The sequence below is a fragment of the Alosa pseudoharengus genome, unplaced genomic scaffold (assembly GCF_046254945.1).
Source record: "Alosa pseudoharengus isolate Yale_2024_CS ecotype anadromous, Long Island Sound unplaced genomic scaffold, YU_APseudo_1.1 YU_APseudo_1.1_scf_3, whole genome shotgun sequence".
Lineage (NCBI taxonomy): Eukaryota > Metazoa > Chordata > Actinopteri > Clupeiformes > Clupeidae > Alosa > Alosa pseudoharengus.
This window is the reverse complement of record NW_027468718.1, coordinates 26,911,456-26,983,544: the sequence shown is the minus strand read 5'-3', so window position 1 is coordinate 26,983,544 and position 72,089 is coordinate 26,911,456. Positions and strand designations below refer to the sequence as shown.

General features: G+C 41.3%; 1 protein-coding gene across 6 annotated transcripts; it reads left to right on the top strand.

Moving 5' to 3' along the window:
• Positions 1-28,635: 28,635 nt before the first annotated feature.
• On the top strand, positions 28,636-63,703 carry ikzf2 (IKAROS family zinc finger 2). Of its 6 annotated transcripts, none has more exons than XM_076263764.1 (8): positions 28,636-28,933; positions 43,879-43,927; positions 48,489-48,593; positions 52,070-52,261; positions 53,624-53,791; positions 58,438-58,572; positions 58,750-58,881; positions 59,778-63,703. In XM_076263764.1, exons 2-8 carry the CDS (start codon positions 43,888-43,890, stop codon positions 60,530-60,532), a joined length of 1,527 nt encoding a protein of 508 aa, XP_076119879.1. In that variant the 5' UTR covers positions 28,636-28,933; positions 43,879-43,887; the 3' UTR covers positions 60,533-63,703. The 6 variants fall into 6 exon arrangements, with proteins under 6 accessions (XP_076119879.1, XP_076119878.1, XP_076119880.1 ...); XM_076263763.1 differs by lacking the exon at positions 28,636-28,933 and adding an exon at positions 40,820-41,070; XM_076263760.1 differs by lacking the exon at positions 28,636-28,933 and adding an exon at positions 41,084-41,378.
• The last annotated feature ends 8,386 nt before the right edge of the window (positions 63,704-72,089 follow it).

The window sequence follows — 72,089 nt, the reverse complement described above, 5'->3', positions numbered from 1 at the left end:
TTTTTCACATAGGTCTCTGTTTCTCAAGGTACACTCTGTATATGATTACAATCATAATCATGCCCCCAGAATGTAGCACTGTAGCTGCCTGGATACTCTACCTGTCGGCTGCAACAACTTAAGCACCGAATATATATTTTTTTTTTTTTTACTCGGTGACCTCGAGAAACAGAGATCTGGCTGGAATTCTCCTTTAAAAAACAAATGATGGCAAAATGGTTGTATGGAACACCCTAATCACAGTATTTATCTAATTATTATTGGCTGTCAAAACCCCAAATACAGCGAGTGCAATTGTGTGCTGAGCACTCAATAGATGCAGTCTATCCTGCATTTCTATATTGAGGGAGATGTGTGCTGGTTTCATGGTTAAATCACTTGGATGAGTACAGAACGATGATCAAGGATCATATTGCATTTAATCTCACAAGTACTAACCTGACTCTCGCCAGATGAATTTCGTTCCGCCTAGCTCCACTCCAATCCATCTGGGACCAATCCATTGGAGTGTTGCTTCAGAAGGCTGGGCCTAATCAAAAATGCTTGCATATGATTGAATAAGCCACTTGTCCGTCATCTATTGACGTGCTACTTCAACCACTCACATCGAAGCCAACCCGTGATGCTGATAACAGTCTCAAAGTCTGCTTTATTATCAATTTCTTCACATGTCAAAACATACAAAGAATTGAGAGTCTCACAGTCGCTTCTACGCTATGTCACATCTATGAAACTCCCGCCCTGCGTCCTGATTGGCTGTACCATAAAATCGGGTGCAGAAATCACTCTCAATGGAAGAGGTCCCAGATGGATGTGAGTGAAGCTAGGCGGAGCTAAGCGGAACGAAATTCATCTGGCGAGAGTCAGGTTACACAAGTACACCCTTGCCTCAAGACTAACCACTTTCAATTAGGACTGCAGTAAAGACATGAATGAGTCGATAAGGAAAATGAAGCTCATTTTAATAACAACTCGGATAAAACTGCCAAAGCATAAATTAATTCAAGCTAAGAAACCATATCATACTATTAGCAAGGTGCAGTTTCTGTTTCCACTAATGGAAAGATCAATAAACCCCTTAGGCTGAATTCCAAAGCAATGCCATATACCAACAAATATCTTTGCCATCATTACACTCCCAGACCATTCCACTGGATAGTATTAATAAGTAAATGTTTTTAAATGTATTACAATGATTCATATACACCCAGAACCATTCTGCCAGGTTGTTGAAGTTCCTGATGCTGCCATAGGAATAGGTATAGGTAGCCATTCTGCTGAGTGAGCCAAATAAATCATTAGGACTTGTGAGCAAATGTGGCCAAGTGTATGCATATTCAAAACCATAGCTGAAGTGCTTCTTCAGATATAGAAATATGTAAATTGCAGCATAGTAGTCTATGGAACCAAAACCCTCTATTCCTTATCAGCCTAGTGGGGCTATATGTAAAAAAAACTGTAGAAGTGATCATTTGCAACTACTTCCGGAGATAAATAAGTCTACTAAAGTACAGTGATGTATCTAGTACAAGGATGAGAAAACATTGTATGTTATAAATAATCATTACAGATGGTCAGAGTTCTTGAATGCATAACTTAAGATTGTATTTGTGCTTCTGAACATCACTGGACAATATGTAGTCTAATTCAAATCCATATCCACCACCTTGTAATAAAACATTGATAATAGGCCTCTACTTATTAAATATTTAAATCTAAAGGTCCACAGTATGATCATGTCTTTGCCCACTAATGCATTCATAACCTCTAGATAACTTATGAACCATTACCCGTCTGCATAATAATTTAAGAGAAAGGCTCATTGACATGAAATGACAAGTAGGTTATGTTTATGAGGGTCTCACAAGTACATGCATTTGGGATGAAATTCTTATTGTACTCAAGAGTCATGAAAATCCATGGTTTTATGATCCATTACCAAGGCAGCTTCAGGGGTGTGCCAGTAACATGAAAATGGAATACGTATCCTTTCAACTTATTATAATAATAGTCAAATGATACCCCAGACCATGTTTGTGCTGCTATCATGGCCCGCCATGTATGACAGCTTCTAGGACTGTGCATTTAGAATTGGCAGCTCTACCTAAAGAAATAGCCTACTAATGTATTCTCAACATTGCATTGTTTTTTGAAAATAAATGTTAGCATGCTACTAAGACTTAGCAGAGGAGAGAACCTTGTGTGAACAAATGGCTGCTTCACGCTGAGAAATACTGGCCTTACCACATTCATTCCAGATAGGCCACCATCTCCACTCATATTCATGTTGTGTCAGCCAAGACAATCTGCCTTCTTGAGACTGCTGACAAACACATATCCTCTGCCCTCTTCTGATTGACATGCCTTGACTTGATGTGCTGTCATCCTTTGTCCACATCTTACAATGTTGCTTGGTAAGTGTTTGAAATTAAGAGAAGACAGGCCTATGGAACCCATCTCAAGTTATAAACATTACAGAGGGTATAACTATAATTTTTATTACATAAAAATTACAGAGGGCATAACTAGCAAACTACACAGCAAAATTAATAAAAACATAAAAACAACACAATCTGATTATTTTGTTCTCTGTTCTCTTTTTATTTTGTTCTTTGTTCTCTTTTTTAGGTTGGTGGGTTAATATAATACTAAGGGCCAGATGTACGTACATTTGCGAACGTAACGTTATCAGCGCCATGGACAAACCGCAGACTGCGAACGCTGACAGACCCAAGTTTCCGTCGTATTTATCAATCGTTCAATCCTTGGTGTAAACTGCGCCTTTTTCTGCCTCTCTCCGCCCATAAACGCAATTTACGAACGTCCTCAACTGAATGGCAGAGCCTACAAGCGCAGTTGAATGAAGTTAACTGATGACAACATTAAAAAGAATCAAACGTTTAGCGATCATGAAATAATACCATAGATGATAAGATGTCAACGAGCAGGGAGTTAATGAAGATCAGTAGTTCTACTCAAACTACTTGTGAACGTAGGCTATGGAAGATTGGTCAAATCTAGCAAGTAGGAAAGTTTAAGTGAATGACGTGAAAGTGAAAGTAAGACATTCGAAAGGCCAACGAAAGTTAATGTTGCATTTGATAGTAGCCTACAAAGACTTGCAAAACTGGTGCTCTAAATAGCGATTGTGTTGTCTTTGAAAGGTTCTCTTATTGAAGCATTAAACTTCAATTTGGATTAACACCTGCTTTTACAAGGCGCAAGTATTTAGGCGCAGAATAGACGTGCGCTTTCAGGAGCAGTCTTTGTACATACCGCGGAATACATAATTAGGCGCTCTTTACTCTTCCCCTCCCATTTTTTACGCTAAACTCCCACTTTCCCCTGGATCCTCCCATGAATGCATATGCATGACATGACAATCGCAATCTGCCACTTTCAGCTCCCGCGACAGGCAGTTTGCGCTTTTACATCATTGCGGCCTGTTTGTACATACCTCGCAATGATTTTACACGCACATTGCGAAACAAATACGCCTTAAGTGGGCGCAAAAGCGTTAGTACATCTGGCCCTAAGTGTGTTATGCATTTTGAAGTTGACTTGAGCACTAATTGCTGTGCTTCACAAGGCATCATAATGCCAATCTGATAAAAAGAACACATACATAGACAGACTAAAACAGAGGTCCATAGTCGGTTGTTATGGTCGTCATATAATTTTGCTGTGAGGCCCATTGTCTTTGAACAATATTTGATTACACTTTACTTGAAGGTATCTACATAAGACTGACATGACACTGTCATGAACATGTCATAAACATTATACACAAGTCATAAACGTTTATGACATAACGTGTCATTCGGTTTTTGTCATGACAAGTTAGGGTTATGTTAGGGTTCATGTGTCATGACAGTGTCATGTGTTCATTTTTCGTCTGAACAACTTCACAATTAACACTACACTGCACTCACTTAGATTATCAGCAATACACCCCCCCCGCCAAATTGATCGGATGAAGGGTTCTTGAGATACAAAGAACACTCAGGTGCAGACAAAGATGTCCCACTTTGTAGATCCACTTCTAGATAACAGTATGGAAGGATGGAATTGATGGATTTTTTTTAGCCAAATTTTCACAAATGTGCTTAAAATTGTGAATGAGTTGGATGGAATCCCAGGTACTAATATGACAGGAATCAGACCAGTTAGAAATGTATTTGGGGAAATACCACGTTTCATTGCATATGTTTATTTGAAATGATGGTTTCTTTATCTAAATCTGTTTCATGCCTTTGTGGAACCAGTTGCTAGCAACTCTCAGAGTGTCTGCGGATGCTGCATTTGTTTAGTCCTGTAAAGCTCCCCTAAGACAAAAGGGAGGGAGGTGTCGGCGTAGAATTCATCTAGGATCAAAGCAGAGTGCCCTCCACCACACGCCTCTGTCCATCAGTGAGATGGAAGCCTCTTTCTTTGTGCCAGTTTGTGAATCCCTGGCTTTGTTCTGTCTAACTAAATACAATCTCTGAGGAGAACACAGCCTGCAAGGATGAACTTATTTGTCAAATGCAATTAGCCAAAGTGCTTCAAATGCTCTCCATCCTTTTATCTTTGTTCAAACGAAGATCTCTGCCAAGCATCCATATTACAGCTGAGAAGCTCCCTGACTTACCCTTCGCAAACGAAGTTTGAATTCTAACACTGACTAAACATGAATATGAAAAGTATTTTTCATAAATGAACATGCAGCCACAGGATATTATTGATGCAGTTAGATGGAAACCTGAGATGGACAACTGACCATGTCTGAGAAAAAAAATCCATGTTGGGACAATTGAATGTTTTGCCATTTATGGTTTCCTCCAGAGGAGCTGTGCTGGGACATGGGAATATATATATACACTGACTAGATGTAGCCATGGCATTAGAACAAATGTGTCAATAGAGACACCATCTTGGCGTGGGGATCCACTCCTCTTTAATGCATTAGCATCAATGTAGCCAAATATCTAACAAAAATAAAATCACCATAAATCGTCTAAATCTCAAACGATTTTCCAGTTTTTTGGTTCGTTCCAAATGACAAACCTGTATTTATGATCGAGTAGAGAGAAAATTAAGCTTTTGATAATAATAAACATTTAGCCGTCTAGCTCCATAGACCCAAAACTTCATCCTCGTAAGGCAGCCGGGCCTGACAGACTGTGTCCAAGGCTATTCAAGGCCTGTGCTGTTGAACTGGGGGAGCCACTGAAGCACATCTTCAACGTGAGTCTACGTTTTGGACAAGTTCCAACACTGTGGAAGACATCATGTCTCACCCCCGTCCCTAAGAAGCCACACCCAAGTGAGCTTAATGACTACAGGCCTGTCGCTCTAACATCACATGTGATGAAGACAATGGAGCGACTGGTCTTAGGTATGCTCAGACCCCAGGTACGCCATGCACTAGACCAGTTAAAGTTTGCATACCAGGAGAAAGTGGGCATAGACGATGCCATCACTTATCTTCTACACAGGACACATTCTCACCTAGACAAGGGGAAAAGTGCTGTGAGAATCATGTTCTTTGATTTCTCAAGTGCTTTTAACTATGAGCTAGTGAGCTCCGCTCATTAGAGCTAGTGAGCGGAGCTGAGCTGTGCGAATATCCCACTCCTCGCTCAGGTGGCTGTTCACTCGGCCGCTCCTCCGCTCAAATTCACGTCAGGCCGCTCCGCTCAATTTCGCACCCCGCTCCACTTCCAAATCCTCCCGCTCCAGTGAAATCGCGCCACACTCGCTCCAATTTAAAGGTCTCATTCACCGAGAAACCGTTTAATACTTGTTCCTTTCGAAATACTATAGCTCACTCCAAGTTGCATATGCATGCTGCACGTGAAAATGATCTTCTACCCCCATTGCCCGCATTAGCCAATGAAAAAAAATACACGGAAAAACAAGCGAATCAGAAAGAGCCCTTCCCTGTGACGCCGCAGGGAAAACAATTATTCATGGCCTCGCCCACCTTGGCTTGTGACCGCCCACAGGAAGACAGGAAGATTTTGCGGCCAGGAGATTGTCTCTCTGCAGCTAGTAGGAGCTAACAGCAAGAAGAGTTGAAGGAAGAAATGGTTGAAATTTATCGTTGGAACACCACCACCGAAGTATAGTGCAACATTAGTTCTGTGTTCCAATCATTTCGACCACACTCACTGCCTACAGTTAGCAAGTGGTTTTGCATCGATGTTCTGAAAACCTGGATCTGTACCGTCACGACGACCAGCTCACAGGCAAACAAACTTTTCCACCTAACGACTGTTACAAAATAGCATGTTCATATTCTTCACGTTAGCATGCATTGCACCCGTGCACTGTTAGGCTAAGTTGCTATCACTAGAGCTCAGGTATTTACACTTCAGTCTAATTTATGTCTTCTTGCCATTATTACATTGGCCTTTGTAGGCCTACAATGATGAAGACTATTTTGATAACATGAAAGTTTTAATACACAATAATTACAATAACAGCAGGGCTGTTGAGCTCTATACTCGCAAGATACACTCAATGCAAAGCGAACTGTAGGGGGAGGCCGTGACTAGTATGTGAATGAAAGACATAGATACTGTATATCCATGAATGAAAGAGAGAGCAATGCAAATTCGCTGTAGGCCTAAAAATGTTTGAGGCTAGAATAACAAAATCCCGGACGACTTTGAAATTCCGCCCGGACACATTTTTAGGTTTCAAAAAGAGGACATGTCCGGGCAAAAGAGGACGTCTGGTCACCCTAACATTGTTAATTCTGTACATAGTTTGGATGTTCTTGTTTTGTGTTTGCATTATTTTAATAGACTGCAATATTACTGTTTGTCAGTGTTTCTCAAACATTTTCAGACCCAGGACCACTTAAACAATAATAATTAAAAAAAAAAAAAAATCACAGACCACCTAGCAAAAACAAAACAAAACAGTAGACCTACTTCAACAGTATATTACACAAGCCTTCTCACTGAACCATCTTGCTTATTGTCTTTGCACCTTGCTTATGCTTACATTCAAGTTGGTTCAATATTGCAAACAACTCATCTATTATATTTTACCACATCTACTTGTGGAACACTTGAGATAGCTTGTGGACCACACTTTGAGTACCACTGCTGTATGTAAATATAATAAAGTTATTTATTGAAAATTGATCTGTTTTGTATATTCGTTTTAGGAGTTTCTTCAGTTTTTGTCCCTTTTGAGCTAAAGGTTTATCTTACCTTTCATATCTTCTGTATCACAGGGGGCCATAGTCGAATGTTTAGTGCATTTTGAAGGGAGTACATTATGTTAAGGCAGACTGGTTCTAATCCTGGGTACAGGGTCATACAGACAACAGGGGTACTGGTGTTGCCCATTCTTCTAACCACATGAGCAATCCCCTTACGAAAAAGTAGTATAGGAATCTTATAGTATTTTGGGACAAAATATTATAGTAATCTTATAGGAATACCAAAGTATTTTGGGACATACTGTAGAAGTACTACTAATAACTCTATAATATCCTATAGTGGCTATAGTTTTTCTATAGTAGTCTTATAGTACCTATAGTATGTCCCAAATACTATAGTATTCCTATAAGATTACTATAATATTTAGTCCCAAAATACTATAAGATTCCTATACTACTTTTTCCTAAGGGTATTCTGTGCAACACCCTTAAATAAACCCCTTACCAAATTAAGCCTTAAGGGTCATACTTCAGGGGAAAAACTTAAGGTGTTTGTGTTTACCCTCACTATGCAAGTACAGCTCGCTGCAGCCTGCGGGAAGGCGTGGCTTGACATCAAGCCCCGCCCACATCCAACTCAGCCATGTTTTCTTTGCCTACGTCACTCCCCATACGCTTTGGCTTTACGACCGACAATAGAGCTGGTAAGTCCCGCCCATCCGCTAAACCCCCAGTGGACCTCTAGATTGAAAAATCGTCAATACAAAGGGAACAAAATTATTCATACCCCTGGCAAATATTGATTTTTTCTTGACCAATATGTTTGTTCTTGCTTAAAATGACGCTTGCACATGCCAAGTGGTTGCAAGACAATGCAACATGGAATAAAAAAAGTGTTTTCATAATTTTTATGAAAAATAGCGTGTTCAAAATTATTCATACCCTTTTTAAACAATCACTGGAAACATCTTTATTTACCACCACAGCTCTCAAAATGGTTCATAAAAATACCCACCAAGCCTCTTCATGTCTCCACAATGAGAGTAGACTGCACCTTTTTAGCAGCAATCTGGGTTTTGAGGCATGAACGATTATTTGGAATCACTTTGGCCTTGTGCTCACTTTTTTGACGGATTGAGGTCCGCTCTAAAATGTTGATATTCGGCCTTTGGGCTTGCTGGTTCTACTTCACTAATTCACGGATTGGGATAAATGCAGAGACCAAATGTCCCTCACGGGATCAAAAGATATACTTACTAACTTATATACTATTGGGGCAGGTCTCTCGGCACATTGCCTGATCTTTTCCTCCTAATCTTAATGTAGCCTCTTGTTTTAGTGTTACTTTGAGAAAGTCACCAGGTCCCCCTGGTCGAAATACATCCCAAAATAATAATCCCCCCCCCATGGTGTCATTTGGGTTTAATGCTTCCCTTTGTTATGCCAATCTCAGGCCATGTCCCTGGGTCAAAAAAATCCAGCGAAAGCTAAATTCTTTGTCCAGGTGTGCCCTTATAAAGGTTAAGCTGAGTTGTGCATGTTTGCAGAGGAATGGAGAAAAATAAAATGAGAATTCTTTCATCAATTCTGTGGTGGTGTCTTTTACTTAATGGGCATATTTATTGAAGTAATCTAAAAGTAATCCTAAAGTAATCAGATTACGTTACATGTTTTTGGTAATCCAACTGATTACGTTACTGATTACAAAAATGTCCATGTAATTTGTAGTCAGTAATGGATTATATTTCAAAGTAATCTGACCCAACCCTGGTGGTAACGAAGTAAGTGGCTACATACCCAATCTCTCGGTGCAGCTATCATAAGAGTTACACGAGTCAGACTGCGTGCCTACGTTACATTTACGTTCCCTGAGCCTGCGCAGAAAGCCTCGTCGACCAACAGGAAATGGTTGAAATTTGCTTCACCCGCCTCGATTGACGTCTACGTGACACGATGACTCTGTCCATATCTTTTACTGTCTATGGTCCCTGCTAAATGCTAGCCATTGAAAACAGCCTCCGTACCTAGCTGCGGCTAAGCCTAATCCGTTACATTACTATGGCAAGTGTCTTTGTTTTGATATAGGGGCCTATAGTATAACGGTCTTGGTTTCATTATGAAGACATGAGTTCTGGGTGGATTTGGGCATGCCACAGACTCGTGGTGTGAGCGGTGCCGGAGCGAAATTGAAGCAGAACAAAGCGGCCGCTCCGGTCACTAAACTAAAAAACGCTCCGCGCTCCAACAAAATTCCATCCGCTCCGCTCCTCACCCGCTCGCGCTCCGCGCTTGAGCACCTTACCATGCACACAGGACTACTGTTGGACTACTTTTTGCACCTTCACCATGACACTCACTCTCTTGAGCACCTCACCATGCACACAGAACTACAGGCCAGTCCCGGCCCTGTCACTGCAAGCGTCTCATGCCTGATCACCCTCAAGCACACTGTGGATTTTTTTTATTTCATTTATATAGTATATTTAGTATTTAGTTTTGTTAGTTTTTCTTATCTTCTGCTGTCTCTATTGTACAGTGGAGTTTGGTTATATGTTTATACTTATATTTACCATTTCTGCTGTAAGTGCATGTTGTGTGTGATGTCTGTATGCTACTGAGACCTTGAATTTCCCCTTGGGGATCAATAAAGTATCTATCTATCTATCTATCTATCATTTGGTGCTCGCTCGTGACCACCCCTAGGGGAACTATGGGTGAACTGCAACCAGTTTCAATACAATGGAGTGAACAGGCTCTCCGTAGACAGGCTCTTATTGAGGCTACATAGCCTACCTCTCGTCTCATTGACTCTGGTTGTAATCACACCAGAAGTTGCTGCAGCTGAGCTGTTAGATCTATAGAACATTGCTTTGGTGCAATAACATGGTCTGATACTACATAGGCAAGTCATTACTTTTGTAATCATGGGGCAGCAACGCTTTGGGCAAACGCGATGTAGCTTAATTCACAAATGAAAAAGTCATGAGAATGGTGATTTTCTGACGTTTCAGCAACCAAACCGAGTTTGTCATTATAGAAATTGCAAATTTGTTGCTAGTAGCTAGATAAGAATTCTGTCGCTGGGGATGGCCAAAAGTTGCTAAATTTGTAACACTGACAACACAGGAGAACTATTGTGCGTTCCATTTGTACATGCTGATGGCTTGTGACCACTCGTAACTTGTGGAATGACGTAACTTCCTTGTCGTAAGAACTCGCCATGAACTGGGGGTCCTTTGACTTCTATGAGATCGCTTTTTGTCAGACGAGTTTGGGGAGTTCCATAATTTCCACAAGAAACCTCAAAGTGTTACCTTCCATTCGAAGACTGATTCTGAAAACGCAAAATGAACTGCCCGTTATATATCGCACACTGCAACGAGTTAGTATTGCTGTGTTAACCCTATTCCACTTGCATGTCTCACATATGAAAAATATAAAGACAAACCTGCGGTCACGTTTAAGGGAAATTCCGCGCAAAACTGTCACATCCATAACACCAACACAATGCCATGGTAGGCGTAATAGCCGGCTATTTAGTTGCCGTTATGGATATATGACAGTTTTGCGTGGAGATGCCCTTAAATAATGACAGCCTCAATTCTTGCATGAACTTTCACCTCACTGAATGAGCCAGCCAGACTCCAAGGCCATCACCAAATCTAATCTCTGGTAGGCCTAATGTTCAATTTCGCCAATGACATGTCAATGAAAATTGAGTTTTGTGTTGTGAACTATGATGTTCCTTTGCATACCAAAGGACACTGGGAAAATAGGGGGTGGTGTTTAGCCTACATGGGAAGCCTAAGATCTATACTTCTGTCATTCCACTTTACATTTCAAGTTACTTGCACATTACTTTAAAAACTAATAGAAAAAGTTATTAAAAAAATTCTCTGTTGAATGAAAGTAACTGTACGTTAAATATACAAACTTTTTCTTGTAACCGTCTTTATATGGCTCTTCTGAGATTAAAAAAAAATAATTTGGTAAAAGTGGCTCTCCAGGCAAAAAAGGTTGCCGACCCCCGGTCTAAAGTTAGTAGTTTTCATTCTATATTGATCTACTTTTGCACACAGCTTCACAAGACCTGATGCTACTGTAGGGCTCAGTTGTGTTTCTAAGTCAGTGTTTTTCAACCACTGTGCCGAGGCAAACTAGTAAGAGATCATCAGGTGTGCCGCAGAAAATTACCCAAATGTCACTCACTGGTCCAGAAAAGCAACTATTGCATCAAAGAATTTATAACCACATGCTCTCATTGATTGTATGATTGCACTATTTGTGGTATGCAGTAGGGTGAACGATTTTGGAAAAAAATCTAATTGCGATTTTTCTCACCAATATTGCGATTGCGATGCGATATGCGATTATTTTTAAGCTCTTTATCTTCTGTATTATTCAACAAAGACAAGCAATATATTATTCTATAGTATGACTAACACAAAATTAGATAAGTTAAACATAAACTGTTCTTTCCTGGAGCCCAGGCCTATGTTATGATGGCATTAGGTCATTGAATAAGATTGATGAATGAAATATGTTTTATTTAACTACTTTAATCACATTAGTAGACCTATATTTGTTGAACTTCCAGCCTTGTAAACATTTAATGATTCTGATTAGTTTCTATTTCATGTAGATATGACCTTCTTTCGTTAGTTAACAAATAGGGCTACATGTAGTGGCACTGACACGGCTTCTCCTTGTCCTGTGCTCTCCATACACGCGCGCGCGCGCGCGCACACACACACACACACAGACCCGCTCCTCTCCTCTGTAGGCTACTTGCACGTGAATCAGAACAAACTACTGTAGATTGTTGTAGCGCAAATAAATGCGGCCGAATGACCGTTCGGCTCGGTGTTAACTAAAGGTTAGCATCATCAAGACCGCAGCGCAATACGCATGCATGCAAATTAACTAGTTTGTTCATATCACAACAAAGCCAATCGCGAGACAAAACTCTTCAAACAGGCAAAGTTAGCAGCAGTTAGCAGCATGTATGTAGCCTAGAGCCAGCTGGTAAGCTAATGTTAGAACAGCTGGGATAACATTATGCATCAATTAATTTACCTGTGAGATGAAATGTTTGTGCCGCCAACCCCCTTGGATATCGCAAATGCCCCCACTGTCACTGTACTCCAGTAAAAAAAGTCCCCAGTGCACAGGTGAATGGCTGCTGTGCAGCCTAAACAGTCGTGGAGTTTTAATCGTCAGCTGGACAAGTGAACGAAGTTACCAGCCAGAGTAGCAGCACAGGGGAATTATGAACTAGAACCAGGGACATGGTAGGTTCGAGCAAAAGGTAATGAAGAGGTTTATTTTTAACCAAAGTAGCTCTTCTGATCAGACCTTTCTTGACAGTGTTAGCTGGTCCTCTTGTTTACGTTTTTTGCTTCTTCAGTGGTCGGTGAGAAGAGTCGGTGGCGCGTCGGCAAGCGCAAGTATAAATGCGTTTTGGTGACGTCACATATTACAAATCGCAGCCTTTGCGGTTTGAAAATCGTGTTTCATCATATCGCGATATTATCGCAAATGCAATAAATCGTTCAGCCCTAGTATGCAGGCATTGTACAACGGGGGCTCCATATCCAGTATTCACAGAATCATCACATATCCAGTTCATAACAACAATTAGATATAGTAATCTACAAATGAAACTGAGGGCGCTTGTTTTATTGAGCAGGTTTTGCATAGTAGCCATAATAAGGCCATATCTGTGTATTATTTGAAATTTTAGGCTATGGTATGTTTATTTTTTCTTCACACAGGATGTTAGTGTGCCGTGGGACATTTTAAGTGTCAAAAGTGTGCCGTGGCACAAAAAAGGTTGAAAAACACTGTTCTAAGTCATCTCAAGTGACCTAGAGGGCTGAAATGTGATCAGTTTAGAGATGCTTGTTATCTGGCAGAATGAGATATATTCAAGCCTCTGTAACTCTGTGTCAGGACATCACACAGTTTTCTGATTGTTGTCCAAGAAACTACAGTGTCTAAGCTTTCCAAAGAGGTCAGGCATTTGATTTGAGAGGCCAAAGTATAGGAGCAATGATCTCCTAAGTAGATGATGTACAATGCCGGGCAAAAGACTCACAATGGGGCGTATGCATAAGAATTTATGATAGGAATATGCTTTGCGTCGGAATAATAATACACTTTGCGTCGGGTTTTGCATCGCAAAAATAGGGCCCCATGCATTTTAGATATATTTTCCAGGGAAGACCTTGAATATTTCAGGAAAACAATGGCAAAATTAATTCTGCACATATTTAAAAAGGTGCTAAAATGGCCTGCCTGCAGTTGACCCTGTCAACCTAGGTGCATCATGGAATAAAAAACATGATTAAGAATACCCCACACTGTTGAGCAACTGAAATTCTATATACCGGTATTCATTTTTGTCTGTCATCTTGACTTACGAGACATTATTTCTCTTTATTGCCTCACCTTTTTATCCCTTAATTATAAATAGAATCTATCTAGCTCACTCACAACTGTCCTTTTCAATTCATCTACTATTCCTTCATGTCACTTTTAATATAACTCCTTAATGTTTGTAGCAATAGGTCGTGAATATACCATTTTATTTCTCAGTAAGTATGCTATCCTCTTGCCTGAATTAACCAGGAATACAGAAGCCTTGACTTGATCAGAGTCTGTTTTCATGCAGTTGTTTTTCATGTTGTCATCATTTAAACTAGACAGGACTGTAATAGGTTAGGGTTATACATGCCAGTTCACAGCAAATTCATCAATTGAAGAGTTTGGTTCCTAAACGCTATATGCGCCATTTTCATGAATAATTTCTTTATATTTTGTTATCCAGGTCATTTCAGCGGAACTGTAATCGGGTTATTGCTATTTGATTTATCTTTACTTAATAAAAACAACACAACTGCAGAATTATTGATATTACCAGAGATACACAATAAATAACATGACTTATTAATGTTTTTAAAAATGGATATATAGCATTTTGGAACCAAACTCTTCAATTTGTCCTTGTGCTCAAAGATAGGTAATTTAGAAGTGCCAAGTCTTACATATTCCTAGTTGTAGTAATAAAAATAACAGCCACAATAACAACAACAATAACAATAATGCATCTGGCTATTAAACATTCAAACCCGTCTGACATCCTGTGTGGAAAAGAAACAGGCCTTCATCATGTCCGTGCATTTTAAAATAACTGCTTGCCAGATGGAGAGTGTGATAACTTCGCTGGAGATGCCCACCACTGGCACTGCATTAAATGCAGGTAATTAGAGAAAGCTGGCGTGAGAGACCGACAGAACACAGGGCCAGTTCTGTTTAACAGCTCCGCTCCTGATTAACCCCGTGCTGCCCAGTCTTGCTCTTAAACGGCACCAGCTGGTCAACTTAAGAAATGGGTTTCCTTTTCTTTGGCCAGGAGAAACTAAACTGATCAAGATACACATGACCCTTCCAAATGATGTTCTCCTCCCTGGCTCACCCGGCACAACTCTAATTAGACTGTGTATCAGACACAGCAGATGCCATGGTGGCAGATGCTTTACCCTGATCTCCAAGCCTGGGTTAAATGATTATTTGCCTTTTGTGGTTATCCTGCAGTGATAGAAAAAGTCAGATCTATCCTGGTGCACTTCGTTTCTCCATACAGTAAGCCTGTATTGTTATCAATTCAATAGCAACTACTACAAACTCAGGGGGAAATGGTTAAATACTGAAGGATGACTTTTTTTGATTAGTCAAAATCAAATAACAAGTTCATTCCTGAAGCTAAGATTTCTCCGTATATTTAGATTGTATAAAAATGGCAATGAACTCAACACAAAGTCTTTGAGTAGGCCTCTGGTTGCTTTAATCCTGGAGTGAACTAGACTTTAACTTTTGATCAAATGTGACCTTGACCTTTGACCTCATAATGAAGAGCACCTGATCAGTGCATTTAGCCTTAGTTTTGACTATCTATAGACGGTTTGATGAAGAACCATCAGGCCACATGAGTCATGCACTGAATTACATGCAGGACCCCATGTGACTTTGACCCTTTACCCTACATCCATGAGTGCCAAACTAGTCTATCCAGTCAATTGCAGTGATTTACTGTGCAAAGTTTGATGAAGATCCTTCAAACCTACAACACAAATTCATATTACACAAATACTGTAAGGTAGTGAAAGGAAGGACACAGAAGTGTGGAATGGCAAGCCACTTTATGCATATGCATTAATGGGAAGGTGGAAGAAAAAGTGTGAGTGTCGTAGACATTCAGACGTGACAGTATATGTCGTTTTGAGGTAAAAATGTTCAGCCTTTTCAAAGCAGGTGTAATCCAGATCAGGGTCAATGTATGAAAAGGATAAACCTTCTGAAACTGGTCTATTTGTAAAGAAACAATCTTTTAATTCCTCGGATGCACAATTTTGGATTCTTGCTGATATTCTATACCCTTGTTGCTCTAACGTATGTACATCTGCACCTGTTGCCATATGCCCTAATATCTGGATGGAACCTCATATAAAGAAACATAAGGCAGACCTACTAGATAAATTCAACGTGTGGTTTTGCCAATGTGGAATCCTGGAAACATCACAATACCAGTATCCCTCAGCAAACACAAAATGTTAAAATATATAACTGAGACAGACTTTGATTGCTGTTGTAGAAAAGGTTCAAGCCAAAAGGAAGCTGAGTCATGCAAGGTCTTGGCCGAGCCCGATGTTGCTGCAAAAGATGTTGCTGTAGTTCCTTGTGATAATTGAGAGCAGCGTCTGCACTGGAACTTGCTGTCTCACTGCTTCTCTGCCTTTAATGTTCAGAGAGGGCATGTACTGGATACCATAGTGATCTCACTACACCAAAGTCCTGAGGAGAGAGCCCTGTTAGATTTGCATACTTTTTCACTCCACATTTCCAGTTTTAGAACATGTAGACAGATAATTCAATATTTAAGAGCATCTAGTCCTTTCAAAAATTGTCTGACAGTTCACTTTTGAGTATATTTAGAGACATCCCCAAAATGCATTTGTGTGTTTGTGTCGAGGGAGTATTCAAGTATATGAGTTCATTTTAGAGTTGTTTTTTTTCCCTCAGCACTATCTGTTGGCTTTCAAGAAAGAGCAGGGGATTTGTTCTTTTAAAAATGCAAGGGACTGCTCTCCAGCTGTTTTATCCTGGCACATATTCAGCATGCAACAGCAGCAAACAGCCAGCAGACAAGGACTCACCTACATAAACAAGAGGACCAAATGTGGATGTTAAAAAATAGTCCACACGCAAGACTGGTAAGCACTCTCCTATGGAATTTATTTCTTATAATATGACATGCCGATCACAAATTAGATGAACAGCATATACTGAACAGAATTATATAAATATAATTATATAATAATGTATTACGTATTTAGGTTCTACACAAGGGTACACGTTAGCATCTCACCAGTGTACATCTAGTGCATGTGTGTTTTGTTTAATCTTGTGTCAAAGGCAGAAGTGAAATGTGACAAAAGTGTATCCCTCCTTTTCACAAATGGTGCTGGACCATCTCTGAACTATCACTTATCCCCAGCAGTGTCGCCGGAATGAGTTTCAAAGTTAGTGTGCTAGAATCATGTCACCACACCTGGAGGTCCGGGGGGTTTCCCCCCAGAGAATGTTTTACAATTCTGGCAGCTAAAAGCACCTTGAGCAATTTCACACAGTTTCAGATAGAAAGAGAAAGCTTAAAGACAGGCATGTTAGGCTACTCATATATTATGAACATTGCCCTATCCATACCACACACTGTCTGTGTGCAAACAGTTACACTTAGACAGGATCATAAATAAATCTGCGCTCACAATGGAGAAAACATTTTTTATAGGCAGAAATGACATTTCTCTCTATGCTTAACCCATCATGGTTTTATATTAACTTCACTGCAGGAAGTGGTTCTCAGACCATATGCTGCTGCACACTGAGTGCTTTGGGGCTTAACCAACCTGTGAGCCTATATGCTGATACAGCAACAGGAGATAGATTCCTTCACCTTTAGCCTCACCTGCCCCTCGTTTCTTTCTTTTCAAGAACGTCTCTCATATTCATAGCCTTCAAGTCTTGCCTTGGGGAATTAACAAAGTAGCTACCACCAGCCAGGCACCATAGGCCAACCATCATAAAAGGACTTGTGCGCACTCACTCTTGTACTCAACAAAATATCCGTGCGTGTGCCACATTCACAATTTCATCCTGTGTCCCAATCCCTGTTATAAGTTTAGACATAAGTAGGCTAGATTTTTACATTTGTATCTTTTGACTTTGACAACATTATGGATTTTTGATGTTTTTGAAATAACTAGCCACGTTTAATAAGAAATGATATCTTGGGACTAAAACAATAAAAAGCATGACTGGAGGTCATCTAAGTAAGGAATAATGGACAACACGGCGTTCGGATCACAGAGGTGGTAAAACGACCCGACGCGCAGCGGAGTATATATCCTCGTAAGTGCATGTCTTTCTGTGAACCAAACGCCGTTTCTGTGAACCAAACCACCGCTATGACCCACTTACTTATATTCAAAATCACTTACGAGGTGTAACAGCCCTCCGCTGCGCATCAGAAATGCACCTCGAACGTGCATTTCTTTCTGTGAATCGAACGCCGTGTCATCCATTATCCCTTACTTAGATGACCTCCAGTCATGCTTATTATTGTTTTAGTGCAGGTTATCATTTCTTCTTAAGGTGGTGCTATATGGTTCATAACGGTGGTGTAACGGTACATACGGTACATAGAGTTCATACCGTTCATACGGTTCATCAGAATCCTAATGGACTCCACGGCGTTCGGTTCACAGAAAGACATGCACTTACGAGCTGCGGGTCGGGCCCGTTTTACTACCTCGAACGTACATTTCTTTCTGTGAACTGTACGCTGAGTCGTCCATTATCTCTTAGGCCTACTTATTACACGTTCTAAAGAACGCATGACAATAGGAAATTCAACCAGGCAGTGGAATAACTGGCAATTATGCACTTTGTTTGAGAAGCTTTCTGTTTGTTGTAGTGTTAGTGTTTTATATATCTCTCTCCCTCGCACTCTACCTACAAAAAATGCCAAAATACTTATTAGGGTGACTGATGTGCTGGAGCTTGGTCCACTCATCAAGCTGTGCAGCCTTTGGACATTGTAGCCATTATCTGTCTTTAGACAGGCAACACTGTCTTCATCACGCTGGCTAGCCCCTCTCTCACTTCGCAGTTCAACAAAGTAAGTGTGCAGGGTGGAGCAATGGTAGCATTAGCGCCTGATGGGTGGCCTTTGTTCAATTACAAAACCCAACATTGTGGGTCTATGTCGCTTTGGATAAAAGTGTCTAAATACTAGTCACTTTATTTGATGTAAAACATGTTCTATACGCCTCTGGTATTGCAGTCTGAACTAAGTATGCATGTGAGGGTATTCTGGTAGTCCAGTATCTTTTGAAAGGCCATAGTAATTTTGTTGAGGGGCATCATGTCTTTGCCTATAAAGTCTTCTTTCTCCTCAGTCATTTCCATGTTCAGGGTTGTATGGAAAGATGCCTGTAGGCTGGCAGGTAACCTAGTTGACTTAACCTAATTATCTAAATCAAGTCATCACAGCCAGCTGGTTCTTTTTTTAAAAATTGGAAAATATTTGTGATGTTGCTTTTCACATGGTCACTGCGTTAGCCAGATATGCTCAGCATTTTATATGTTCTGTATTCGTTCTGCTATTCTTTAGCCTAACTGTGGCAGTGCAACAGCTTTCGGCCATGACCAGCTAATATTCCACACCTGTGCCATATGCCAGGCTATTCCCCATTTGGGCTCTGCTTGTCTGCCAGCAGGATTAAGGGCAAAAATAACAAACAAATCATGAAACTGGGTGGAGGGATGTTACATAGGCCAAAAATGAAGCTGTTCAGTTTTGGAGTGGATGCCAGTCATGGATGCATCCACAGCTTTTTTCACTTTTTTTTAACATGGTGAGATACTGTATTTAGCTTAGGTCTGCACTCTCTGAGTGCACTTCTAGTTTCTGTTCTGATTTTAGTATGTTTGTATTAGAACAAGCTATGGCCTTTGTAGATCATTTTTTCAATTATTATGCATCCAGTGAAAATGACATGATTTAACTTGCATAAAATGCTGACATGATACAGTGAGACAGTTCTCACTCATGTTACCACAATTGACTGCCACGGAAGGCAAGCCAGCAATATATTTTCAGTGGAGCATCAGCTGGGTTGAAGCGGCATCTTCTTGTTATATTCTGCTCCTTTGGTGTTAACTGGAATACTAAATATGTAGTTTATGCCCTGTTTATTAACAGGACAACTCTGTATTCAACTTTGGCACACACATAAATTATTCAGTATTGTGACATGCTCATTCGGAAAGCCATTGCCATGACTTGCTGAACCTTTGAATTATATGTTTGTTACCTTTATTTTGTTATTAGGCCTTATAGGTGCATAAATCCTTCATACACCTACGGTAGTAAAAGCCACAGGCTGCAGCCCAAGTTTGTAATTCTTTTTCAGCCCAACCACCACAAACCAGATGTTCTGCATCACATGGAGGTCATTAGCTTAATCAGAAACATTAGCATGAAGAATGACAATTTGCCTTTAATTATCCTGACAAAAAATACCGTTAATCAAATATGAAAGCTCATATTACTGACCAGTAATTAGTAAGGGCTATTTCACCACATTTATACTGTAGCTTTAACCATTATATGTCCAGCACAGAGGGAACTGCATTTGAAAGGGCTGCGAGTGCTTCAGTCTTTTCTGTTACTCTCTGTGTTGAAAAAGAGGGTTATTCACGCTTCATTTGCTCCGCATTGTGTTATCTTCCAGCGCCCCTGAACACACCTGGATCTCCTTCATTTTTCATCTTGGGTTGTGACCATTTGACAAATATGGGCTTAGATCCAGATACAGGTTGACAAATGGTAGTGCCATTGACACATGTGGTATCACTTTGTCAAGTCCCTGAAATTAGTATCGAAATATCTGCTGAGGCCTGGAAGGGAAGTTCCTTGTCTTAGAGTTTGCAGTTACTATAAATGGAGGAAAATTAAATCCCATAGGAGAATGACTTGACATGCTCTAATAAACTCTACCTGCATGCGGACCATGCTGCTGTTTCAAAGACCTACACAGACACACTCACTGTAACGACTGATATCTGCATTAACACTTATTTCAGGGAGAATCTGAAAGTTTCCAACAATTGCATTAAATGATATGTTTTTGAAAAGTGGCAGAAATAGGATGTCTCCTTAAGTGAATGAAAGAGACCATAAATATGTGTGACAGGGTCATGTCTGTATGCATTTCTGTTCCTTGAGAATGTAAAAGACTCTAAAGGTATACCTTTCTAAAAGAAGCATCTCTTAGTCATTAACTAAGATGAGTATGATAATAAACTTCATGTTTTTGTCTCTGTGGAAATGGGAAAAGGCATAAGTTCAACTATAAGTTCAACTATAGCGACTGAGGGAAATGTAGGTAATGTATGTGATTGCCTGTACAAACACAATACTGTTTCTTCACAATTACTGACTTCAACACGCATAGTGGTCTCGTAAGGATTCTGTTCATGTTGCCCAGCACTTGTAATGACATGTTGAGACTGGCATGCGAAGCACACACACACAGTCTTAAATCTGCCCCCATAGCAGCTTTGGAGCTGCCTGCTGCACTCCGATAAAAAAAAAATAATAATAAAAAAAAATCCTATTGATAGTACTCAGTAACCTTGAACAAGAGGACTCTATGTTGAAAACAGCCGTTTTTAATGTCTGAAAAAAGCAATTTATTTTAACATAGCGTAGTTGCCCCTCAAGGCTGTACTATGCTATTCAGTTGTAAATGCATATTCTGTTGCTGCCTGGTACTGGGAACTACTTAAATATTTAAGTATTTAAATGCATTTTTAAAGGCAGGTGTACATTATGATCTTTTTGGTAAAACGTTTAAGCTGCCTTTGGATGTTTATATTTTTCCAAGTAATTGTCACAGTGGCACTGGGTTCATTTGAGGACTTATTCATGTAGAGTGGACCTGAATCATATGGGTATTCCTTTGTTTTATGTGAGTTTTATGTGACTAAACCACAATTACGTGTGCACTGGTTCTTTAATGCTTAAGGCAGCAATCTTTGCATTCGGTCTGAGAAAAGAAGAGGCCTCTGGAACTCTGGTTTCTGTGATTAGCAGCGACATTTCATTGTAGTAACCGGTTGTTATTGGACTTTGGAGACTCTGGAAACAAATTCATGTTTGGCTTGGGGCACATTAAACAGCATCAATTACATACCTCAGCTTTAAATGTGTGAGTTTATGGTCGCAGATGTGGTGGTGTTTAATTAATCTATTTTTTTTTTTATTTTTTTTTTACAAAACTTTATTTTGGGATTTCCCTTATTGAATTGATTTCCCTTATCCCTTATTGAATGACGTTTTGTCTGATGTCTGGGCAATTGTATTGCTCTTAGCCCAAACCCTAGATAAAATATTAGAAACATATTTATCATATTTGTCTCAACGTCTATGAAACGCATACCATAGGAGAACTGTACATTTTGAAGGTGAAGGTGGGTGAGCCCTCCAACCAAGGGGTTAATCTGACAACGCTTCCTAACATGTCATGTTTTCCACAGTGTTTTTGGATGATTAAGCAATCCTGCCCCCTGCTGTCTAAGTCTAGAATAGCCAGCCAGGTGAACCTTCTAATGTCAGCTACCCAACACACAGCGTGAGCCATTCACTCATTTATGTCTTTTGTGTGTCAAACATGATTCTGAATCTGTTTTTAATTATTGCCTGAAATCTATAAATATTCCCTCTGAAACAGACCGATCTTTTTCTTTCTTCTCCCTGTGAGTGAGCCAGCCTCTTACAAATACAGTTTAGGTCATCCATTGTTTCCTTGCAAAAAAGCATCATCTTATCTCCATGGAAACATAAACATGAAGGACCTTCTGGAAACAGATTGCTCTGGACTTTAGAGGGGCTCTTGAGAGGGCTCAATGTGGACTGAAACTGAGTCTCAAGGTGCCCAGGTGTAGGTGTATGTTGTTGCTAATGGTAATTTCAGATGTTACAACAAAGAGAAGCCTATACTGCTTAAATACTGCATCCTTTCATCCTGCTGCTACAAACAAATGATAGTAATGTGGTGCTGTAACAGCTGTAGAGGATGTAAATAACATGCAAATAAGATCATTATAATCTCTCAAAGTACAAGGAAATACTATTCTATCAATTATTATACTATATTTCATATTCAGTCACAAATATGTTATTCTATTTAATATTGTGGAATTGCAAAATGGTAAACTCATATGGGCATGACTGAGAAATCTCTTGTGGGTAACCTGAAACATGCTCTTCACTTCTTTACAAGGGTGCCCATGGCCAGACAAATGTGCTATATTTGAACTTTTCACACATGGCCTGATTCTGGCTAAAATAGGACATTATATTAATGTGTCATAAAAAAAAACATTCACTCTTTCATCAACAAATTGTGACTTGATCAACACAACGTATAGATACTTGTTCCAAATGTGGCAGTTCTTCTGCAGGAAAAATTGTGATTGTATCAGGGTAAATATTAACTACCTATTATTGACCCTACTACAAATTGCCCATTTTGGGAACTAAACTATACTGAACTGAACTATATTGTGTTTATGAGGCCGTTTTTCTGTATCTCTGAAACCTAATTTTTATTTTTGACACGTCATGACAGGTATAGCCTAAATTTGAAGGTTCATGTGACTTCAACTGCATTTGAAAGCAAATATGCAGTACTGGATTTCACAATTTCTGCAGATTTGAACCCACTTCCCCCATCCAGATACCATGTAGTTGTGAAAATGTTAACACATAGTAACAGCTTTCCCTAAAAAATGGAGATGCTTTGAGTGGGAGTATTGTTGTACAGAAACATACAGTAGATATCATATTTAAGCCCTTCATGTTTTCACTTGTCCTGAAGTATAGGATTTACTGGTTCATTTGTGATCAGTCATGCGATTAAAAGTGATTTATGTTGGTAAGTGAGACAGAAAGACACTATATAAGGGTTTGCATCATCGAGAGGTACATTATCCAGGAACACTAGCTTCAGTTGGCCCCTCAGGAGGCAAGGGTCATCACAGTGCAGTGATGGAGGGGAAATGGATGGAGCTAAACCTGCTAGCTCATTGTTTTTAGAAGAATCTAAGGATAATAGTGTGCACTGAGAGGCAAACGAGATTTGTTGCAGTAATAAAGTGCTGATTGACCAACTCTTTGGCCGGAATATAGTATAAGCATGCACATGGAATGACAGCGACTCGCCTGTCCCCCAGTTTCCCTCTCTTCCTCTGTGTATTTCTTCACTCCCCAGTTTCCTTCTCTTCCTCTGTCTATTGCTTCACCCCCTTCCCACTTCCTTTCCCCCTGTATCTTAGCTCAGATCCCCAGTGCATACCTATCTAAGTACTCTCAGGCTATGGAGTAATGATAGAAAGTTCAGATCTCTGGACTAACGGCTCTTTTTGGTGACCGATGGACAACAATCAAGAAAAGATTAAAAGATAACAGTCCTCATTATAACAGTCCTGTTGAATTTCCTCTTGGGGATCAATAAAGTATCTATCTATCTATCTATCTATCTATTAGGTGGCTTTTATAAATAATACAGTTATAGGCTCTTGAAAGATGTATGTACCATATAATCTGTACCCAACTTAAAATGTTTGAGAATATCTTTACTACCTCTAAATTAATTAAATCTAAGGAATAAGACCATCGTGTAGATTCCTAAAACTGTGATGGTAATCACAAATCCTGCTTATATCAGAGTGACTGTTTAATAAGATATTGGACATCAGTGTGATTATACCAGACCTTTTCATCTTTTCATTATATTGCTATAGTCTCTTTACCACTCAGCTTTGCTCACTTTCATGGACTACTTGAGTCTCATTGAGTCTAGTGTTCTACACATCTTAATTAATTTGTGCAATTTCATTTATTTTTGACATTTAAAAAACATCTAACTTTGTAAAGAAACCCAGAGAGTATTTGTCATGTTGTGTTGAGTCATTTGTATTGCATATTTTTTTACAATAGCTACCTTGCTCTCTAACATCTGACGTTGTGTGCTTTAACCGCATGTTTGAGTGTCTCCAGTAGCTTTCAGTATGGTGCTCTCTAGCAGAGAAGGTGGAGATGTTCCCACTCTCACAGCCTCGGCTGGTGGCCTCACTAATTGACCCTTCGTCTCCAAAGCGGAGGCTGAGGCAGATTGCATCGGTCGCCGTCACTCAGCTCATCGGAATCCCTAAGGCAGGCGGAGGCTCCGGCCGCGCAGATAAGGTGAGTGGGCAAGCAGACTGCCACAGAGCAGACACCATCTCCAGTGGTCAGTGGGGGCTAATTGGTTTGAGCATGGCGGGAACAGACCATTAGCTCTTGCACTCTGCTCAGGTGGCTATCTCCAAAGCGACTGTGGGTGATGGAGGGAATTTTCTTTGTTGTGATACTGTTCTTTTTTCTCCCTCTCTCGGACATGCCTGAGAGCCTTCTCCATTCACAACCCTGAAGCTGTTGATTATCTGTGAGATCTTATAAGGCCATGATACAGTGATAGACAGGATAAAGTGACAGCTCAGCCTGCCATTTAATCACATAAGACATTTTTTGGGTATCACTGCCCTACACAGTAGATTAGTCAGCCTTTTTCTAATGCGGGACTTGCTGGGAGGACAGCAAGGCCTTGAAAAACGTTTATTAAAAATTCAATTACTTCTATTGTGGTTAAATGAGGTAGTTTAAATGGAGATTGACCCAGATATCAGGAATAAAGGGATATGTCACTTCTGCACATATTTATGATGCACAGTGTGGTGAATTCAGAAGATTCAAGGGGTTTATTATTAGATCATATGATGGGATCAAGAAATTACTTTTTTGCCGAACTATCAAGCAAAATGGCAATGGGAAATGTGAAAGCAGTACAGTTAAAGGTTTTGATACCTCTTCACTTATTAAATCAGTGGTAAGAATGTGAATGTATTTTGTCAGATATGATGGTAAAGGAGTAGCCTAGTTCAACTGATTCTGTCACTGACACTTCATCTTCCAGTTAATGAGTAACCACAGTACCGTAGATTTATTCAGTTAACCACAGTCGATTTGTTCTATGAAACACGAGTCTGACTCTGTGTGGGAGTATTGTAGCTGTTTTTCCCCCACCATATTAGCGAATGATGGCCAGTTGTTTCTGGTCACAAACATTTTAAGATGAGTTAAAAAAATGAGTTGAACATTTTCAGTTTTCAGTTTCTGATTAGTTTTCAGTTATGAGAAGTGCAAGCACAGCAAACATATTAACGGTTGTATGCGAATTTGTCTATTTCCTTGTTTTTAGGCTTGTGATCTACTCTGTGATGTGTGCATTGTGTGTACATTAAATGCATGTAGGCTATGTAATGTACTTTCACTCTTTCAAGGCAGTCATATAGTAAGTGCACGAGATAACAACCTGATGAAAATGCTGCAGAATGGAATGAACGATGACTAGTAAAGTAATGTTTTAGCACTTTAAAGGGACACCAGGCAACATTTTCGTGTTAATTAATCATCTTCGTAAGTCGGTATATGGTTAAATGACTCATTACGGGGCAAATGAAGGCTCTCTCGCCTGCTCCTACTGCCTGTAGGAAGAATATCCCACTTGCAAGTTCGGTGTATCCTACCCGCCGACCGAAGCAGGATCAGTTTACAGCACAGAGGCAGGCTAACGAAACGCTAGAGATTGTTGCAAACGTGTGTATAATGGCAGAGCCGGCGAAGAAGCAGCGAAAACCTTTGACGGAAGACGCAAAGAAAAGGAAAAGAGCTTCAGACCGAGCGAGGGGGAGTTTTGTAGAAAAAAAGCATCAGGCTTGCCTGGTGTCTCTTTAAAACATGGTTAGAGAGTGTAACAAACAGAGTATTTTCTATACTATACTATACTATACTATACTATACTATGCCTTTGGCTTACAGTGGTATTATGCCCACTGTTTGTTTAACAGCTAGTACTGTAGCTACAACTTATTAAGATATTTTTTTGTGTGACATTTCTTCTGAGTAACATTTTTGTGTGTTTTGAGTGTGTGCAAAGAGGTGTGTAAAACCTAAGAGATAGATAAGATCTATGCAAGACCAAAGACAGGGCCTCACTAAAGATGGTAGAAAACTCATTCCAGCCGTTCATTTCAACTGCCCGTGCACAATTCACTCACTCTAAAAAAGCAGTGCATGATCAAGCATCAAGACTCACATCAACAACAACAACAACAACAAACGTAATCAACCAGCAGATGGCATTGCTTCAGAAAAACATCACTCCTTTTCCTTTGTATGGGCAGTGTATGTGTGTGTGTATGTGTGTGTATGCATATTAAATCACCACACAACAAGCAGGTTTTGCATGTGTACAAACTATAGAGAACAATTTCTATATCACCACTGTTCACTTAGATAGTCGCTGGATACTGGAGTATGCTATATACTTGCCTGTAAGCATGAAAATCTACATTGATAAGACTGAACAGCTATCATACTGCATACTGCTTAGCATGCAAGTCATTATGATTGACTGATCTCGGTACAGAAGACGTCTCCAGTAGGCAGGGGCTGTGAACTGTGCTCAGTCATTAGCTCTAATGCATCTAGTATTGTCACCCTGCAGGTGTCCTTGAATAATTAAATAAAGACAGCTAATTGTTAACACTTTAATATGCAGTGGCCAGGTATTTTACATTACATTTAGCTGTATGTATGAAATTGTTCAGTGATGTATAGTAGTGTACAGTAGCATGCTGAAAAAGTGTGTTTGAATGCCGTGGATTGAACCCCCTGCTACTGTTGTCATTGTTGAAAAACTTGACATGGCATGGAAAAACCTGTGATGCATAGTGGACTGATTGACCCTCTTTTGAATTATTCACATTTACATCCTCTAAGTGTTTACTAAGACACACCAGGTCCTCTCCTTATCAAACACATAGATAGTAACACGCAGCTAGTAAGTTCGAGCACCTCATTCTACAGTATGTGAGGGGAGTGACAGAGGTGTGGAGAAAGACTGCATTAATGTGGTGAGGCCTTTGTGTGTCTACTGTTTAACCAGTGACATTTACAGAGATGCAAGGAGACTGCATGCACAACTGCAAAAGGAAATGGTAGATTGTTGTCCCATTCTGAAGTATAAGGTAAAGCTTTCATTAGCAACAAAGTTAAGCTGACGCCCCAGATAAATGAAACCACGAAAGCACGTTTTCTTTACAGAGTAGTTGTTGAAAAATGCCCTGAAGTGAAGCCTTTTGTTTTGGAAGCTGCCTCTTTGTGTGTTGGGACTGGGAGGGTTGACGTCTGGTTTGTTTTTCTCTTGCAACACCAAGAGAATCTCAAATAGATCAGACCTGCTTTAACAAATTTACAAATTAATATAAATCTTAAAGCAACACCAAAGTTTTTTGTACCTTAAAATGTTTCCAAAATCGTTTCTGTGGTTCATCAACTCATAACAGGGTGAACAGCACTTTCTGCATTCGCTTCGCAGCCCTCTATTGACTATAACCGCACTATGTAAGTTTGCCGGATCGGGTAGCGGATCTGTAGTTCGATGGAATGAGACATAAGAAACTAAAATTTGACTTGCATCTGATGTCGCAATACATCATACTTTCATAAAATCATGCAATATGTTCTACCTTGGCTGTGGACATTGTTATTTGCAAAGCCGGTGCTGGATAAACAAATGGTGCGTGTGACAGAGGAAAAATTCTTTGGTGTTGCTTTAATTTCGTTACACATGTTTGACATCAATAGATAGCAGATTTCTTTCCAGATGTATCTTATATCAGTCAAGTGTTATTTTTCTCCCCTTTTGAGTCGGAAAGATCTCATAATGATTCATATGTTTTATCCAGTCAAGAAAGCCACAGAGGTAAGTTACTGGAATGTGTTACAGTAGTTATATAATCCCTGTCATACATGCACACCTCACGTCAGTGGTAGTGCAAGTGGAACGGAAAAGTGTGCCCTAAACATACAAATCATACAAATGTAATATGAATTTGGCCAAACAACAAATTGTATGGTTGTTTTTAAATTGTACAAGGTGGACACAGGCAAATGCAAATGCTCTAATCCAGAACAGATGTGCACCCAGGGTGCAACCTAGGGTGTTATGATCACCCCAATGTGGTTGCCTCACTGATCTCCATGTGACTGTCAGAGCTGTGACTCATACCAAGAACAGGCCAGCCATACTTACAGAAAAATGTTACCCTTATGCTACCTCTGCCAAGTCTCACGTGCCGTTGCTTTTATCAACCACAAAGATGAGATGATTTTGAGTGGAATTAGTTTCATTGCCAACAGGCACTGATGAGCAGACACAGTACTTGATTGGCAAATGGATGTGGAATCCTAATCAAGCCATGTTTGTATTTCTTTCTAACTTTTTACAATGAGATTTGTGTTTGTTCTTACATAACCTATAATACAGGAGTTTTCAGTAATGCCTGATAATCTTGATGTCAAACTTACGACATATTCTTTCCTGTTGAACTATCATTGCTGATGGGAAAGCTGCTCTTCACCTTATGAATCAAGCATGACACTCGGAGTTGAAGGACTTTTCGCCGCGCTTTTGTGCTTTACTGGAGCTGCTGTAACTCCGTGAATAACACATCATATCCCATCTGCCCGTCACGTCTCTTTCGGTAAGCTCACCTCCCACACGGCACCCAGACAGGTGTGAGGTTAAAACCTGCCAAAACTCCAGAGCAAAGGACACAGGTTTCTCAACTGCCCACGGATCTTGTTTGGTTGCATGGGTTTAACTTTTTTCTTTAAAAAAAAGAAATGGGGGCTGGATGGTGTCTGTTGTCGAGGGGTGTGTTGGAACACAAAGCTGTGGTTTGGAGCACCGTGGTCTGTGTACAGACGGCAGGTGTTCAGCATGTGCACTCAACTTCGTGCACTGCTGCAGAGGGCTTTGGGGTCTTTTGACTCAACATTATATTTTACTGAAACTACTGTTCATTCATAATTTCAACCATTTGAACAAAAACATACAATTATGCTTAATTAAAACTTATGATGGCTGGCAACTAAACATCAATGTTTTGATAAAAATTGAAGTAGCCTACTAGAAAAAAATATAATCAAACATTACTTGTGTTTAATAAAAGCTATAACACGGGCCTTCTCCAATCCATAATTAATTCATAATTATTAAGTCAGGATGGTAACTACAATATCATGCTTGTTTCTCTAATTAACAGTAACAAACTAATTTGTATTGTAGTAAAAACAAAGTGCCTGTTTTATCTCCTTTGAATGACCTATGCTACCCAAATAATTTTGAAGATACTGTGAACTACTCACAAAACTCAACTCCAATATAACTTTTTGTACAACGCTTTGTCAATCATGTTTGTTTTCATTTGTAAATCACACTTAAGTTCAAAGCATATGCTGTGCAGATCAGGGCTATTATATATTAAAAAAAATGTTTTTTTAAAACTGGACCTGTATCATTGCCATTTAATCATATTGTAAGTATTTAAAGTATTGCATCAGAAGATGTGTACACTTTTCATTTCTCCAGTACCGTACTTTCAATCAAAAATCTTTGCTGGAGATGGTAAGAGATAACCTTAGTGTAGGAGGCACATGATGACTCAAGTCTATACCAACTGAAAACCCAACCCTCTCTCTTATCTCCATGGCTAGACAAATGCACCCACCTTCCAGAAACACCGCGTGCCTACAGTACTTCTTTGAAAAGTGTTACCCTCTCATTTCCCTGCAGGATTTCCAGTAACCATGCGTCTCAAGCTCATCTTAAATATGAACAAAACTATTACGACCACAGGTGCTGTCACATTTAAACTCAGATTGAGTCAACATCAAGCACACATTATGAACAGCTGGCTGGAAAAGCAGTCATCCAAAATTATTTCCGCAAAACACAATGGATATTCATTTAACAGAGCACCTAATTTCATTCTCTAGTGAAAGAAGAAGTGTTGAGGTCATCTGGGGATGACATGGCCTGTAACAAATCTAATTCACAATGCTGCTGGGCAAACAAATGGAGCAAGGTGTCCTTGGGTTTGTGTGGGCTCAGTGTCACAGTATGTGACAAATGAGATTTTATTAAAGCCCGCTCTCTTTTAACAACTGAGTATGGGTAAGTGCTTTTTTCACTTTATTATAGACTGACTTCAAAAAAGAGCATGGAAATGTTAGACATTCCTCTGTCTATCAGTGTATCAGTTTGACTGACCTTCTACTGTATGTGTTTTGTATATGAATGAATGGCGTGACAGTCATTTCATGAAATTGAGTTGAAATAGAATTGGCATCATAAAGAACACTAACACCTACCGTGAGATCACAGGAAAGAGAAACAAATTACAAACACATCTTCTGATGCAATATGTCATACTTTGAGAAGCTATCATCCTCTGTATTAGAAGCTATACCTCTGAATAATTGTAGTTAATTCAGATCCTCTTCAATGCTTCAATACACTGTTTTATACCTACCCGCCTACCTACCTCATTTAGTATGGCCAGGAACAACGTCAACTAAGATTGACATTAGAGATGGAAACTGATTCCAGTCCAGGCCTGTTCTGATTTATTCCAGTGGGCCCGTGCCACATCAGGATCAAATCCAAGCCTCATCTCTTCCAAAGTTGGCTGCTCTTGGAACAAGCCATGGTAGCCATACCCATTTGGGAAATGTCTTTTGGCAGGTACTAAGGCCTGTAAGCTCTCAAAGTTTCCCTGAAGCCTTGGACAGCAGAGATTATGTTTCAGCCAGAAACAAGATGACACTGTTGTTGTCAGGATATTGCCATCTGCTCTCCATGGAGTGACTGATAACGGCGGCGAAGGCAGAGTTCCTCAGTTGCAGTGGGAGATGAGGGGTTGATGAGTTTCTATAAGAGTTGGAGGTGTGCTCACGTTCACACAATCAGGTCATGAATCCCACCTTGGTCGCCCAAAACCCAGACCCTACCCCAGAGATTCTGTTTTAAACATAGTCATTACAGGGGAATGCAATAAAAAAGGAGCAATCTCCTGAGTGACAAATTTCCTGGACAGACTGGAAATGAATGAGAATGGTTTGCCCTTCATTAGAGGAGCTGCCCTTGGAAGATGCCGTTCATCAATAGAATTCTTACTTTGCTGCCAGTGCACATCTATTTCCGCATAAAGTTTTGTAGGAGGCTGTCAGGATTATCAATATTGGGTAAACAGCGAATAGACCTCACTGCTCCCCGAGCGCCACTGTTGATGCAGGCAGCTCACTGGGAACAAAGTATAACTATTGCAACGCGATGCGAGGGTAGTTGTATTTCTTACACTATTCTATCAACACAGACATTTACATCGATTGTCTGGAATTTGCCTCGGGTGTACTTTGGAGTGGGTAAGACTGTTTTTAGTGGCAGGCTAACACATACCGTTGACCTGCGAACTCTGCAATTAGAAGGACTGGATGAAACGTGTTGAAAACGGTCTCCACTGATAAATATCCTACTTGCTTACTTGGAAATGAGGTCCTATGTCCAAAATCCTGAACCACCACTTTAAGGAATGAATGGTTGAGGAAATACTATTTAGCTAGATATGAGACATATGAGTACTGATGGCGAGAATGTGATACACAACAAGAGGAGTGCATTTGTGTGTGTGTGTGTGTGTGTGTGTGTGTGTGTGTTTGTTTGTATGTCTGTGGCAGTCTTTGTCTTGATTACCTCATTATCTCAAAGAATAAGGTCGCCAAGAAAAATTGGTGGCCACTTTCTAAAGGAATGACACACCATGTCAATGTCACATATACTTGCTTTCTTTGTGAGATGGGATAGATAGAAAAAAACAAAATAGATGATCTTCACTCTTAGTCTGATCGCACAGCCTTAATTACGGTCTTCAACTAAACAGGGACATATTAATACAGTACATGGCAAAAAGCCCCCAAAGTGCAGTTGTATACACCAGCAAACATTTGCATAGCAGCCTGTCTAATGTTGGTGGTGTGGGAGGACAGCAAACATACATGTCTCGGCCCAGACTCATCAGGCAACGTGAATAACTCTTGTCCCCAATATCTCTCAAGCTGTGAAATACAATGCAGCCCCCACCCCCATCTCTCCCTCCATCTTGTGTCTGATTAAGATATGCAGTGGCGTGAGGATGAATGCCTTCGCACGCCTCTATAAGTCTCGCCTCTGATGAGAGAGAGGGACCTGCTTCATCAGCATGCATAAGGACCCCATTCATCAGGGCTCACCCAGAGTCATGGCGAAAACAGTCTTGCTTCTAGGCTGCGCTACAGCCATTTCAGAATTTTAATGTGTTTGGCATACATGAAGGAGAAATGGAACATCAGTGGGGGAATAATACAGCCAAATTGTATTGCTGGAAGTAGAAATATCGGTTGGATTAGAATGACTAGAGAGGAGTAGTTTGCAAGCATTTCATCTTTAACATTGTGTCAAACACTGCCACTGACTGTCTGTTTACAGTGTGCTTAAAGATTACTATAACTGATGACGTGAATCGATTTACAGTCAGATTACCTGCGTGAACTCTGTGCCCTCTCACTCACATTCTCAAAACTGACTCACTGCTCAGTCATTGTGTCGGGTATGACTGAAACATGGAAAAAACAAATGCCAACCAGTGTGGAGTGGATCTTGGGTGGATAGTGGTCAGTGTCTTGAAAGGTCCAACACTGCCATCTAGCAGTGTCAGCATCACATGGAATGCATTCCTTATCCTCTTGATGATGGTGACAGTGATGATAACAATAGTTGTTGTTGTTGTTGTTTTTAAACAAATTATTGTGAAGATGTTATGTGTAGCTGTGGCAGTAGCAACAGAACAAACATTCACTTTGTGGCGTCAAAAGTGATCCATCTCCTTGTGGACAGAGGTAGTGATGTGTTCCAACAGTTTAGTTATTTTGCTCATTTGCTCATTTTGTAACCAGCTCTACACCCAAATACAAAAAGGAAATAAATATCTTTGACATGTGCAGATATCATGTGTTTAACATCACACGTTTTATTAATTTCAATGAATGAGAAATTCCCTCAAAAGCTGTCTGTGAATTAGATGCTTTCTGTGGGAAAATAAATGTAAATCGAGATTGAAATATCAGAACAAGTGTAAACTTTCATTCTTATTAGCTCAAGATATTGGTTAGTCTTTCAGGAGGAAATGGCACTCTCCTTCAAAACATTTTGGGTTATTTCCCATCTTTGCGATGAAAACATTTCCTGTCAAAAAAAGTGCAGTGCAGTCACGGGCTGCACTGACAGCTGTAGCTTGATCTGCATGCTTGCATGTTCACTGAGTGCCAACGTCCTCCATCCTTCGCAAATGTTGCACAAAATATCCAGCACCAAGTGCTCTGACCCAAAGGTGGTTGCCATCGTTTTCACTTGAGGTTTTCAGTAGCCGTTCTCTTGCTTTTGAGCAGAAAGTGTTAGTGACGCATCCTGTTTTTCATATGCATGGAAGAGTGTTATGAGAGGAAGCTCCTTTGCTCATGAGGATGATGGTTTTGGTGGTTTTGACCTTTTCTATTTTTCTAATTGTTGTCTCTTAGTTGCATGTTACCACAATGTGCAAAGTATCCTGGTTACTGATAGCAACAGCTCCTTTACTTTACCATGCATCCTTTTGTTGCAAAGCATTATTTCAAAAAGTAAAAATGAAATACTTTTATACAGTATGCTGTGTTTGGAGGGGTTTCACGTAAAATCTTCAGAGGGTTTGCAAGACCATACAGTTGGCAAGGTTGAGTAAACTATATCTCAGAAGCTGCAGCATTGTAACTGTTTAAAAAATTTAAACTCAAATTAATATAATCCAATTATTATTTTTAGACAGCCATCTTAAAACAAAGAAAATGGAGAAGTGATTCAGACATTTTAGATATACGTTCTTCTTTTTCTTCTAAATGGATAACGTCATTGAGATTTATATGATTACAAGCTATAACAAGCTTTTTGTTCTAAATGAAAAACATTAAAAGCATGGCAAACAACCCCCTGTGATGTCTGAGCCTTAATTAAAATAATAGAATCCATGAAAAAGAGACAGTAATTTCTCATGACGTATTTAAATTAATTTGATGTTTTTATGAAATGAGTGCCAATATTGTCTTCTATGGAATATTTACTCCTCCATCATTATGACCTCCATCAGTGCTAGCACATTGGTGGTCATGAACCCTCATAGGCTGATAGGGAATAGAATGTGTAAACGCTTGTTTGTGGTGCGTGTGCTCATGGGGCCCTAATTTGAATGCTGGGCAAATGTGCAGAGTTCTCGTGCCTGAACTAACAATATCATCTGGCGTGAGACATCTTTGGCTGAACTAAAGGCATCATCTGGCGTGAGACATCTTTAGCTGAACTAACGGCATCATCTGGCGTGAGACATCTTTAGCTGAACTAACGGCATCATCTGGCGTGAGACATCTTTAGCTGAACTAATGGCATCATCTGGCGTGAGACATCTTTAGCTGAACTAACGGCATCATCTGGCGTGAGACATCTAATGGCATCATCTGGCATGAGACATCTTTAGCTGACACACCAATGTTTGTGCTTAGGATCTTTCTCATTGGCAAACAAATTTTGTGTAGTTATTGAGCAAACTTTAGTTAGACTTTAGATTTCACACTTTGCCTAACATTTAAATTAGGGCCCAAAGAGTCACGTCAACTTAGCCAATAACTACCCATTTATGGTGTAGCACTTAGTGAAAAATGTAAATGCAATAATTAGGCACTTCAGTTGCCAATATCTTGAGGTGAGAAGGTGTGAACCGCACAAAATTTCACACATTTCATTACAACAACCACTAGATGCAAGTTTTGTGAAATTCTGTCTCTAGGATATTTCTATTTCTCTATCTAAAGAGGTGCTTCAGGCATTATGATTTGGTATGCTTACACCAAATGTTGGGTGCTTACACAACAAATGCCACATTTCATGAATGCTATCCATGGGGGGTGCTGCAACTGGCATTACACACATTCACACATACACACACACACACACACTCAGGAGGCCAGAGATGACTGGGACAACCTGCATGGAGTAAGCCCCACAGACTCCTAGGTTAACTATTGATAGACCCTATAAGGCCCCTATACCAATTCACAAAGGGACACATGGACCCCCAGTCTGAATGTCTGATTATTATACAACCCCAAAACAGAAAAGGTTGGGATGTAAAATGTGAATAAAACTGAATGTAATAATCTGCAAATCTCTTAAACTCATATTTACTTGCAAAAAGGACACAGACGACATATCAAATGTTGAAAATGGAAATTTGACTATTTCATGGAAAATGTATGTTACTTTTTTATTTGATACCAGCAACATGTTTAAAAAAAGTTGGGAGGGGTTATCAAAAAGCTGGAAAAGTTCTGTAATGATAAAGAAAACAAAAGGAGGAATATTTCACAACTAATTACGGTAACTGGTAACACAATTGAGTATGAAAAAGAGCATCCCAGAGAGGCAGGGTCTCTTAGAAGTAAAGATGTAGGGGTATTCATCACTCTGTGTAAACCTGTGTGCACAAATGATGAAACAATGTAAATGTAATGCTTCTTAAGATGCATTAAGCTTAAGATGGTGAAGTATTTGGGGAGTTCATTAGCCTGACGAGCCAGACCCACATCAAGATGTAGGGTCTGGGAACTTACCATTGGCACAGCTCAATCCGAGGGGTGGGATAAACGGTTGTCTTTCAAATTTCCTCTTCACAAAATAGAATAGCGCTACAACTCATGAGTCCCATGCATTTTCCCACCAGTGGAGCTAGTTGGCTAGTTGATCAAACTTTTGCCAATTTAAAAAAATCTTAACTCGAGTCACGATTCAAAGGCCGCTGTTCGCCAGCAGCAGCATCCATCTTCTTTGTTTTCAAGTAGCAGGAAATTCACACAGAACCGTTGCCGACTCTATACACGATGTGATTGGCCTAATAGAAGTTTCATTTTTCCAATGGAGAGTTGCTAGACTACCTTGGCTGCAAATTACATTTGCTGCTGCTAGGGTGCGTCTAGATTTCTAGGCTAGAAGTTAATCATTTACAGGACATAATATTATCAAAACATTCAGAGGATCCAGAGAAATCTTTGCAAACAAGGGAAAGAGATGAAAAATGAATTGGATGGCTGTGGTCTTTTGGACCTCAGATGGCACTGCACCAACACAGACCTGTCATTGTATGGGCTCAGGAAAACCTCTGATAACCACTGTGCATAGTTTGATACTCAATTAAAAAACTGAAGCCAAAATTGTGAACTGAGGTGACATGAAAAAAGGTCCTGTGGTTAGACCAATCAAAATTTGCCATTCTTTTTGGAAATCATGGGCTTATCTGGGCTAAAGAGGAGAGGGCCTATCCAAGTATCCAACCTATCCAACTTGTTTTAGTGCTTAGTACAAAATCCAACATATATGACATACAAGACGGCGGATTCCTAAAGAAACGCAAGCACCCACAGCATAAGTTTCTCTAAATTAGCTATGTACCAAAAATTACATTTTACTGTGACTCGAAGAGCTGTAAACAGTGTTGTAAGGCTGCGTGTACAAATCCGCTTGGAGCTCCAGTGGAATTTTGATTTGCTGACGAGAATTCTCGGGCTAACCGTTCATGTGCATGAGAAAGGTTGGGAATAAGCACCCACCAGCCCAGCACTAACCTCCGAGCGTGGTAAACAAAATCGGATATTTCAGGCAGTAAAAGCCCCGTTAAGAACCAAACTAGATTTCGTTCAAATCTCTAATCTCTAATGGTGGAAGTGTGCCTGGTCCTACAAGTATGTACACAGGGTAGTTAAAGTCACTTGCTGCAGTTTGCATCAAGTTGGGGGGCCAAGAGGCTCTTGTGCCCAGGGTGCTTGATTTTACAATCCATCCATGTATACTCTCTCTCTCTCTCTCTCTCTCTCTCTCTCACACACACACACACACACACACACACACACACACACACACACGCACACACGCACATGTATAAACACAGAAACATATAATGATATCCATTAGGGTGTCACCAAAGTACCCATTCACTGTTGAGGTTTGAGGCAGAGCTGTAATCGCCTGTCCATTGCTGTCATGCGGCCAATCATTGGGATGCCCGTGTTTTGTCACTCAGGGAGTGCTCTGTGGTTGGCTGGCTCTCGGTGACTAAGGAAAATATTGTCAGATAGTGTGATGCCGGTGGTCACCTGGGCTCAGTGGCGACAGGATAAATTAGCATTTGTGGTAGGGGGGCTGATGTGGATGTTTAACTGCCAGGATAGAGATGATAGCCTGTCTATTATGGGGCAAAACAAGTGGATACTTCAGTTGAACAGAACAACAGCATGTAAAGGAAAAAGAGAATCCGAGGCACTCATCTTTTGAAAAATATAAACAAGGCCTTTATTTTAATGGCTATATCATGACTTCAACCTTTAAAAACAAGTGAACTCAGCTTTTTTAAATAAAAAGCATTTTGGACAACAGTACAGGAAAACAACAGTGGCTTTGTCTTAAGATTAAACCCAAATGCAGCATGAGTTCTGTTACTCTGGAAAGAAAGCTCAACTCAGCCAATATGTTCCCTTATGCATGAGGGATGTATGGCGGAATGAAATTAGGTAACCTATTGCCCTTCTGCAGTAGGGCACCTGTTCAAATGCACCAGAATACTGGAAATTACATCTACTCAGTTGAAAACATTATGGGGGAGGAACCCCAGACCCACGCTAAAATGTCCCACCCACATTATTCTTCCTACGCCCATGGTCAGAACCAACATCATTCTGTGACAGAAACAGCAACCCAGGCACTCCAGATAAGTGATAATGGAAGGAAGCAATAGAACCTTTCCCCCTTTTCCCTTCCCTTAATGTGGAGCTATGCCTCTCAATCCAGCCAACTTCAGCTTTCAACTTTAGGCAAATGAGGAGGCAACACGTCACTCCATTACGACGTCCCTAGCAGAAATGATATCGCAACAAAGATGATACCCACACTACCATTCATCTGTTTCTCAATATAATTCAGTTTTGATACAGCTGGACCGATGTCATAAAACAGTTGCTAATGATATTTTTTTCCAGCAAAATGAATTACTTTGCAAATGTGTACATATACCAACAGCTTGATTTGAAGATGTTAACTTAAAGATGGCCTTAATCAGTGTATTTGTCAGTTTTCATTAATGTCATCACAGAGGCCTTTGACTGATGACACAGGGGCGGGGGGGGGGGGGGAATGGTAATGGAAACCCCAAACACAAGTGGTCTGCTGTTTTAGCTGAAGCCATGGAATAAAGAGAGAGAGACACAGAGAGAGCGAGAGAGAGACAGAGAGAGCGAGAGAGAGTAACCTGGGGAGAAGAGGGGGTTGGAGAGGGAGGGGTTGCTTAACGGTTTCTCCTCCACTTCAAACAGTGCGTGTGAGTGGTGGAAACTTGGTGGAGCGCATAAGCGATTGCCATTGATGGGGACCACACTGCGTATCAAGGGTTGATGGTGTAAAGTAAACAGACACGTAAGCACTGAGTGTGAAAAGATGCCATGCAACAACACAACTCTGATGTGACCTAGAAAATATATAACACACCTGTGATTTCTTTAGGCCTTTCGGCTTTGAATTAACTTTGACATAGCCATTAAAAGTATTGTATAGTGCTTAAAGCATCATTGAAAAAACAACTAGTTTTTCTTTCATTCGCTCAATCTTGATACTGCACTTCAAGGTTTCACAGAAACTGTGACATATAATGGAAATTACATATAATGTGTCATAGGATCAATGAAAACAGGCAACTGTAAATGATAGAACAGACGTAACACTGCATCAAATGGCCATGAGAAAGACAGTATGACTGATCTCTTTCTGTGTTTTGTAGTGATTCTACCAGAAAAAAAAGTTACACTGATGGGTATCAGTCATCATGATGTTTTGTTTTTAAACGTATGGCAGCATATGGTGTACAAGGCCAGGATTTATGAGAACACGCCATTGCTGATGTTTTGTTAATGCGCTATACTAAATAAAACTGACTTGACTTGACTTAATGCCTACTTAGATCTGTTTATGTAAGGATGAGGGGGAAACAGTTGACTATGGAGTAAATTTGTCTTTGTTTTGATCTAAAAAGAAGCACCATTTCTTATTCATCCCAAAGAAGATGCTCCTTTAGTTCTGACTACACCATAACAATTACTGCAAGCATGCCATTTGTATTCTCTGAAATTGTGGCCAGGTCCACTATCCTGTGTTTTCTGGCAGGTGGGTAACTTGGTCTTTCATCCATTTTGGATTTTGCATCACTTGTCGACATGGACTGACTCAAAAATGTCTACACATTCATCAGCTATCTCGGTGACAAATAAACAAAGCTAAGCAGCAGTAGGAATGGTTCTTCATGACCTGAGTAAAGTTTTTCAAGCAAAATGTTGGTGGGTAAATGTGGGTGGGAGCAAATAGACACCATTTGCTTGTTTTATGGGTGAAAAGGGGTGTCATCTGTAGACTGTAGATACATTTTTAAAATGATAAACCTCAACTTTGTCATATAAAATTATACTTAAACCCCACACTGAGAACCACTGATCTAATCTAATGCACTTTTTGTCAAATTCAGAAAATTGCTCCTCAATGTATATGCCCATTCTGTGTGCTGGACCTTTTACCAGAACTGTGTATTTTTTAAGTATGAAATGAGGCATCATGTGTGTTTGTGAAAAAGTAAGTGCACCTATTCCGTAGCTGTCTCTCTCTCTGTTTGTGTGTGTGTGTGTGTGTGTGTGTTGGAGAGAGATCATGTGTGTGTAAGTTAAATTTAAGTTATCACAAATGCCAATTTGATATTTTAGCCATCCTAACAAGATGACCTGTATTGGTTCCAAGTAGGTCATGCAAGATTTGTCATTTACTGACCACAAGAGGGAGTCTTACAGAATAACCTCACTTACCTGTAAAACAATGGCATTCATGATGAAATTGACATGTGGTGCCTGTCTGATAAAACGAGCGTTTTAACCCATTGTATGACATTTTCAACATGTGTTTTCCACATAAAAAAAACTTCGTTGGTTCAGTTAATACTTCTCACTCTTAGAAAGTGTTTTGCAATTAAATAGCTTACTCTGCACACACCAGGATGAAGGGTGTTCCCTCCCAATGTTGTAAAATGTGCAACAAGTGCAGAAGTGTGCAATGTCGCATTGTGGAGGCCTTGGGGTCTTTTACCACAGTCTTTGAAAGGTTCTCCGACATACAGTTTTCTAGAATAACCACTGAGGATTCCTCTGTAAACTTAAGACTTACTGATGTATCTTACATCTTACATGTTATATAACAATAATAATAGGTCCTTGTCTTTTTGTGTATATTGTGTGGAACATTGGTCTAATGTGTAAAAAGTACGCTATAACAAACCATTGAATATCAAAAGTGGGTGTAATATTCAGTATTACAATAAATGAACTCGTAAAATAAATGTCATTAACAATGTCAGCGATGGTAACATCAACCTTTAAGTCCTGCAATCGATTGCCGAATGCAGATATTAGGCTATAGCTTTCGCAGAGGGATCCGTTTCTCTGCGCTAGACCAAGTTACCAGAATAGCTTCTCTGCATGCTATGCCTTCGAAGATGGAGGAAGTAAACGAAGGAATAACTGCAGCAGTTGAAAAATACGTTACAGTTCAGCTTTACACAGCAGTGCTGGCGAGTGTGCAAAATGCTTGAGATGTCTCGCGCTAAAGTGACGACCGGGAAGATTCCATCCCAGCGTTGAGGTAAAACAAACATGCAAACAATAAAACAAGAATTCATACAAGGCAATGTGGGAATTACCAGTATAAACGAAAACAGTTATCACAAGTAAATTATGATTAGAAGGTTCGCGAAGTCTATATTTAACTGTCACAAGTAACCCGAAAGCACGTAAAACGGGACTGCAGCATCGTGTCAGCTTTACAGACAAGTGCGTCGATAAATGACTTGCGCTCTCAAGTGACAGGTGAAGAAATGCTTATCGGATCACTTGTTGCTACAGAAGGATTGCAGTGGTGGATACAAAGTTGAGACTGCGGCAATGCGCATTGTAAGTACAAATCTTCCATTGTATCCTTTAGACCTTGGATCTATTGATCTTTGCTGAAATTATTTGGTGGATTTGGAGGGGGATAAATTGATACCCTGCCATATTATGGTAACCAATCCATGTTCATTACGCCAAAGACCTTACTATTAAACATGTTAGGTCAATTAATCTTGGTGTTACATAAAATGGCTGTAGTTAGGGTAGGTTCGAATATCGTTGAGTCTACCATTGTATCGACCTATAAACCAACTGATGAAATCCCAACTCCTTTTCTCTGCTGCAAATAGGCAGGTCCCTCTCCCTTACTTTGCCTAATTCCTTAGGAACCGGTGGATCAGGTTTATTATTTTTTTTCTTCCATTTTCCTAGATTGTTTCGGTGTTGTCGTCAACTGACCGTCTTGGGATCACTACTGAGTTTTCTCGCAAGACATTTTCTGAAGAATAGATTAAACTGAGGGCATTCTCTGTTGAAGTAGTCTACATGCAACAGGTGTGGGGTCGTATGTGAGGTGGAAAAGTTGATGGGCTATGCAAAGGAAGTACAGACGTAGGCTACTCCAGGAGTAAACGTGCTCCTTAACTCTTTTAGTCTACTTTTGGTGCAAAGTCTCCTCCTATCGCTCCTATCGCTCCCTGTAAAGACGAGCTTGAAAATCTTGCGTCGTTCATATTATCTGAACCTTTCTATAGGAAGCCAAAAATATCTAGGATCATACGAAGCATCCCTCGAGGTTTTCGCTCGTCCATTTAACTCGAATTAGAGGGGCCGCTCAACAGTTAGCCCTTCAGGGGACCCGTACAGGTAAAGACAGTTCAACAGTTCATTTGACAACTCTTGCCATCTGTTTGTCTTTTGTATACAGTCGATTAAGAGATTCATATGCGAAGTTCTTTCTTTCTGTCTCTCTGCTACTCTCGGTGTATTTCCCTCTGTGAGTGTGTGTGCATTCAAGATAACTTACAAAATATGTTGTCCAATACCTGAGCAAACTTAGGCCTACTATACTTTATGGATACAGTGTTTACATGGCCAATAATTAAGCCAAATCTGTGTTTTTACAATTACCCTATTATTGTTTTATGGTAGAAAATCGTCTAACAAAAAGTCTTTATATAGCCTACTGTACCTAAGGTCGAGCTGTCTTCTACCAATAGAGCTCAGCCATAAGTCCTATCTGAATTAACTCATCACAGCACGTGGATGCTGCACTTTTTGTTTGTAACAGTTTGATGTCAATAGGTCTAACCAACGTTCATCATGTCATGTAGATGTTCTGATAGTTCCTTAAACACTGATGTTAATCCACTCTGTACTGAATATGAGCCTACATTGTTGACAGGAAGTCAGAACAATGATACAACCAAAAATAAGCAAGAAAGCTTTTGAATTTCATCAGTTTCCATGTTAATCTCATTCTGATGTGTTATCCCCCTACATAGTATGACAAATTGGCTTCCAAATAAAAAACAGTAAATGATTTTCAATGACCTCACACTAAAAAAATCTTCATGTTTATGTGGCATCAAAATGTATGAATTGTAATTGGTGGAATATTAGATGCAGGTCTGAATAGATGATGTAGGCCTAGGACTACTATTAAACAAGCTACTGTTCATTGAAACAAATACCCCAGGGATGATAGCGAGTGACCCAAGACATATTTGCATTTCCAGGCCAAAAATGACTAATTTTGTGAAATGTGAAGTTACTGTATGTCCTTACTGAATATAAGAAACGGTAGTCCTATAGGCCCAACCAGGTAGCCTACTCGTTTGACTTGGTTTACTGCTGACATCTGACTATTGTAGGCCTGGTTCTTATCTTAGCAGTACTTCATGTTGAAGTGCATCCTTTTCACAGGACCTTTTAACCATTTCAAGAAACAAGACCATGTATTTATGTATCGCTTGAATCATGATTTGGTTGCTATATGTGTTACTTCTCTTACATTCTACACTTTTGTTTGAGGAACAAGGCACTTGACACTTGTGAAAGTTCAGTTCAGTCAATAGCGGCTAAATATCCTAGTGACATTTTGATTCAAATGGCAATGTCAAATGTTGATACCGTTTAATTATACTTTTGCAAAAAATACATATGTTAAAAGAATATTTATGAATATGTTGAATAAAGAATATGTTGCGATCAGTAATAAAGAAAATAAAAACAGAAAATAATTATAAATATAATTTCAATTAATTATTTGGGTATTATACACCCATTTTCATTCCTGATTCTCAATCAGTTACGTGATGATAATTTGTAGTATGCAAATCAAATGAAGTCGAACTGACATTTTGTAGTGAAAAAGTGTTTGACTTGAAATTACATCATGACAATTGTCTTCACTTTAGCCACTTTGCTTTTATTGATCTGTGGAAGTGAGCCTATGGTTGGATGTAGATGTTTGTGGGTGGTTAGCAAACACGGTCTCATTTTCAAGGGGCCCAGTGTCAGAAGTTCCACTCTAAATGGATGTCTTCCTTACTTCCTACAGTCCTGCCCAATGACTATGGAGACGGAGACATCAGATGGATATCTTACTAGTAAGTTCCTATTTTCATTGTCATATACTCCAATGTTCCTAATGAATTGATTCAGAATCTTTATATCTGATATGTAGGCATATTAGTTGAAATGTATTAGTGGTCCACGCAATTGGGCTGTGCTAATTTCTTTTCCGCGTAAACACAAGTAAATTCTCTACTCATTTCCTTTGCAGTTTCGTTTTTTTCTCTTAAATGCTCCAGCAGATGTATATCTTTCAACCTTGTTTAGGAGGAACTACAATACTTCCTTTTTTCAATATGCATCACTGGCATAAACTTGTATTGTAATGTTCTGAATTGGCTCCCACCTCAATAATCAATAGTACAGTAATACAGTAAGTATTATAGTAATAGATGGACAAAGATTCATGATGTGGTATTGTAAAATGTACCTTGGATGCTTCCAGTGGAGTGGTAGAGTAATAGTTGTTTACTGTAGGTAATAATGTGGCAGCCACAGATAAAGTCAATATTGTCATGATTATGAAGCTTTTATCATGTTAAGTTGAAAACAAATGAAGTGGATTAATTGCATGAAATGTGCTGTATGGACATGGGAGTAGGTTTCTTAACATATAATTTGCAGTCCTTATCAAGTCCCTGGATAGCTGCATTTGCATGGTGTGATTGCTGTTGTGTACTCATTGAGCATGTTCTCCTTTATGGTCATGGTATGTAAATATGATGTGATTTTAATGCACACTTATGTATACTTGAGGGAACTATAAGGGAAGGGTGGCTGAATTAGTGCTTTAAGTGTAATTTTGACTTTTACATACATATGCATATGAGGCAATTTTTCTGTGCAACTAATATATTGTGTAATATTGTATGTTATACGTAAACTTAGTATTCCTCAAACTATTTCTTTCCAATTAAGATGGAAAAAACAGATATTTAGAAATCAACCGTTTGAAAGAGTGTAAAGTGGTGTGTGCATAATGTGGAACATCTCGGTGCAGCTGATTGCCTTGCTGCACTGCTATGATAGGAGAAGAGACACATGTTGCACTCCAATCCTGCAAATGACTGTAGTATACTCTTGGCTTCCCTAGAGATTTCTTATCTGGATAGTGCTACAGTACCAGGTGCTTTGTGGTACCTTCCCAGCCGCTTGCTCCCCCACATATTCCCTCAGATGGAACGTACTGATAAAACAACTTTGTTTTCAAAATTCTTGCAGGTGTCTTGGAATGTATTTATTTATTTATTTAGTTAGTTATTTAATTCAGGAGAACCCACAATTGACAAACCAACATTATTTTAATAATTGTGATCAGAAAATATGATTACTTGCATACTAGAGTGGGCTTGAAGTGTGTGTGTGTAATGTCGTGTTTTGCAATGATCGTTTAGTTTCTTTAATTATGACCATATCTTGGATGACTTCCATGACCAAAAGACATATAAGTATGTTTTGGACACCTTGCAGTATAGATCACATACTTGGTTGTTATGAAACTCAAACACGTTTTTCTGCATCAACTACAGTACTATGCAGTTGGTTCCCTTTATGGACATTTCCACATTTTACCAGCATAGTACTGGTCCTCTGCTAGGTCTGATTCGGTCTCCCTCTGTACTATACTGTGCAGAGTGCCTGGGCTTGATATGACCTCTCCATTTTTTATCAAGCGTCATGTTCAAGTTCCTATGACCTTATTTGGACAGTACAATTTCAACCTATACAGTACCAGTGTGCTTGACTAAGAATGCTGAATTGTGCTGTAGTTTGTATTTGATACAGAGGGATAATCTGGAGGTGTGGGGCCTGACAGGAAAAACCTGATTTGCACTCCTATGTTGTGTTCTCAACATGCCACAACCAATCGGTTGTTCCTGTAGAAAGCAGTTTTCTACTGTTCTCCATCCAGCCATGGCAATGACTCCATTGAACTTTTTTTTTATCTCCTCCAAACCTTTCACTGGTCAGTATCCGTTGATAAATCTGTGCACTTCATGGTGAATATGCAGACTGAAAAAAAATTGAAAAAATTGAGACTATAATTATCTGTCATGAAATACGGTCAGTCTCTTTAACAGGAAACATTGAAGATAAAATAGATAGTTGAAAAAAAGTGGTTTAGTATCTCTTTCTTTCTCTCTCTCTCTCTCTCTCTCTCTCTCTCTCTCTCTCTGTATTTTGGCCACCAACGCATGGAAACATGGGTTTCAAGTTGTATCCAGTCTCTGGCTGGTGTCCATATTGACTCAGTCCTGGAGCAGAGTGAATCATCTTGATTCTTACTCAGCAGTCTCCAGGGTCAGACCCATAGTCACTCCTGTAGTCTCCGTCGGGCCTACGGGTTCTCAGCATGGGGGCAGTGGATTTCTCAATATTATCCGGATGCCGTGCCTCGCGCCTGGCTCTTATCAGAGCTTCAGTCAGTCAACTGAGTTGGAGATGAAGACAGGCAAACAACAAAGTAGGTGTAATGACTGAAACCCCACTGAGAGGTGGACTGCGAAAAGCGCACAGAAAAAGAGAGGGAGGGGTGTCAAGCTGGAGCGTGCGTGTACACTGTCTGTTCCACACAGACGTCTGTATCCAGGCCTTCACTGCTTGTGTTGTCGGGCTTCTTTTAGAGATACTGTGGCTGTATGTTTTCTCTTTTTGTGATATCAATAAAAGTGCATTTGAAAAGGGAGCTAAAAGGGATTAGAACAAGCGTTTGAAAAGGGAGCTAAAAGGGATTAGAACAAGCGAAAGAGACAGGGAGAGGGTGAGAAAAAGAGAGAGACCGTCATCTATAACACCTTCTGCTGGGAGTGAAAAAAAAAAAAAAAAAGTCTATTTTTGTTTCACTCTGCTAGCAGAAACTGAAAAAGTGCATTTGATTTGTGAAAGCAGCCAGGCCCTCTGCAGCCATAGACGGGGCCTCAGAGCCATGTGCTGGCCCTGGCCTTACTTGGGGTGTAGCGCTGTTATGGAAAATCCTCCCTTCCGATGTCATTCAAATTGGAGACGCCGCTAGTGTCCCGTTTCCAGGGGATGGCTGGTCACCTGAGATTTCCCTCTCAACCCCCAGCTCAGTAACCGGACACGGGCTCTGGGATTGTGTCATTGACGGCGTCTCCTGGTGAGCCTCACTCACTGGCTGACAGGCCCTGTCACGCGCCACGAGCGCAGAGAAAGCCGACTCGCGTTGTCTGCCACCGCTTAAATCTTTTTTGTGTTCATTAAATTCTCAAAACAGCCGTGTTCATGTTTCAGCCACCTTCAACATTTAGGGTTGTAGGTCACAGTCTCTCTCATTTTTACAATGTGCCGCACAATAGTTGGAAAGACAAAACAACTATCTGAAAAGCTGTGAATGCCGTCAGTGTGACATGCTTGCATAGACTCATTTCTGGTCTTGTGGAGTGCACATATACTCTGAGAAATGACTGACCACAACAGCACAATCTGATTAGGTGTAAACATTTACTGCTATTTTTAATGTAGCTTCTCAGCTGCAGAAGGTTGGCCTGAAGAAATGGGTTTTCATTTCAATAATGTGGGGAGAGTGGACGCTAAGGCTTGTAGTATTTTGGGTTGCGGAGATGGAGACCTGTTCTACAAGTGATCCTATGGGATGTGAAACCTCCTTAGCGGGGGTACACGGCTGTTGCCGGGTGCTTTGTGTGGCCGGCTCCGAAGGGGTCAGATGGTAACGGGATAAGGGAGGAAGGGATTGCTCTCCCTGAGTGGACACAGCAGCACCAGATCATGTCCCTGCGTCGGCCGAGTGCTGAGAGACGAGGAAATCCAATCTGAATCAGGAGGATGTGGCTGAAAGCCCACGAGAGTCCAGCGCTCGAGAGACTGGAGCATATGCCGCCACTGGTCGCTGTCGCTTTGTAAGGCCACTTGTGTGACAGAAATTCGTCTGTTTGGTGTTGAATGGCAAGTGGGGAATACGCTGTCTTTGGATTTATATTGTTTGTATTGCACTCTTGGGATATTAAGACAACCCAGGATATTATCAATAGCTTCATTCTCCAATAGTAATGTATTTCCCGAGCAGCTCTCTCTCCTCTCTCTGTCTCTCTCTCTCTCTCTCTCTCTCTCTCTGTCTCTCTCTCTCTCTCTCTCTGTCTCTCTCTCTCTCTCTCTCTCTCTCTCTGTCTCTCTCTCTCTCTCTCTCTGTCTCTCTCTCTCTCTCTCTCTCTCTCTCTCTCTCTCTGTCTCTCTCTCTCTCTCTCTCTCTCTCTCTCTCTCTGTCTCTCTCTCTCTCTCTCTCTCTCTCTCTCTCTCTCTCTCTCTCTCTCTCTCTCTCTCTCTCTCTCTCTCTCTCTCTCTCTCTGTCTCTCTCTCTCTCTCTCTCTCTCTCTCTGTCTCTCTCTCTGTCCATATGCTTCTGTATTTCCCTCTCCTACTATCATCTTTTCTTCCCCTTCTTATCTTTTCTCTCTTAAGCGGACACAGTGACATGACATTTTTCTGCAACAAATCCTTTGCTTATAACTGAATGAACTTGAGACTGTGAAACGTCTTCGATTTTTTTATGCATGCTGTCTTCAACACGACCTGAGTGAAGTTGACGTCCTTGGAACTTTGTTGCTGTCTGTCTCCTAGGTAACGGAAACTGCTCTCCCAGGAAGGAGAACCCGAGAATGCTGGTGGACCTGTCAACCAGCACGCCTAATGGGCAGCATTCCCAAAGTCCTGTGTCACCCACTGGTAAGTACTACTCTCTATGACCAAATCCGCCCTCTCTCTCTACACACACACACACACACACACACACACATATACACACTCACTCACTCTCTCTCTCTCTCTTTCTCTCTCTCTCTCTCACACACACACACACACACACACACAAACACACCACATACAACACACTCACTCACATACACACACACACACACACACACACACACACACACACACACACCACATTCACTCTCTTACACACACACACACACCCACACACACACACACAGTCACACACACACACGCACACGCACACGCACACTCACACGCACACGCACACGCACACACACAACACACACACACACACACACACACACACACACACACACACACACACACACACACCACATACAACACACTCACACACTCACAGACACACACACAAACACACCACATACAACACACTCACTCACACACACACACACAAACACACACACACACACACACACACACACACACACACACACACACACACACACCACACACCACATACAACACACATACTCTTTCTCACACACACACGTACACACACACACATACACACACACACATACACATACAGTATACACACAGAGTTCAGAGAATGCCGTGGGTAGTCTTGTAAGATATCCTTCAACAGAAAACTTGAAAGGACTGATGGTTTTGAGGGCAGACATGTCATCATGAAGTGGCATACTAAGAAAAAGGAAGCTTTCTTGCCAGCAATATGTGGAAATTGGCCATGATCCTGGAGATTGTAGATAAGGTTTCTATTAGAACAGGTCATACAGAAGATTAAGAAATACAGTCCACTGTTTCAGTTACCATACTCCCTAAGAACACACACACACACGCACACACACACGCATGCACACACGCAGGCACGCACACACTCACGCACGCACACAGGCATGCACGCACGTACACACGCACGCACATACACGCATGCATGCATGTACACGCACACACGCACGTACTCGCACACACACAGACACACACACACACTCACACTCATATACACAGACACACACACACACACAACTCAGTAATCCCATGCAGTGGTCTTGAACTTTCTGTGGCTGATCAGGTGCTACCAGTAAGACATGTCAACTAAGTTTCATTATCTATCCCCCAACCCCATGGTCCCCAAATGAACAGTGTACTAACTGTAATGAACATGTATGTAACCCAGATGAGTCATGACCTGTGACTTGTACCAAACATTCATTTGACACAAATTCAGTTCAGAGCTGTTGTTAGTGTGTCTCATGCCCTATCACAAAAGGATACAATATGCACAGGGTCTATAGTTGTGACTGAATTTGCATAAAATGTCATCATCAACGTGTCATTTGCTGATTTCTCACTAAGATTAAATGCTTCTGGCTTCGCGGCATGTTCTACCACTAGCACTGGAAGCCCAAAAGGTCTAGCTTGTTGGATTACATGTATATACTATTTCTTTCAGCCAGGAGGTCAAGCTTTTGATGAGTCAGTGAGTGCTTTCTCCTTCAGCCCCATGTCGACACAATGCTCTCTGTGCTTTTGGTCGCCCACTTTGATCAAGAGAGGCAAAACAAGGACAAGGATTCTCTCCGCTGTTGTCCTGGCAACCATTTCAGGTTCAATCAGCTGGCCCCACTGAAAACACTTTATATGCTGTATACCTTGTGGCAGGGGAAGATGAGACATTAATGAAAAAATAACTCCTCGACATACAAAAGTACATGTGTCATTTGGAGAGAAAGGGAGATAGAAATAATGAAACCATTGTATATGTTAGCATTTTGTCATCCAGGTTTGCTTTTAATAGCAGTCATAATTCTTTTCAATCGCATGCAGGAAAGATCAGTAAGAAAAGCTTCACTCGCCTTTCTAGATGATTATTGCCGACCTAACCATCTTAAGTAGCTTTCAGTGGAAGTGTTGTTTTTTCAGCACTGCCGACACTGGACTGTCAGGTTTTTGTCTCCTGGAGGGAATAGTAAGAGACAGGACGGGCACTGAGCCTTGTGTGTAGAAGCTGACATCCCGATCATGGGAGATGTCTCACATTATTGTCATGCTGTGTGTCAAATGGAGCTCAGGCCACCAGCAATCCCACAGATTAGAGCGAAAGGCCTGCCTCCAGAGACACAGGTTGAGGTCTCGAGGGCTTTCCTTTTCCCTTGCGTGCTCAGACGTTGTGGTCTCTGATGGAGAAAAGAACAGGTTCATCTGGATGACGAGGAGGGAAAAGACAGGATCATATTACACACTCTGAATTTTCGAGAGAAGGCATGCATCTAACTTTGGTGACACACTCAGTATAATCAAGTACACATTTGGAAATGGCAAAGATCTGATCTGATCTGATCAAATCAATGCACAGCTATGTAATACTTTGTAGCTACATAGTCTTTACCCACCAGATGCATTTTCTATGAGTTGCTATCTAATCTGATCCTGGACAATCATGAAATGTTTACTATTAACTAAAACTATTGAGTAATATTTTTGACCAACTTGTCTGCTTACTCAGCAAAGCAAACAAGTGAAAATAAATATTATAACACCATAATTCTAAACATAATTTGATGGTGTAGCAGTTAATTGTCCTGTGCTGAGATGTCATTAGTCTGAGGTTGGATCTGCAGGAAAGAATCCTAAATGCCTAGTTATGTCTAACTCATGCTATATCTTTGACAACAAGAGGCTTGAGCTTGAGTTCTGTATTCATCTGTATTAGATTCAAGTGTCAATAGCATAGCTCAACTGTTACAGTACAGTAACACGTCACCTTTAGCCTCTATAGCCCATTAGTCTATGAAGTGAATGGGCAGCTAGCAAATGTGATATTGCATCAAGCAACAAGGACATTTCAGTGCATACACAGTAGCCCACACAAGGCCATCATTACAGCTAATGCGTTAGGCTGCAGCTGTTCCAAAGTTTCTCTGAAGACGTATATTAACTGCAGCTGCAACTGATTAAAAAAAAAAAAAAACCTTGTGGTCTGGATCATATTCATCGATATATGTAGGTCAAACATTGAGAGTATAAGAACAGAATAGCTTTTATATACTGTAGTTTAGGAATAGTATTGAGATACTGTATCTTGATTTTAAATCTATTTAATATGATGTTAAATCTTGTGAAAAGATATGCTTGTGTTTGAGAGAGAGAGGTTTATAAGCCCCAGTGAAGCAGGAGCTCTGGTGGCAGCCTTAGTTAGTGTGGTGCTTGCCTACCTGCACATTTCTCCCTGTTTGAGTGGGTGCTCTCCCTGGAAGAACTCTTAGAGGGAGATGTATTGAGCAGGGGTGCTGCTATAACATTCAGGGGCCTATGAAAGACAACAATTTAAAGAAATACTTTGCCCAGGGGATAGATGTTGAAGAGTAAGGTGTTAAATGTGTTTAGTTCAGTGTTCCGTTCATTATCTTTCAACTTTTGCACTTTTATGGCTCACTGACTGACAGAACACACAATCAAACAAGAGGAGGTGGGGGAGGAGGAGTCGGAGAGGAGGCTTCCTGGCCCAGAGGAGACGACTCAAAGTGGGGAGGAGGGTTCTGGCCTGGAGGAGCCCATGATGGACAGCCCAAACAATCTCCAGGACATGGGGCCAGCAACAGATGGTTCCAATGATACCGCCAATCGACTGCCCAATGGTAACTCACTTCTCATAGTAGAGCAACTCATGTGGATGATTTCATGATTATCACAGGTAAAAACAAATGACCACTGCATACAACAGAATCCATACAAATCCCAAGAAGTGATAAAGTAGCAAAAATCCCAGCAGCATCCTGCAAAATATGATGTTTGATAAAAAATATATTGGAATGGAATGGTTGTGGACTTGGAATGGTTGTACTTCATTCTTTCTCCTGTTCACGTATACTCCCTTTCTTGTTAAGTCTGGGTGCGGACACGGTAGCTGTTTTGTTGATCACAATAGGTCAGGCCAGGAATCATTCTCAAGGAAAGCATCCTAGGAATCCCCCGCAACCAGTTCCCAAACCCTTTTCTGACGCTGCTTGTCACTATGCCAAGATCATATTTCACTTTTCCAAATGGCTTTGGAAAGAGACCTAGGTGTATCTGAAACAAACAACTGAAAAGTACCATAGTAACAAAAGGGATACGACACAGTGTATTCATCACACCCATCTAGTCGTAAATATGTATTTTTGTCAGGTTGAGTGAGTGCATACTGTTGAGAACAGTAAAGAGTATCTTAGAGAAATGACGATGGAAATGGAAAATACAGCGTGTAGTGCCCTTTGACTGTTGCTGCATATCATATGAACAGTTAAACAGGCAGACCAGACTCTCTGATTCACATTCATTTATGGCGCCCAGCAAACGGTCGACTATAAAAAGCCGTCGAGCTCAAAATACGGCTCTCCTGTCTGGTGCATGTACAGAAGCGAAGTGACCTATGGCCTTGCTAAGGGCTGAGCCTAACAGTGGAAACAGTCCATGTGGTGTGCAAAAAAACACGCAGGCAGGCCGAGAGGAGTGCGATCTGTCACCTCCTCACCACACTATAGACACCATCCTTTATTTGAGGCTCTCGCTCTCAAACTACTTATTTAGAACGGCCTTAGCGACCACTCCCTCCCCCCTCCCCACTAGCCCTGCATGCACACACACACACACACACACACACACACAAGCACACACACACACACACACACACACACACACACACACAGAGACACACAGAGAGACAGACATACTCACATACACATGGTTTGTAGATTGCATTTATTTATTGCAGCCGTGGTGTGTGATTAAGAGGAGTGACAGCTGCCCGGCTCCAGGCAGAGCAGAAAAGGGCGCTGAGGGTTTGGTAGAGCTGTCGCGTCGATGCAGTCTCGCTCGGCTGCCGCGTGTGGGGGAATGTGCGGCAAGGCGGCAGGCCTGCTGTGTGCTCGCGTGCTGGACGCCGCTGTTCACCGTGCCCTAACTAACGCCCTCGCTCTACACCCCCCCCCCCCCCCCCCTCCTCCTCTCGCTGTGTGCAGGAGAAAGACCCTTCCAGTGCAGCCAGTGCGGCGTGTCCTTCACTCAGAAGGGGAACCTGTTGAGGCACATCAAGCTGCACACGGGCGAAAAGCCCTTCAAGTGCCCCTTCTGCAACTACGCCTGCCGCCGGCGCGACGCACTCACCGGACACCTGCGCACACATTCAGGTCAGTCCCCCAATGCCACTCCTGGCCTTCTCTTCTCCTGTCAGTGCTGATCCTCTTGCCCGCAGTCATCCTCATAACTTACCACACACGTAGTACATGGGATTAGTGAGAACTATTATGTTGACCTATGGTGATTAATTGCATGTACCGGTAGTGTTTTTTTCTTTTCTGTATGCGGAGAAGATTCCCCCCCATGCTTACACTTCCTTTGTGCAAAAATAAGGGGCTTTTGCAGACACCCTTGTGTGCTTTTGTGGTTAGGCCACTCAGGACGCGCTGTTCCTCTACCCAGCTAGGCTTGCGCTCCACCAAAGGAAATGCTCTCTCTGTCAACCAAAGGGAAATGCTATCTTTGTGAAGAAGCGGCTCGGTCTCCATAACCCACTTTCATATCAGTCCATCTTCAGTGGTGTTGTTCCCCAAAGTTTGAGATCCGGGTCATGTGATAGTCAGGTCTGTCTGCCTCAGACAGGGTCCCTGTGCATTGCCACACATGGGCACTTACATTGTGGTGAAGGGGTCAAGATAATTGGATTGCTGTCATGATGTGTTTTTTTGTTTGTTTGTGCATGAAAGTATGTCATTGTTTACTTGCTTGAGTTGTTATGTCCAGTTTTCAGGTAAATTGAAACTGGAGGCCACTTTAATCATTGATAGCCTGACAACAGAGTATGTTGTCGCATGCTGTTGGTGCATGCTGTTGTCCTCCTTAAGATACTTCTAGCAGCCAAGCTTAGCCGTTACCAGTTCCCCATAAGCAAAAAAGGAATTACTTTTTTGGTAATCAGGTCATCATGATAAGAGCTCCTGATGTCGACACATATACCTGTAAATCCACAGATGACTTGAAGAATATATGTGGGTGTATGGTGTGTGCATGTGGTTGCATGTGTGTGTGTGTGTGTGTGTGTGTGTGTGTGTGTGTGTCAGGGGCGATTCTAGACCTAGAGCTTTGCTGGGGCACAGGCCCCCAACTCCCAATACATAAAAAAAAAAAAAATAATAACTGTGCGCGCAATATGAATAAATGGCTAGCCTGATTTGGACCATCACATATCTCCCCTAGGTCACAGACATCCTCCTCCATACTCTGAATAGTTTTACGCCTAGCCCCCATCATGTCCTCATCCGTTTCTTGCCTGTCTCTCCTCCTCCTCCTGCCTGGTATTGGACTGCCCAGCCTGTGCTCTTTCTCCCCTCTCTTCAACCTTCTCCTCCTCCTCCTCCTCCAGCACTCTCCCTTTCCTTCAATTGTTGTAGCAGCCTCTATCCAGTAACATCCAAACACATAGTAGGCCTACTCACATGCATTAATTTAATAGGCTTTCCTACTAACACAAGGGAAGCTTATTTTTAGTCAAAAGTGAGATATGCTTCCCTCCCAGGCAAGGGTCCTATATACATCCTGGCAATACTGCAGTTCTTTGTAGCTTAAATAGCCTACTAAAGCCTTCATACTGACTTTTGGTGATAATTTGCAAATTTGTAGATAATAATCTACACAGATGGCTATTCTGATTCTGTGTATTATTATAGGCTACATTTGCAAATGCAGCAAACTTATTTAAGTTTGCCATCAAACCATTGATCAAATCACAGCACTGGCTATTACCAGCATAAATGTTAATGTTACCGTTAATGTGGGCAAAATTATCATACCTCCCTCATCCTGCTCACTGTTCCTCTCCCTCTGTTCAGGAATAATTTTCTGATGTCCATCTCTGAATAGTCAGAAGGCTGTGTTTAGTTTTACAGTAGGACAGCTTCACAAACAGTATAGGCTACTTTTACAGGAGTCTCTGCAGTATACGTATAAATCCTTATTAATTGTCCACATGTGTGCATGCAGCCTACGCATGGTGTGAGTGTGTGTGTGAGGGAGAGAGCACAAGCTGGTAAACTGTTGCTAAATTTAGGCTACAATGACGCTAAGCATTGAAAAACAGATGCTAGTTATGTTATGTTACCCTAACACTCTCTAACAGCGATCAACTTGTAATTTTTTCTGTCAAACAAGTTGTGAATTTGTTGTAACATTAAACAGGGGACGACTTACTCTATGCTCAAAGTGATTCCACAATCCACAGTGTATGTGTGTGCAGTACAACGAAACACTCGGAAGAATAATCATGTGAACGATTTTCATTGGTTGTTGCGTTCAATCTTAGCCAGCTACAGAGGTGCTATTTCCTGATTGGCTATTATGGCCCCTTTCTTTATTCCTTGTTTTTTTTATTATTGGCTGGTAAGTGACAGACTCGAGCCATGATTAAAGCAGGCACGGAGATGCGCTCATGAATGCCGTTTCCAGCTAGAGCCGTGCTAGAATTTTACTGGGGCACTGGAGACTTTTACTGAGGCACGTGCCCCAGTGAATAAGGTCTAGTGACGCCCCTGGTGTGTGTGTGTGTCAATTTAAGGGCCAACTTATTTATCCCTCTTGTGAGTCAGTCTGCTGGCCGCATATGCAGAGTTGGAATGTTGGGAACTAGAACCAGTCTGATATGGTCTTGTACAGCAGCCCTCTGTGCCTTGCTCTACTCATTTCAGCAAATGTCTGATGGGTCTCCCAGAATGTATTCACCGGGATGAAAAAAGCCTGGTAGAGGGCTGGACAGACATACCCACTTGCCCTGCGTGAAAAGGTATCGCAATTTGATGCTATTTACAGCCTGGCAGGCTGATGGTTTCTTGTTGAGAGTTTCCGAAGGTGGCTCAGAATTTTATATGCAACAGATTTGGCACTGAACTCTATTTTAGTTGTTATCACTGTGCACACAGAACATTCATATGAGCATTTATGATGCAGATATTTTGTTCTGTATATAGTACACAATGACATCTTTAGTTCTCAAGCTCTTGTCTGCTGAGTACGATTAATTGGGCCATGTTTAGGAATAATAATTCTAATACTAAATTGTATCCTAATGCTTATACTGGATTGTGTGGATGTGTGTGTGTAGTTGTGTGCTTGTGCATGTTTTTTTTGTGTGTGTGTGTGTGTGTGTGTGTGTGCGTGTGTCTGTGTCTGTGTCTGTGTCTGTGTGTGTGTGTCTGTGTGCATGTTTGATGAGATGATGCCACCAATGACAGTTTGCAGGTGCAGAGATCACTGGAGCAAACGCTTCTCTTTTTAGTGTTTATTTCCATTTAGGGTGTGCGTTTCTGAAGCTTCGACATGGAATCACTTTTATACATGACATCAGTGTAGAGATATGATTGGTCACCGTGGTCGGATTACGCTACTACTCAAATCTCACTCCGCCTCCTCATCAGACATATGAAAGTGGTACCAAATGAGAACCATTACTAATGGTTTCTTACTCATTGGCTCTCCCTAAAGCTCAGCGTTTCCAATACACTCAACCACTGGTGTACCGCAGTTTTAGTCAATCCAAAAATGGTCAATTCGTGCTGAGGCATCATAACTTCAAATGAGTCAGTAGACATGCAGTAAGAAATATTAATGAGGTATTTAGGTGTATGGAGTTTTTTAGCGGCTTGAAGAATTTTTTCTCACAAAGATGTCACAATGCCTCACATGTGATGTGAGAGGTCACCTCTCTGAGTCTGATGTCGTAGTCTCACTTTCACCGGGTGCATCAGACTGAAAGTGCACAGGGCCTTTGAAGACTGTGGCTGAAGTGTAGTTGGCACTCTTTACAGGCAGTCCTGTGGCCCAGACTTCTCATGTGCTGCTTTGTGCTCGGGATCTCAGAGACACTGAGACGAATATGTGTCGGGCTTGCGCTTCTTAACATATTGTAACACCGTCTGCTGGAGTGGTGATAGAACAAACTGGCTGGAGTTCTAAGATGGCATTTTGATTCTCTAAAAGACGTGTAAAGTTCTTTTGGTGTGTGTGCGTTGTTTACGTGATGGATGGTGTAAAGGGTTTTGTCATCAAGGATCGTCCGCGGGTAGATCAATGCCCAGCTCCCCTGGAACATTGTGAGAGGGATGTGGGGGGTGACATGCATCTTCTGAGACATGCATCTTGTCTCTCTTTTCCTCCTCCTCCTCCTCTTCCTCTCCTCTGCCCCCGCTGGAAGTTGTTGTCCTCCCCCGAGCGGAGCGGAGCGGCTCCCTGGAGGCCTTCTCGGTCTCCCTACCTCCCTCGCCACAGTGCTGCTGACCCAGTCTGAGTGGAACTGAGACTGTGAATCACACACACCCCCAACGGCAGAGCAAAACAGTAGCTTGCGCTACATCTGTTGGCCGCTCTTTGTCGGAGTGTTTTTCCGACTTCCACAGTCAGAGTGAGTGCATGATGTCCCTATGGGCGAGTCTGGCCATCAAAGAAGTGTGCTACAGTGAGGAGGGGGAGTGCAGCAGGTTGCACATGGCAGCCAAAAGCTCGCGCTCACAGGTTTTTTTTTTGTTGTTGTTGTGGGCGGGGTATTCTTTGGATGCCCGCTAGTTGTCCGCTTAAAAACATTAAACCACAGGTTTGTGGTGTGCATGTTATGTGGGGGTTCACACATTTTCAGTTTTAACACATTTTGCTCAAGGGTCTGCTTCATTGTGAAAAAAGAGAGGAAGCCTACTAGGTGTATGCGGAATATGAAACTCCCTTTAGTGTGAATAGGATGCTCACAGTTTTACTTTAATATTAGTTGTCTTTGTTGACATTTGCCATCTTTTAGTGGGTAAACCACACAAATGCAACTACTGTGGCCGAAGCTACAAGCAGCGTACGTCGTTGGAGGAGCACAAAGAGCGCTGTCATAACTACCTGCAGAGTGTTGGCATGGATACCTCCAATGCTGGCCAGTACCCAGGTGTGTAGCAATCTTCTTGACCCCTATGTCTTGTGTTGATGAAGTTTTGTATCTAGGAAGTCTGCCTTGATTAACACAATTCAAAACATCCCCCACAAACCAGTGTTTCCCTGACATGGTAGGCATTGTTATGGATATGCCAGGACCTCACCACACATGCTTTTCCTTGTGATTCAGTAGATGTGTCCAAAGAGTCCCGGCCCATGATGGAGCCTTCCAACATGGTGTCCTTTGAGCGCCCGCCCGTCATAGAGAGGCTGCAGGGGAATGTGGGCAAGAGGAAGAGCACCACTCCACAGAAGTTTGTGGGTGAGTGACTGTCACCTTGAATACAGCAGAATACATGGCTGATTTGGCCTTTGGTATCTTTATTTAATTAAAATAACAATGATGAACATAAATGTATATTCATCTCATTAAAGCATGGGAGAGTTGGTATAAGAATAAAGAAATTCAAATGTGGTATGTAGACACATGAGAATAGCAGGGTAGTGCAGTGGCATATTTTATAAGGCACATTGAAGGATTTAGTAATGTAGCATTGAATTGAATAACATCCATTGTGGAAAACTAAAAAAAAACTAAAATGACTGCTGTTAAATTAATTCTATTCCCCGGAATGCCTCTGGGTTTTACTTTGTTTGGTGGCAGATATGAAAGTCTCTGGTTTAATTTTTAATGTCTTGTTCAGCTTTGTGTTTTATGGTAAAAAAAAAAAATTCTGCTTCTATTAAATCAGGAGGGGAGACAGAAAGTCGCAGGCGGCAGAAAAAAAAAGTTGTTTTCATTTTGTGGTTTTTGCACACCTGGTTTTTGCACACCTCACCGCATCCATGTTTTGTAGGGGTTAAAACCTTAACCTGGCTACCTTCATCAAGTGGGGCTTTCCACCATTACATGTCGCAAACCATCACATGAAGTAACAGAGAAAAAAAAAACACAGACAAATAATCTGCAAACTTGCTGTTTTTTTTCCACCAAGGTGTGGGTTAGATATGGAAAGTTCTCTTGAGGTTTCTCACATTTAATTTGTTCATTTCTCACATGAAATATTCACATCCAATTCTATCACTATTATTTTGTTATGCAACACATACTGGAAGCTCATGTGTGAAGTCTATAGGTGTGACTTTCACACGTCTAGCAGCTCCTATAGCACTCCAGAATCCGTTGTAATATCCTGATCATCACTGTTTTGTGTGCAGGTGAGAAGATGCTTCGCTATACTTACCCAGAGATCAACTTTGACATGGGTCTGAAGTATGAGAAGGAGGCTGAGCTCATGCAAGCACATATGATGGACCAGGCAATGAATGCCATGCCTTATCTAAGCTCTGATTCCCTGAGGCCCATGGTCCACCACCCGCCGCTCTCCATGGCGGAAGTGGTACCCATGGTGAACTCTCTCTTTCACACCGTGTACCCACTTGGGCCACGCATGGATCGCCCCAGCAGCCGAGAGCAGCCGCCACTGCCACCGCCTCCCCCCGAGTTCCCCCCCTCCACCAACGGGGCCATCTCATTGGTCCGACACAAGCACCCGCAGGCGGGCCGGGAGGGCTCGCCCAGCAACAGCGGCCAGGAGTCCGTGGACTCGGCCCGCAGCAGCCCCCGGGACAAGCAGGGGGCCCAGGGCCTGCGGTCCAGGACCAGCCCCGGCTTCAGCAGGGGTGAGGGCCGGCCAGGAGAGGGGACGGCGCCGCGGCCGGCGGCGGCTGTGGCAGCGGCGGCGGCAGCGGCCCGGGAGGCAGTGCGCGTCTTCAGCCAGGAGGGTCACGAGCTGCGGGCCTTCCAGTGCGAGCACTGCCGCGTGCTCTTCCTCGACCACGTCATGTACACCATCCACATGGGCTGCCACGGCTACAGAGACCCGCTCGAGTGCAACATCTGTGGCCACTGCAGCAAGGACCGCTACGAGTTCTCCTCGCACATCGTCCGTGGAGAGCATACCTTCCACTAGGGAGCTGAGGGCAGCTCTCAGGCCCCTGCACGTGGGAGCGCACACACACACACACGCACACAAACACAAACACACACGCACGCACGCACGCACACACACACACACACACACACAAACACACACATGCACTCACACCTCCCTGGAGGAGGGCAGCCACACATGTGGCAAAGGCAGCAACAGTAAAACCTGTGAATGCGGGTACAGAAAGGATTTCTCAGATATATATGAAGGTTTGGGTCCAATACGTGTGTTTTCAGATTTATTATTTTAGCTTTATGTTTGTGTGGTGAGACATGGTCTTATTATTACCAGATACAAGTGAAAATATTTTTCACTTAGAGGTTTTCTTGGTGTGTCTGGTGTGTCCTTTTGGTCCACCTAAAAAAGAGCAGCTATTTTTCACAATGTATGGAAATATCAACAAAGTTTTACGATTCTTCAGTGGTACCAGCATCATCCTGTTTCGCTTGTTGTGTGCTTGTTGTTTCCAGTGCCTTTCGTTGATTTGCAGCTGAGCTGTACTCTACACATGAACCGAGCTGGCATGCCTTCAGTGTTGTTCTCCTTCTTATCTGTGTCTCTGAGGAGGCTTAGTCTCTCTCTAAAGTTTACTCTGTGGCTCCTGTTGCACATACGTAAGCCTAGTTCATACGTAAGCCTAGCTCATCTATAGCTAATGTACCAACAGTTGTGAGTAAATCAGATACCACTCAAACAGTATCACTCAATTACAGAGATTACAGTAGGTGCCGTGCTAACGTGAGTGCAGTTATTGTAACAGATGGCATTGCAGTGTAGACTTGACCACATGAAAGGGCACACGGCATTGCCTGCATTGACAAATCTGAATAGAATGTGGAGGAAAATCATTCCAAAACTCACTCTGCTTCAGCCCCTTTGCACAAGTCCTCCACTGGGTTTCCACTCCCGCGTCTCCTCCCCTGTTTGACTTAACTGTGGCCGATGTGTAAACTCATTCACATGCACTTTGCGAAGCGCAGCACTATAACATGCCTCGACTATCTGTTTTTATTATTCTGTTGCACTAGACGCAGGGAGCCCACAGGAAGTGAGTTAGTCTCGTGAGGCTCTGCAGCAAGCCATCATCTTTGATCTATATTATATGGGAACATGGAGCTGGCCTAGACACAACTACAACTGGTTATTACACACATATGCACTTTATGTGGATGCACTGACCAGAAATTAGCAAGGTCATTAGTCCTTGCATAAGGTTGGGTAATATATTGATTGATTGATTGAGTATAAAGCAGATGTCAAACATGACCCCAAAGAGATTTATAAACACAATAGCACATTACAAACACACACTCAGACACTGTATCAAAAATGTTTTATAATACGTTTATTGTGAGGGCAAATGTTGAGGAGTTGACAAGCCTTATAACAGATTGAGGGTAACTGCTGTGCCAAGGAAGATAAATGCTGCTGGTCAAAAGTCTTTTATTTTGACATTCTTATTATCATTCTTATTGAAACAAGCCTTTTGAGCCAGTGTGTATTGTTTTATCTTTTACATGTGTGTATAATATTTTCATCAATATTAGCTACTCTGCTTCTCTCTCAACTTTCAGCAGTAGATTTAGCACCATAATGTTATTTGAGATTACTTTGTTATGTTTTTCTTTCTTTCTAAATGTTCTATAGAGGAATTAACATATTTGGCAAATATATCATAAATATAAAGTATGCACATATATTGAATATTCAGCGTAAATTAACAATTTATAAATCACATTCACAATTATGTTACATGATACACTTCTGTTATGTGATCTCTTGGCTTCATGCTTATTTGTCTTTTTAGTCAGTGTATTTAATGTATATAACTGGTTGTTGTGTGTTTGTTGTGTGGCACATTCAGTGCATATTTGTGTTTATTTAGAGGGCTTGGCAGGCTTCGGAAACATGGAGGGTCAGCAGTTTACACAAGACAATTTTACTGGATTTAAAGATGCTGTAGCAAAACTTCCAAATTCAGCTTTACTTTGTGAAGGATGGTAATATTAATGTTGATAAATAAGTGCATAGCTTGAATTAAAAAAAAATTAAAAAAAAATGTTTTTACACTGTTGCTTTACCTGTCACGGAAACTTGACTCACGACGGTGCTTACATGTTCTTTTACCGACTATGCCTGCTGCTTCAAAGCTACATGAGCATGACATGTTTTATGCTACTTAGTCATTTACAGATGTGTTAGCTTCGCTATCACTTTTGACGTTGTCTGTATGTTCCTATGTGTCATTCCAAAACAATTATATTACCTCATGTATTTTGCCCCTGTTTGACTTTAAATAATTATCTGTAGGAAATTGAATTTGAAAAAGAGATGAGGTAATCTTAAAAAACATACAGCTCTTGAATTCAAATAGGACAATATAGACACGCCAACCCTCTCTTTAGACAAAATGGAGACTCTTTTATGAAACTTTGTCTGGAAGGAAGCTATACAAATTGCTTGATTACTTTTTTGCTGTTCTGTCAGAATGCATTATGACTATATCAGTGTGGTTGAAGAATCATGTTGTGGTTAAGAAAATTGGTGGAAAACCCATTTAGATCAGTACAATGTGAGCATGCTAAAAGAGAAGTCTTCTCAGTGGATACTTTTGAAAATACAGTACAGCATACTTGAAACTGGTGAGTGACACTGAGAGTGCTTTTTCTATCAGTTATATGAAAGACCACTATTTTCATGAATTACATGTACATAGTTTTGTGAAAACATGAAGTGTTTCTATCTGTATTTACCGCAGACTGTATAATACAGTATGATATGGCTTTGCAGTGTATTTTTATATAAGTGACCATAATATGAGCTATATATATTTTGTTACAAATGTTTACCTTTTTGCTGTGTGTTGGTTACATACGGGGCTTCTCAGGTACTTCTTTGTTGTCAAATTCCTTCATACATATCATGTAATTACTCCTGTTTTTATTGAATACTTTGAAAATAGAAGAAAATGTTAAACTAATATTACAAAAAACATCATCATTGAGCTGCAAAGATGAAGCAGCAGCCTTGAGGAAAAAGGTTTTCTGTCTCGTGATGTCTTATCGTCATGCTATATCTCATGTTGCACTGTGCTGTACATATTAGTTTACAAAGCATGGGATTTCTGCATTAAATACAATTTCTCTGTCACAGGCTCTTCTGTTTTCTGTTCTGTTTTCTCTGTCTTTGCTCTTTGAAATCAGTTATGTTAAGCCATTGTTGTCAGATTTCCAGAATGTATGTGTCAATGTGTTGGTAGCGTGTTTTCAGTGTATGGTACTGTACATTAGGTCATTCCACCTGGAAAGCAAACTAAGCACTAATCCATAAAGGATGGTACATGCACAACCTAGTGTACGGTACAGTCAAAATCAGACCAGATAGAGACATAAATAGCCTGTGTGGCACCCACCCACTAAACACACCAGCACACAAGAAATGAATGTGTACTACCGATAGCCCCCTCTCACCAAATGTAAGTGGAAACAAGAACTACTGTACATCATCCAAAAATGTGGTGACTTGAACACTGATCAATTACCATATGAGTAACGGAGAACCTGAAGTGCTGGGAGGGTGTAGTGTGAGATTTCTGACAGGACAGCTGTTTGCTTATGATGGCTCACCACTCTCATTCACACCAAAGTGCAGTCTGCTTACATGCCCCAGTGCCCCTAACACCCCCCTTTCCTTCCTTTGTCTCTCACAGACATGTTAGTTCCTCAAATGTCAGGCGGTGGGCACCTCCTTGTCTGTGGCTTCCTGGCCTGCTGCAACATGGGCATGGTATCCCCCTGTGAGGAGTACACCAGGCCCTCTTTAGACTGCTGCAGACAGAGCAGTTTGAAAGAGGCACATCTCAAGCATCGGAAAAGATTTTTGATCTCACAACTGGATTGCGACACTACCTCGCTCTCATCTCTTAACTGCACAGTCCCCCCCTACAGTGTTTTTCTGCTGTTACGTGGTGCATTCTCGCTCCTCTTTTCACACGAACCCATCCAACCCATAGACTGTATGTTCTATATATACAGTCTATGATCCAACCCATCTAACTGAACTCAGCACAGTTCTGATTACCACTCTGGGTTGTGGGAGAATTACTAAATGTTAAATGTGCTGCCATTTCAATTGAGAGTGACCGTGGATTATAAATGAAATGATATTGAGTTTCTAGAAAAACAGACATAAAAGTTTGTTCTATGATGCATATGGACACTCATGCGCACATTGTAACTTAAAAACACCACTCAAATCAATGTTTATTCTCTTATTCTCTCTGTTCAGCAAAGGCAGTAAAATGTCCTTGAAAGCTGCAAACCACCTCTATTCAGCACCTGTATAAAGACCCCTTCACTTTTTCACATTTTGTTATCTTGCAGTGTAATGGTAAAACTCAAAAACAGATTTTAGGATTTTTTCAATATCAAGGTTTCTACACTTTGACCGAAGTCCACCTGTGGTAAATTCAATTAGCCTATTTCACAAGATGGGGAAACTTCCCCTAACCCGCTCTTAATATTAGTCCTGAAGAATCCATTTGTTTTCTTCATTTTCCTTTGTCTCTAGGCTAGATGGCATTTTGGGCCCCCACTGCCAACTTCAGCACTGCCACCGTCGACTTACCTAACCCTAACTTTAACCCTTGCCTAACCCTAGTGCCTTCCAGGCAGCACTGCCTTGAAGTCGATGGTGGGGGTCCAAAAGACCATATACTGTATGTCGGGACGCACGACCATACAATAGGCTTAACTTGTCACCAGGTAGTTGATTGTCTAAATAAGGTGGGATCATTTGTCTTGTCAGAATATTATAATAGAGTACATACTGTGTTGTGATATACAGAAGCAGGATCATTACATCCCAAAGTGTTTGCAGAATTGAGATTTTAATTGGTCTTTATATATAATGCATATGATATAGTGGTGTTTCTGTTGTCACTGGTAATAGCACTTTGCCTTTGTTGTGCTCTTGCTTGGCTCACACCGAGGCAGGAAAATCTTGCGCAATGAGCTCAAATTTGCTGTGGAAATGAGGTCTGTGGCATTCTGTGCCAAGCTCTTGTCTTTACACGTGGGACTGCCTGCTTTAGGCTGCCCAGTGGCCGTGCAGTCGATTGAGAGTGGAGATAAAGACCCAGCAGCATGGAACTTTTCAAGAGGCGATGTCTATACTCCATCCCTGTGGTTAGGCATCTGCGAAACAGAACTGTGTCAAATGTAAGTGTGTGAAAGACAAGGCAGCCTGGTTCACTATGAGACAAAGTTCCTGTTTGGCACATGTGCATATGTTGATGTATTAAAAAAAAAAAAAAAACTTGAAGTGAAGCTGAATACACACTTCACAGAATCTGTCCCTGACTTGAGCTTCCTCTTCTTCTATTTTTTGGTCATACATTCATTATACTCTTAGAGCTCATTACATTTACTGTAGGTGCTTTAGGGCAAGCCCTGATCTCTTAAGCTCTGAAAGATCTTTTTTATTGTTGTGCAATTACAGGTGACTCCTGTTCCTGTCTTTCCAGCCTGACGGTGGGGGTGGTTCTTGCCTAACCTTTCGGAACTGTCACTCTTTCCCCAGAAAACACCCACTCATGCGTGGTCTTCCCATGCTCCCACCCCACCTCTCTACCTGCACTTGTCCACACTTACAACTGGCAACCAAGTACTCATTTAACCAAGTGATATACACACTTAACTGCATCTCTGGATGTGTGTGTGTGTGTGTGTGTGTGTGTGTGTGGATGACTTGTGTCTGTGTGGTTGAAGGCAGAGATGTGGGATAGGAAGTGCTGGAGGAGTCACCCTGCCTGTCAGCCTGAGTCAGGGAGTGTCAGGAGAATCCAGCTCCACCGGTGGGGGCAGTTGCCTGGCCTCTCATCTGAGCCAAAGCAATATATGTCCCCAAATAAAGTGCCCGGGGACAGCATAAAGTGCCCGAGGACACATACTCTTGTTCATCCGCCAGTGTAACACGATCCTGGTACACTTGAAAAAAAACAGACACAGCAAAGGTTTCACACACACACACACACACACACATATATATATATATATATATATATATATATATATATATAGAAAACACGGGTACACACTGAACCAACAGACATAGTCTTGTCAGCTAAGCCATATTCTGTGAGTGTGGAATAGACTACCTATTCACAGCTTATTTCTATTCTGTTTGGGTGCTTCCTTCACTGTGGTCTTAAGTCCTGCACATGATTATCACTCCTCACAGGCTAACAGAGGTCTTCAGATATGGGCAGCAGCAACACAGCCTTCCTTCACTCTGCCTTTGGGGACCTCGCTCTATAGAGGGGCCGAGGAGCGTGACTTCCTGTACTGACAACTAGAGTGAGAACAGAGAGCAAGATTGAGAGATGGAGAGAAAGAAAGAGAGAGGTGTGGCTCAGCTGCAAAGGCCTCTGGGTTGGTTGGTTTGTGGTCGTGCAGGAGGGAGTCGGGGGGGGGGGGGTTCCACTTTCCTTCCTACTTCTCACCAAAATTGTGCAGCCACCGCCAAAGGGAGGCAGTCCCACTGCTGCTTGCACAAATTGAAAACAGAGAAGAAAGACTGGCAACCATGCAAGTGACAGAGAAGACTGTGAGTCTGTGAGAGTGAGAAATATGACAATAGAATGTGTTCAGTTCAGGTATGGAGCATTCTGTGGAGAGACAGAGAGTGAGAGAGATAGAGAGAGAGATAGAGAGATAAGGAAAGTAAGTGACAGAAAGGTTTCTGGGAAATAGGGTCAATAAAAAGTCATTCAAATTTATGAAGAGAGAAAGAGAGAGCGAAGGAGAGGCAGACTGAGACAGAGTCATCAAAAGGAGAGATGGAGAGAGCGGAGGAGAGACGGAGAGATACTGAGAGAGGGAGCGGAAGAGAGAGAGAGAGAGAGATACTGACAGTCATCAGAAAGGAGAGATGTGGAAACACACCTGTGGATGGAGATGGAGGTTGGAAAGTGAGAGCGGATCGCTGCTGGAGAGAGTTGTGGGAGGAGGGGGTGACGACTGGAGGCCAACAGTGAAACAGTGGTTTGACTAAAATGGGTGAACAGCTGCCAATAGGTGAACTGAAAACAGGAAAGAAATATTTAGATGACAGTTCCCTACTCCTCTGAAAAGCATCACGAGGCAAAGAGATGATCACACCAAAGCCTGGCTTTGACTCTTTGATCCTTTCACTGTTGAGAAACAGTATTGTTGTCGTTCCTTGTTTTTCCACAGTGAGGTGAAAATCAATGAAGTAATGTGGCAAAAATATGCACCTAATCCACCTACTGTACAGTGAACAAGCTGTATTTACTTACTGGTAAGTAAAACTGATTACACATAGGTTAATAGGTTAAAATCCACCATTAACATACAGAAGAAACACACTACTAGACACAGTGTGAAACACATGATGACGATTTGATCTAGGCTTCTGATCTTGATTTACAGTTATTTACAGAAAGGCAGACAAAAACAGACTGGTCTACCAGCACAACAGTGAGGTCAAGGTCAGGAACATCATTAACTGAAAAAGGAAGCAATAAACTCTCAAGTCAAGACAAGGCACTCTATGAATACACAAGTGTGTATGTTTTACCTTCTGAAATAAAATAAAAAAAGGAACCATTATCAAATAATTGAAAAAGTATATAAGAAATGGTATAGAAAGAAGCACAGCTGCTGTTTACTTTCAGGAGTTTTTTTCTTCATATTTTCATGTAAGGGTTGATGAATGTGAGCATGTGAGCCCTCGAGGCTTCTTGTTGAGTCTCTGATTCTCACATCCTGGAGATGCAGCTCGGTGCTCTTAAAGGTCACTAGAGCGCGACCACAGAGGGAGCCAGGGAGGGATTTTCTAAGCATACCCTGCGCTCTGGGCTGGCTAAAGCAAGTACCATAATGTCACTCTTGTTGAAAAGAAGACTAGCTGAGCAGCACCTGACATTTGCACGTAGAGCTTACAGCTTTATAGTATGTATATGTGGAGAGTTACCCCAAAATGATTCAGTCATCAAAATTATTACTTTATGCTCTCTTGCCAGTGAATTTATCCAAAAAACTTTCTGCTTGGATTTTTGGAACAGCATCAACATTTCAGCTGTCTCTTGCCTATATCTAACTGTTGTAATGGTTTAATTGATATCGGCAAATCCTAAATCCTTAAGCAAATGTAAATAATATTGACCACAGAGGTGACCACAGAAAGTGAAGCCACATTTATCACAGTATAACTGACAAGGCTGACAGAGGCATCTTAAAATAATGACTCACTTTAACACACGGTACACAAACGGGTGAGTAGGAAAGAGATCAAAGTGAAATGGCTGGAAAGAGTGGGTAGTTATTTGCAGACAATGGCTTCAAGTCCCTGCATAGTACTACAATGTGGCCTGTCAGCTCATACGTTACATTATAGCAGTCACTTACTCTTCAACTCCTACATTCATTCATAGCTATTTTTACACACACAAATATCGGTGCAAAGAACCACAGAAGTTGCTACTGTTTCATTAGATGCCACTAAAGTGCGTTCTAACAATAGCATTGGAACATTTGTTTAGAAGTATGTGATTAGTTAAATCATGAGTTTACAACTGTATCAATAGTACTGTACTATCACAAAGGAAATGTTTCATCAGGGACTAAATGTTGGCATGATGTAAAAAAAAAAAACTTTGATCAGTTTGGCATATTTGGTTAAATTCTCTTTACTGGTGAATGATTCAACTCAAAACACTTTTAAAGCCTGAAGTAGACCATGACAGTGCCCTTGACAGAATGCTTATTTCAAGTACTGGGTGAACTGTGAGCTTGACAAGGCCTGTTTTGCCCAGGCCAAGCTGCATGTGTTTACAGCTTTAGGCAGCCTGCGGTGTAAAGATACAGTCTCAAGATTACTCAGATGAGAGTAGCCCCACAAAGGCCTCCTCTGTCCCACTGTGGATGCTTTCTGTGGCTATGCATCTACTTGCCTGGTGCTTCAAGACCTAGACTCTGCCTGCACCACCACAAAGTTGTGGCCTGGGTCGTCTTGGCCTTACATCAGAGTGGAAGTGGGTTGTGTAAGGAGGGAGAGGAAGCATAGGCAAGGAGAGTTAAAAGACAAAAAGCATGATAGTGGAAAGACACTGTCAGAGTGGAATCCCTGTAGTTGCTCACAGTCCAGCATGGGCACGCAACTCTCACTTGCAAAGTCATACAACACAATTGGCACGCCATGTTACATTACATTACATTACATTACATTACATTTGGCTGACGCATTTTTAACCAAAGCGACTAACAACATGGTAAACAAGTTTTAGAGCAATTCTCAACAATATTAGGACAATTTAAAAAACATAAGAATAAGTACAGTAAGAATAAGTGCATCAGTGAGTGCTGTTTTTAAACAGTTACGTGTCCGTTTAAGACGGCTGGTGAGTGCTAGGATCAGCAAGACTTGTTGTAAGTGTTGCTATGAGAGGAGATGTTCTCTAAAGAGCTGGGTCTTCAGGAGTTTTTTGAAAATGGAGAGGGATGTCCCTGCCCTTGTAGGAACTGGCAGTGTGTTCCACCAACGAGGAACAACAGATGAGAAAAGTTTGGATTGGCCTGAGCGTACCGGAGGTAGAGCTAGACGTCGTTCGTCTGAGGAGCGCAGCGGTCTGGAGGTAGCATATGTCTGTATGAAGGCATTCAAGTAGGTGGGAGCAGAACCGGAGACTACTTTGTAGGCAAGCGTTAGAGCCTTGAATTTGATGCGGGCCGCCATAGGTAGCCAATGTAGCTGGATGAGTAGCGGGGTAACATGTGCCCTCTTGGGTTGGTTGTAGACCAGGCGCGTCGCCGCGTTCTGGATCATCTGAAGTGGTTTCACTGCGCAGGCTGGGAGACCTGTCAGGAGGGCGTTGCAGTAGTCGAGTCGTGAGATGACTATTGCCTGAACCAGAAGTTGGGTGGCATCTTGAGTTAAGTAAGTCCTGATTTTCCGTATATTGTAGAGTGCGAAACGGCATGACCGGGCGACTGAGGCAACATGATCTGAGAAGTTTAGTTGGTTGTCGAGAACAACTCCTAGATTTCTTGCAGTCCTGGTAGGGGAAACAGACAGGGAGTCAAATTTGATGTTGATGTCGTGGTGTATGGTAGGTTTAGCTGGGAGGACCAGCATGTTAGCATGTTAGTAACATATATACACCAATGGAGAAGGAGGGCCCAACACAGAGCCAGGGCTGTGCAGTGTGCATTACCCTTTTGGGCAATTGAGCCTTGCTCAAATAAAAATGACAGTCATTTATTGCCTGTGAAATTTTTTGAAGGCTAGAAATGTTGGGGCCTATGAAAAAATAGGTGTTCTCTGGGGGGCCCCTGTCAGTGCTAAGAACCTAGCCTTCGCACTAAGTTACTAAGTAAACAGAATGGACGGAGGATGAAAACCGGACTGAACTAAGGTTTCACAAACAAGATGGACGAATGTGTGTACAATTAGCCAATACTTATGAGTCACAACTATGTCATGTGGTATTATAATGCAGTGCAACAGAATGCACATTGCTTACCGGTAGTTTGTTTTGTTGGATTGCCAAAAGAATGTTGACTGTGAAAGAACTTTTGTTCTGATTGTTCTTTTGTTGTCTGATTTCTTTAATGCCTCAGCAGATCACTTACAGTAATATGTCTCATGTCTCAAAAGAGAACAATAACATGATCTAATAAAACAAAGGTTGTGTCTTTTTAGGGCAGTCTTTTACTGATTTAGGACATGTCCAGTGAAGTTCAATGAAACCATTTTGTGAATCAAATGATCCAATTTAATGTCAATAAAGGCATTTTAATTAATTTTGGTCCTAAAATTTTGGCCACTTTTAAAATGCATTTCTATACATTTGCCCCTATTCCTGAGAAGCCCAGTGTGGTATTCACCTGTAAGGGAATGGACAAATGCATTGAAATTAACTGTGATGACTGGAAGAATCCTCAACATAAACACTTGCATTTATTTAACCATCTGTGAATTAGCTATACTTGTTGGTTCACATATTCTCTTGTGAGTTTTGAGATAGTCAATTGAACTGTAACTCATAGACTGAAAACAACACTTTTACCACAATAAAATTGGGTGGACCCCAAACAAGGGGTCTAGTTTAACTCTTTCAGGATTGACTTAAATCAGGTACACTAGTCCTCACTGGAATTCATTGTGTTGCCATACAGCAGTTGTGAGCCAGACAGTCAAGTACCACCACCACCAACACCCAACACCACCAAAGCACCTTGACATAAACAGGACTACAATAGCTTATCAAAAGGTGCACCATCACACAGAGAGGTTCAGTTATTTGTGACCTAACACCTCTTCCAAAAGTAATCCTATTCTGTGTTCAATATCTTAGGAAACAATATTTTGATTTCATGTGTGATAACAGGTGAATAGGAAAGAAGCGCTCTCTCGTGTAGCTTACAGAATGTCATTCAGGGTTGCAATAACTGAGGAGCAAGACTAGCCTACGTTGGTAGGTGCAGTAGAACTAATGATTCCCTTTGAAGAAGCG

Coding starts and splice junctions, on each gene's coding strand:
- ikzf2 (XM_076263760.1), top strand. Junction 48,594..52,069: donor AAGTCCTGTGTCACCCACTG/GTAAGTACTACT, acceptor ACTGACTGACAG/AACACACAATCAAACAAGAG. Junction 58,882..59,777: donor CACTCCACAGAAGTTTGTGG/GTGAGTGACTGT, acceptor TTTTGTGTGCAG/GTGAGAAGATGCTTCGCTAT.